The sequence below is a fragment of the Gossypium raimondii genome, chromosome 13 (assembly GCF_025698545.1).
Source record: "Gossypium raimondii isolate GPD5lz chromosome 13, ASM2569854v1, whole genome shotgun sequence".
Taxonomy (NCBI): domain Eukaryota; kingdom Viridiplantae; phylum Streptophyta; class Magnoliopsida; order Malvales; family Malvaceae; genus Gossypium; species Gossypium raimondii.
Window position 1 is genome coordinate 52,448,058 of NC_068577.1, and position 70,079 is coordinate 52,518,136.

The following is a 70,079-nucleotide window of genomic DNA, read 5'->3' on the forward strand; positions in this document are numbered from 1 at the left end:
TCAGCATGAAATTTTAAATAACAGAAGGCATGTATTGACTAAGGTAAATGTGGTAGTACATATATTTGTTGTTTCAAAGATTTTGTTTTGGGACTTTTTTGCGTATATGATATTTATGCTTCTTGAACAGGATAGTGCTGGTTTGGTAAAGCTCTGGGAGATAACCAGGGGTGTTGTGGTCGAGGACTATGGACAGGTGAACGAGAAACTAGAATTTTTTTTCCCTCTTTCTGTCTTTGTTTCTTGAGTACAAGTGGATTGCACTTTGCTTTTCCCTTACAAGTTTTGTACACATAGACACTTGTATATATTTATCCATTCTTTCAATTTCAATGGCCAGGTTTCATTTGACGAGAAAAAGCAGCAGTTGTTTGAGATGGTACGCTACCTACTTATTTGAATTTATATCAGTTAAACACAATGCATCATTTTGTAAGGAAATTGCTTTTTTTTTTTTTTTTTTAAAACCTCTAGGTAAGCATTCCAGCATGGTTCACTGTGGATACCCGGCTTGGAAGCTTGTCTGTTCATTTGGACACACCCCAATGCTTTTCTGCGGAGATGTATTCTGTTGATCTAAACATAACTGGGAAGCCTGAGGATGATAAGGTTTTAGACTTTTTTTTATTGATTTTGACAATCTTAAGACATGCATATCTACAGGAAGTGGTTGAGGAACTCTGTGATTATAATGTGCATCTGGTGTTAACTTGTCTTTGGCAGGTTAATCTAGCTCGTGAAACTCTTAAAGGTCTGTTGGCTCATTGGATGACCAAAAGAAGGCAAAGACTTGGCTCCCAAGCTTCCGCTAATGGAGATGTTTTATCAGGAAAGGATAATACTGCAAGAAGTCTTGCTCATTCAAGAATTGAGGTAGATGGAAATGCTGAAAATGACTCCATGGTCCATCCTCCTTTTGAGTTTTCTACGGTTTCCCCTCCGTCAATTATCTCTGAGGGTTCCCAAGGAGGTCCTTGGAGAAAGAAAATTACTGAATTGGATGGAACTGAGGATGAGAAAGACTTCCCTTGGTGGGTTTTGGATTGTGTTTTAAACAACCGGCTACCACCACGAGAAAACACCAAGTAACTTCCACGGCTCATTAAACTTTCCCTTAATATAATCTTTAAGTAACTAGTTTTCAACGAACTGCATACATTGAACTGTTTATCGGTTGACCTTGTTGTTGATATACTTGTTACACATGGATGAACTTAAGGAGTGTCATTAAATTCATGGTTAACCATGCTTTTTGTTTTCTTGTGCCTTTAGTCCTTACTCTCTGATATTTTTCTTGTGAAACGTCTGCACTTCTCTTCTTTTAGGGGGGGAAACAGTACCTTTTGCATTTTTGCACACTACTGCTACATTCAGAACCATGGATAATCATGCATTTTACGTGAGTCTTTTATCTCTCTCTCTCTCTTGATGAAGTTTTACTTTTCATTTATTTCAGGTGCAGCTTCTACCTTCATCCATGCGAAGGTACAGCTGTTCAGATCCTCACACAAGGGAAGTTAAGTGCACCTCGTATATTGAGAATAAATAAGGTATGCCTGTTTGGTTGTTCCGTAGGACTTTCAAAAGCTTTTTTTTTTTTTGGCATGGCATGCGATTGTACAAAGTTGCAAATGTTGATTCTATGCTAATTTAGATCACTTGGGTTAATACATTAGAATCTGTTTCATGCTTTGGAGCATGGACAGCAAAAGGGCCAAAAGAGTAATGTTCAGTTAATGAAAATGCTATTTTAGCATACATATATATTGATAGGACTTTTAACTTTGTTATAGCCAACACAATATATGAATGAATTAGAATAATCTTCTGTACTAGCTGTTGTTGAGTGCTTGTTTGCTCGTATGTAAGAGCAAGATGCCTTTGTGGCCTTTTAGGTTTTATTTTCTTCTCTTTTTAAATTTTGGATATGGAATGCTGATAGGTGTCATATTGGAAAAACATATTGTATATCAATGTATATTAATGCAGAACAGTTTGTCCTACACTGTATTTGTACATCAGTATTTTATTTAATTTTCTGGTATAGTAATGTACTTTCACCCTGTTATGGTTTATATAGGTTGTTAATTATGTCGTAGAAAAGATGGTGCTTGACAAACCAATTGATACTGGAAGTACCGATGGGTCACTTGCTCCTGGACATGGAGGACAATTGCAGCATTCAGCTGTCGCTGATGGTTCTTTTAAATCTGGATTGAAGCCTTGGCCGAAGCCTAGGCCTTCTGTTGAGATTTTATGCAATAATCAGGCAAGTAAGCCACATATTAGATGTCATGATGCCTTTGGCTAGGAGCCTTGACCCATTTCTCAAAGCTGTGTGGTTTTTTTCCATCATTTTCTGGTACCATTAATAAATCGTACTATGCAGTGTTTGAAATCAACAAACTAAAATTATTCATACGAACTTTTTAGTTCAAGTTCGATCATGCTATACTGATCACGTGTTTGATTTGCTACTATATGTTCCAGGTCTTATCTACAGACATGAGCTTAGCCACTGTGCGGGCCTACATATGGAAGAAACCTGAGGATTTGGTACTTAATTACAGAGTGGTTCAAGGCAGGTGATTTTATCAACTGCTGGGAGCAGGTGAGTGGGTTACCTGTGTTGCTTTTAACTAGGGTTGAGAAAATTTTGGTCAGAACTCCTTACCCAATGTCCCGACCAAAACTGTTGTTAGTATCAGTTTTAGTATTAAACCGACCAACTTGATCAAACTATTATAAATTATTATATTTATATATTTTAAAATATTTCATTATATAATAAATATTTTTAATATATTAATATTCTTACCCTGACCCAATTAAACCCACCCAATCCATTACCCAATAAACTCGTTACCAAATTTCCAAAATAACTGAGCAAACTAAGTTGATCTGGTTATTGCCGGTTATCAATATAAAGTTTGGTTGGTTTCAGTTCAAAAGTCTATGGAGTTCGGTTTATTAACATGGAACTAGTGTTGGCTTTGTTTGATAGGTGAATAAGACATCATATACTTTCTCTTTTAGTCTGCAGATTGGATATCTGTATGAAGCAATCATCTTAAATAGAACTGTATCCTCTCTTATCTGTCAGGCTGCAGTGTCTGTTTCGGGAAATCGAGATGGAAATCTCATACTGTTGTAAAGTGTTGGGAATTGTATTTGTTCGTCAGAGGTTTGCCTATATCAGAAGCAAATGTTGGATCCCATGTATATTTGGAAAGACAATTGGTTTTCAATGTGGGGGCGTTCTCCGGGGTTCAACAAGATGATCGTTGTTAAAGTCGAGCAGATGGTATCATAAAGTTTTGGTCTTTGTGTAGTGCATGCTTTCGCCATACATCCGAGAAAAAGCTGTAGGGTGGAAATGCAAGCGGTAGAACGGTTTGCATACTCCGGGGGACAATTAGCTGAAACTAAATTGGGGGGAAAAAAAGATTAGGCCATATGATGTCGAAGAAAGGTAATGTAGATTTGTATTTTGAGGGTGATACAATATCTAGTCATAGAAACTGTTGTTACGAAATTGGTCTTTTTTTTTTTTATTTGTCCTGGAAATAAAAAAAGGACTGTTAATTTGTGTTTTTTTTTCTTGTGCATTTGAAATTTAATTTTTATTTTTAATTTTAGGAATTTAGTTTTTATTGTTTAGATTAAAAATTATTCTCTTGTAGTTATGTAATAATAAAATAGCATTGAAGATACCGATTAGGATTTAAAAAAATACTCGTTTAAATTCTTGATGATAAAGGATTTTGTTGTTCTTGGGGTATTCTTAAGAAAATTGAGGTTATAAAATAAAGGAATTAAATTAGATAAGAAATTAAAGCATATAGATTAAATCTCAAGTTTTATAGCAAAGAATAAGAAGATCATTGTTTATGATGTTAAAAAAAAGTAATGCAAACTCGAAAGAATTGGGAGGTTTCGTGTTAGTCTCTAAAACTCTAAAAGATATTTAAATTATATATAATCACGTGATATTTTAATAAAAATTAATAATATTAACTATTTGAATTTATTAATAACATTATAAAATATATGGATTAAATTACATTAGAAATCACAAATTTAGATATAATAGAAAGACCAAAATTGAAATTTATCCTCTAATATCTAGTGTAAAGAGAGAGAACAATAGCAATATAGTATAGGCACCTGTTAATTTGGACCTTCCTTTTATATATAGTTTATAGATTCATGAAGGGATGAATCGGTTCAATTCAAAATCAATAATTTTCGATTAAATCAATAAAATTAATAAAATTTGAGTTAAATTAAAGAAAAGGTTATTTTATAAAATAAAATGAAAGTAACAAGATTTGACGGTAATAATAGACAAGCTATGCATTTTTGTTTAACTAATTTGGAGGTCCCTTCCATCCCATCTTAATGAAATCTTCCCCATTTGATGTAGTAAACATCAATGTAGGGAGATCAATATCAAGTTCCTCCATCTCTATAGAAACTTCTTTCATTTCCAGAAAGGCTTCAAGAGATGCCTTTCCATACTAGTACTCTACCCAAATCTCTATAAACACTAGTAGTAGCTTTTAACATCATCACAGTGTAAACAAGATGTAATCTCCATCACCAAATATTGCTTCAACACACAACTATATTTAATATCTAATTTATATTCTTAACTAAACTAACTCCATAAATTCGACACCCGAAATAAATATTGGTTTTGTATTATTTATTTATTTATTTTAATGGTTGAGTGAAGAAGGAATCTAAAGATGTGAAAGGGAATGTTACAGCAGTAGCATATAAAAGCAAGCTTTGTGATTATCTTGGGGAGCAACAAATGAAGAATACCCAAACTTAGGCAAATTATATTTTATTCCTAGACAGCCACAAACAAACGCAATGTCTTAGCACCATTGCCCACCATAAACTTTATTAATGGTAAATTTTCTCTTAGCTTAAAGTTTAGAAATTTAGTTCATTTATTTTTTTTAAGATTTTAAAATTGAGGTTTAATTTTTTTTATTAATTTTATCGAAGCGGATGGTCATATAATTCAAAAATAATATTGTAATGACCTTGATTTTAATAATATAATTTTAACACTATTAACAATTAAACTTAAATTTTGAAATATGAAAAATAGAATAACTAAAATTTTAAAAATAAACTTATAAAATGTAAATAAACTAATGGTATATTTTAACTTTTATAATTTTAAAGATTCGTTAAGTTGAAAGCTAAGTCTACAGACCAAATCAAGCATTCAAATCTTTGTAGAGCCAAGGTATTGTATTTTATCTTTTGAGAAAAAAAGGTTACAATTATAATCTAGTAAACAATCATCACTAAAGTTAGATTTGAAATCTGGTCAATACCTACACTCATCAAACCACGATGATTGACCACCTATAAGACCTTTAAAATGTGTTTAAGATATGATTTAAAAAAAATTATCCATTTTTTAAAATATACTCATAGTAAATTTAGATAATACAATTAGATTTTTTTATATATATATTATATATGTTTGAGGTTCGTGACTTCCTCTTCTAACAATATTGCCTCCAAGGTTCAAACCAACATTCTTCCCTTAAAAATACGATGTGTCTTACCATTATACCCATAATATAATTAGATTTTGATTAAACTAAAACTATTTATTTTTTGTTTGGTAAGAGATTTATCAAGCTAAAGTGATTCTTTTCTTCTTATTCCCATAAGATAAGAACACCATATTCTGCATTGTGAAGGTCAATTTCATTTCAGAATAGCATAAAACTTTCATATTTTCAGACACATAATGGAAGTCACTGTCCCAAAAATTGAAAAGAATGTGATTCTTTACATAGTTTTTTCTCAAAGAAAAATACTTGGGATTCTTATTGTTTTTAGCATAAGATCCTAACATTGATGATGTTATTGAATCTTTCGTCATTAAATTTAAGATTAAAAATAACACCAAATTTTCCTATATAAAGAGAGCTTCAAACATCAGTTGGTAATTAAGGAACAAGTGCAAAGAGTTTCTTGAGAACAATGGCTGGCTATGGTTATGCATACAGAGGTGGCTACACGACCTACAATGGCGGCGTTGCTCCACGAGGTGGCACCGAAGGGTGGAACAAAACAAGCTATAGCTCAGATCATACGTGTCAGCCTGTGTTCATTGATGCAGAAGGGAGGAGGAAGCCGATCACGTCTTACACTGGTCCGCAAGGTAGCACCGAGTATTACGTTACAAAAACCGAGATCGTCGAGCTTCCATATATGGCCGAACGCAAGCAAAGGGCTCCTGTAAGAGTTGAGGTGGTGAGGGACTATGGCGAGGGTAAGCTGATGACTAGGCCCTTAAGTCCCGGGGAATGGCGGGAGAGTTCAAGTCCTGTTCGGTATCATACTGAAGAGAAATGGAATAAGCCTTCTAGACCCGTTCAGTATGACGTCGAAGAGAAATGGAATAAGCCATCGAGTCCTGTTCGGTATCGTGTCGAAGAGAAATGGAATAAGCCCTCTAGTCCTGTTCGGTATCGTGTCGAAGAGAAATGGAATAAGCCATCTAGTCCTGTTGGTTATGGTGTCGAAGAGAAATGGAGTAGGCCTTCGAGTCCTGTTCGGTACCATGTCGAAGAGAAATGGACGAACCGGCCTTCAAGTCCGGTTAAGGAACGTCCACAACAAGTTCCGGATTTCATTACCAAAGTTCAAACTCAAGCTAGCCGACCAAACAAGTTCGGTCCTCTCAGCGCAACATATTGGCGCCAGACACCAGCCACGACCACCACAACCGTTGGTGGTCCGTGGAACAACCAGAGTCATGGTGGGGGATGGTCCAAAGGACACGAGGCTAACCTTAGCCAACCAACCAGCAACATCAACACTGCCGTGGAATACTTAAAGGAAGCTGTTAAACCACCTGCTCCCAGGTATGATGGATATCCTAACACCATTGACAGCAGGGAAGCTGAAAGAAAATATGGCGGCTTGGCTGTCGGAACGCCGCCAATCGGAAGTTATGGCAGAACCATTGATAGCAGGGAAGCTGCAAGAAAATATCGTGGAACAGCAGTGTGAAAAAGGCAAACTATTTGGGATAAATTTAAGTGTGTTTTAGGATATAATAAGCTTTGGGCTTTAATCCAAGGCTGTGTCAGTTTGTTTACACCTAAGTTTGATGATGATGGAGATGTTTCAATGAAGTTAGTTTCTAAAGATGGCCCCTTTTATGTACCGCAATAAGTTATCAGTTCATGAAATAAATTTATAGATCATATTTTTAGTTTATCCAATTCAACTTTATTCTCTAACTCTTTTTAAATATTAGCAAATTAAAATTTATTAAGTTTTAACTCAATTTATATGAGTATTGTTGTCAATGCAGAAATATATAAGTTTAAGTGTGTTAGAAACGGCCATTATCCTTGTAACGACTTATTTTCAGTGGTATCGGAAACATAATTTTAAGACCCCAATTCCGAAAAATAAGTCAGTATTTTATTACTTATTTGATATTTATGAAGTTTGATGAGGCTTGTATTAAATTTTGTTAAGTTATATTGACGTTTGGGTAATTAAATTAGTTAAAGGATTAAATTGTAAAAGTTTCAAAAGTAAGTTTTAAAAGTTAATAGTATTAAGTAGTTAGGAATTAGAGAGTTGATGGACTTAATTGGCCAATGTTAAAATTAGTGGTCGGTTTTGAAGTTTGTTTTAAGTGGCTTTATGACTAAAATTTCATTAAAATAAAGTAATAAGAATAAGAATAATAAAACATTATGGGGCAACTATCATTGTAATAATCTGTCTTTTAGTGGTGTCGAAAATGAAAATAGTAATTTCGGGGCCATCAAATTCGACGAGTAAGTTCGTAAATATTATTGTTTAATATTTAAGAGTTAAATGTGACTTTAAAAAGGTTTTTAATTGATAATTTATGATATTTAAGTGATTTATTGAGTTTAAGTGGTAAGACCTGAGGTCAAGTGATTTTAAAAAATGAGGTATCGGGACCTTATTTCTATAACCGAGTTGTAAATATTTTTATAAATATTTACGGAGTATCATTAAGGTAGTATTAAAGTTTCGTTGAAAAATTTTAACGTTTCGCTAGTTAATTAATTAAAAAGACTAAATCGTAAAAGATGTAAAAATTGATCACTATTTGATTTGAATGATTAAATAGTTAATTGAATAAAGGAAAAGGACCAAAATGGTAATTAAACCATGGTCAAAGTTTCCAAGCGGTGGTGTCATGATTTAAATCCACTAAATTTTGGATTATTTGCTCTTTTAGTCCTAATTAGTTTAGGATTAAATTATAAATAAGTTTATTTAGTTAGAATTTAATTTTTTGAAGGATCAATTGTGCAATTAAACCTTCCTTAGATGGTAATTATGCCATTTATTTATGTGATGGACTATTATGGACGTGTGTTAGTGATATTATAAGTGTATTTACCAAGGTTAAAATGGTAATTTGATAAATTAATTAAAATAAAATAAAAACCAAAATGTTTTATCATCATTTTAACGTGTCTTCTTCCCCGAATTTAGAAGGAGAAAAACTCCATGGAAGATTTGAAGCTTTGGCTTTCTTGTTGATGATGCATGTAAGTCCGTTTTATCCCCGTTTTTAATAATTTTGTATTTTTGAGATCGTTGCAACTAGGTTCAGTTAACCCGTATTTTCAATTTTGAAACTATTAAAGATTGTGAATGTTGTCATTGATGAATATATATGGTTTTAGTTATTAAATGATGAATTTGAGATGTTGGTTGATATTTAAAAGTATTTTTTTAAGTAATTTTGATGAATTTTTCGATTAGGGACTAAATTGTTAAAATAGTAAAATTAAAAGGATTTGATATGAAAATGTTGCAATAATGTGCTATATTGGATGCCATGAATATTCAGCTAGGCTCAATTTTGGGTAAAAATGGTTATTTTGCATGTTTTGGGCTCAGGGCCTAAATTGAATAAAAGTACAACTTTAGGGGTGATTTTATAAAAATTTCAAAAATGGCTAAATTGTATAAATTATATTGTTTTACTATCTAAATTAATAGATTGAATAAAATTATTAATTTAGATCAAGATCGAGTGGAAAGTCAAGGAGAATAAAAAATTACCAAAATGCCCCTAAACTTTGTCATTTCTGTGATTTGGCCAGATAAGTTCGTACAGTTAAAAATTTAATATTTATTTAAATTGAGAATGGTATAACATGATGTATATATTTATATATATTCCATTGTTGGAAATGAATTATTATTTGAGTTATAATATTGAAATTTGATGTTTGTTTTGAATTGAACGTGGGATAAAGTACATTTGCGTTTTTGTGTATTATAGGGGTTTGGAGTGGTGATGGTATTGGAGGGAGATATCGACATATTACCCAAGTAAACCGAAGTTCAACATTTGTTGCAAACTCTCATTTTATACTTTCTGTTTGGCGCGATTCGAGTGGATCAACTCTTTTGAGCTTCTGTTCAACTCTTTCGAGCTTCTATTTGTGTGTTCGGGTGGACCAGCTCTATGAGCTTCTATTGACAATATACTCTTATCCGTAATTCGTTCTTCGAATAAAAAATCTCAGTAAGGTAATCTGTTTAATGAAGTTGAAAGATCTGTTATTTATTGAATATTGTTCTGAACATAAATAAATTCAACAATTGAGATTGTGGATGATGCTTAGGTTTATGTTAAGCTTATAGTTACATTATACCATGTTTAATATTAATGATATACTGTGAAATGGTAAATGACAAAAATGGGAATATGTTTATGTTCATGAAAAGCTGGTATGATTCAAAAGGTGTATTTTCTTATAAAATGGTTTATCATGTGATTAATTCCGAATGAGTTGTATACATAAATGTACTAACTTGTGTATTAATGATGGTGATTAGGCTTATGTCAAGCTTGAGATCATGATTGATGTTTATGCTTATGTCTGGTATTGTACAAATGAAACGGGTAACAAAAGGTAATGAAACGGTAAGTTCATTATTGAAATGTGATATGAAAAAAAAGGGATTGATGAATTGAATGATGTACTTATATATGAGAAATTACGTATGTTGTAACAACCCGACTTTTGGGTCTAGTCGGAACAGTGGTTTCGGGACCACAAATCCGACGAGAAAAATTTTATTTTTACGGTCTACAATTTCACGGAATGATTTCGTGAAAATTTCGTTCGAAAATTTCGACGTTTGAGCACTCAATTTATTTAAAAAGTCTAAATTGATATGTGATCCCGAAAATTATTACAGTAAGAGAGTAGGTATTCTTGATATAGTAAAATAAGGAAATTTCGAGGACGAAATTTATTTTAAGGGGGAGAGAAACGTAATACCCCGGAAATTTTTACAGTAAGATAATATATTTGATATAGTAAGGAAATAAAGTGACAAAAAGGAGAATTTTGAGTTATGACAACATTGGGAAGTATATTATGACATATTAATTAAAGAAAGGATTAAATTGCAAAAGTGAGAAAATTTTTGTTACCTAAGAATAAATACTCAAAATTTGAGGGGTTAAAGTGTAAATATGAAAAATTTGAAGGACCAATAGTGTAAATATTTTAAGGGTGGAATAATCTAGAAACTAAAGAAAATGTATGAATTGAACCAAATTGAATAGATGAAGAATTATGAGTGACTAAATCGTAATTTTATCAAATTAAGTGATGACTCAAGGATGGAATTTTAAAAGATCTAAAGGGCAAAATGGTTAATTAGAAGAAAGAGAAATCTAGAAAATAATGATGATGTTGGAGATATTTTAGATTAAATAAATAAATATTAGTTTATTAATATTTTAATTTGATTTTTAAATGACATTTTATCATTTGATTATTATTTTATTTAGTATATATATATACATATGGAAGAAAAGATGAAGAATCATCATCATTTCCCATACATTCCAACGTATGAAGAGAAAAGAAAGAAAGGAACTTTCTTTTCTTTACAATTTGGTCCTCTCACTAAAAATTCACCATTTTCACTTAGAAATCAAAGAAATTTCCATAGCCAGCAAGAGAGAAAATTGATAAGGAGACCATGGGGAGCTATAATGTCAAGCTAGATTCAAGAAATAGAGGCTGGAGGAGAGAGAAAATCAAGTTAAAGATTGAAATCAATAGAGCAAGGTAAGAACATCAAGATTTCAATATATTTTTTAGTTTCATATTATTGAAAAAGTATGAAACTGATGTTAATGTAGGGTTTTATTATATAAGGTTCTATGTTCTTGATATGTTAGTAAAGGGCAACAAGAGGAATTGATAGAAAATATTGTAGAGAAAGGAAATGAGGGTGTTATAAATTTGATTATCAACATCTTGCACTAAAAAACTTTTAGACAACAGCGGTAGGTTAATTTTGAAAAATCACCATAAATCGTGAAAATTTAATTAGAGGATAAAAAAATATGGAATTAAATCTTATTGAGTCTATTTTCTCATAGAAGAAACGGTGTAAACAATGGAATTGTAAATCATGAGTTATAATAAATTTTGTGAGATAAGGTCAGAATGGTATCGGGTTCCTCTATTCTGACTTTGGAAAATTATAAAAAATTGGATAAAAATTAGTATGCACTTAAATTTATATTTTTAAAATCTTGAATGAGTTTATTTTCAATAGAAACAAACGGGAACATCATCCGAATTCTGTACAAAGAGATAATTAATTTTTAGTGAAGAGGGGTTGGAACTGTCAAACAGTGAAATAGGGAAAACTTTAAAGAATAAATCGTACTTATTGGATAAACCAAAAATTCTGAAAATTTTATGGTAAGAATATATGTGAGTCTAGTTTTAGATAAAATTTTCGGATCTCAATTCAGAGTTCTGTAGCTTCAGATATAATTAATTTAGTGACTATGACTCAAGTGAACAAGCTTGTTATGAGTAAACAAGTAAATAGTGGTATTATGTATATATCAAGGATGTGGAATGGAGTGGAGGAGGGGAAAAATATATGTGAATATTCAGCTAATATGAGTTTATTTTAAAATATCTAATTTACATGTTTTAGGTTGTGGACTAAATTGAATAAAAGTAAAATCTTAAGGGTAATTTTGTAAAATGTCAAAATGACCAAATTGCATGAAATGAATTGTTTTATTATTTAAATTAATAAATTGAATGAAATATTAATTTAGATCAAGATTGGGTGGAATTTAGAGGAAAATGGAAAATTTCCAAAAAGTCCTTGAATTTTGGTATTTCTGCAATTTAGCCTCGTAAGTTCGTGTAACTTGAATTATATTCTTAAATGATTGAAATGTTTGTTATTGATGTGAATATGATTTGAATGTTAATTGTATGAAAATTGATGAAACATTGATATATTTGATAAAAAGGGGAAGAAATCCCAGTTGAATGGAAGGAAAATTCGATGGATCTCTGAAAAAGAATTGACGGTAAAAAGGATCTAGCCCAGACGGGTGATCCTATTCTGATATAGCCCTTCCAAAGAATATGTGGAAAATGGATTTAGACCAGACGGGTAATCCAAATTAGGGTCTGAATTTAGCCTGGACTGGTAATATAGATCCAAGCTCATTAGAGTAATTGTCATTGCAGGGGATTTAGCCTGGACTGGTAATCCCGACAATACTCTATGAGTTTATATTACAGGGGATTTAGCCTGGACTGGTAATCTCGCTGTAAGGATGAGGTTCGCGGGAGTGTGCTCTCTGAAATGGAAATGTGCGCACATGAATATGAAATGACAGACCCAGATTTGTACACTAAAGTGTACCCCTGAAAATCCATCGAAATTTCGAGAAATTCAACGGGATAAATATGAAAAAATAACAAGGAAATGGAAATCATGGTATTGATGAGCTCATCAATCATGGTATATATATTATTGATACATGGAAATTATTGAACTAACTTGAATGTTGAGTTTGTGCATGTTAGGGGAATAATGCATTGAATGACATTTATAAGTTAAATTGGCCAACGTTACCTCATTAATGTTTTGATTTTGTTTGGTTTTAAATATGAATGCTTGATGAAATGAAATGTCTTTAAATTAATTTTTAAACTCCGGTAATGCTCTATAACCCTATTCTGGCAATAGATATGGGTTAGGGGTGTTACATATGTTATGGATGAACTTACCTATGATGTGAATAAATATACTAATTAGTGAGTTGATGTTGTTATTTAAGTTTATGCTTAGTAAATGGAATGGAAAGTAAGTAAAGGAAATAATTCACGCTTTATGAAAGGGTTAATGATGGTGTATAATGTTTATAAAATCCTATTAAGTTAGGAATGAAAATATATATGATGTTGATAGACTTATTCATTTATGAGTTGATGGTTATGTAGTAAATAAATCTTGAGGTATTGGTATATGTTTATATTTAATCTATAAAGTTCATTGTTGAAATGGAGCCGCTTTATTTCATTTGATTACTCATGCTTATTTGAAAGCATTTTTGTTTTTAGCATCCGGATATATTATTCATTCCATGGAAGCTATTGTTGGATATTCTCCAGAGAAAAGCCAGAATATGGTTTTTATGGGCGGTTTAAGAAAGCATGTGACCATTACCCAAATTGCTTTTTTAGTAGGTACACTTTCTCTTTGTGGTATTCCACCCCTTGCTTGTTTTTGGTCCAAAGATGAAATTCTTAGTGACAGTTAGTTGTATTCACCGATTTTTTCAATAATAGCTTAGCCCATTGCTGGATTAATAGCATTTTATATGTTTCGGATCTATTTACTTACTTTTGAAGGAAATTTAAACGTTCATTTTCAAAAATATAGTGGCAAAAAAGTAGCTCTTTCTATTCAATAAAATTATGGGGTAAAGAAGAGCAAAAAATAATTAACAGCAATTTTCTTTTATTTCCTTTATTAACATTAACAATGAATAAGAACGAGTAGTCATATACAATTGGTGGAAAAAAGAAGCTCTTATTACTATTACAATTTTGGCTACAAGAAGGCTTTTCTTATCCTCATGAATCGATAATACTATACTATTTCCTATGCTTATATTGCTTCTATTTACTTTATTTTTGAAGCTATAACAATTCCTTTTAATCAAGAAGGAATGCATTTGGATATATTATCAAAATTATTAACTCCATTTATAAATCTTTTACATCAAAATTCAAATGATTTTGAGGATTCTTATCAATTTTTTAAAAATGCAACTTTTTCAATGAGTATAGCTTGTTTTGGGATATTTACAGCATTCTTTTTATATAATGTTTAAAGTTTATACGAGCTTACTAAGCATTCACTGCTTATGAAGTTATTTTCCCTTACTTTACAGATTATCGGAAGCTTGATCGGGTTGGAAGCTTGTCGGAGATCTATCACACTATCCAGCTATAACATCGATAGATTTTGACGTTTTGGGTCATGGTTATAATGGCATGTATAGGTGGACTTATGTTTAAGGTTTAGTTAATGTTTATGACTTGTAATGTTGTTTTGAAGTGTATAATTAATGGTATTTTCATACCTTGATGGTTTGTATACTTGTGGTACTTTGATGCTAAATGGTTTATGTTTATTTGGTCAAGTTGATGCAAGGTTTTATAACCAAACTTGGTATGTGATGATAAGGCTTCATTGTGATCATTTGAAGTAAGTTTTGGTATGGAAATAGGTTAGATATAAATGCCAAATGAATGATCAATTATGCATATGTTTTGGATGAATTTGATGAATTGTGTATGAGGTGCCTAAATAGCATATTGGTTATATGGATTTATGGCATATTGAAAGTGGTCTTATTATGCATGTTTTGGCATGTTTTGGTGTTTTGTTCATAGATACTTTTGGCTTGTAGGTTTAACGTTGATTCGGGTGAAAGAAATGGCTTAAAATTGACATATTTCTTGTCTACACGGCTTAAGATATGAGCGATTATCTCAGCCGTGTGTGACATACGGCCACGCGACACGGCCATGTATCCCTTGTAGGTTTTTAAGGTTGCATTTCGAGTGTTACACCGCCTGGCACACGGGCGTGTGATTTGGCCGTGTGGCACAAGTCAGTGAGTTACACGGGCAAGGACACGGGTTGGGACACGGCCGTGTGTCCCTATTTCAATTGTTACACGACCTGAGACACAAGCATGTGTCTCAGCCGTGTGACCCCTGCAGTCCAAATTTTTCTAACTTTTTCTTAAATTTTCCAAATGTTTTTGATTTAGTCCCTGATTGTTTCTATTGTATTTCTATTGTCATTTCTCATTACATGTAAGTGATCTCTTTATTGTTTCTTAATGAATTTTATGATTTTGTGCTAGTTGAGTTGAAATCTATCTTATTCGAGTGTTAATTTGTAAAATTAGTAAAGTTGAGAAAGTATACTCATAATGTTTTTTTTAAGCTTTCTACTTGAAAGAGTTTTCCTTGGGTGCTTGATACGGTCGTTGAAAGCACCAAAAATATTCTATCCCTAATAAATAATGAAAAAGAATAGTAAAAAGGAAGTAAGGTCGAATCCCCAGGGACTGGATTTGCACAATATCTTGTTCCGTGAAATCCGAGGCAGAATCTTTCCCAAGAAAACCTGCGTTCCTGGAAAAAAATAAAAAAATAACAGAATTAAAGGTTTGGATCTGGAAACGAAAAATAAAATAAAAACAGAATCAAGAATATTAAACCTGCCTCAAGTTGTCTCGTTCCGCCTTGGGTTCAATCTTCGGCTTTTAGATGATCTTTCCTAAACCGAATAAGCCAGTTATAGTGGAAGAGGACGCCTATGACCACCAGCTCCAAGGATTTAGACTTACGATTTAGTAGAACCTGACTCTAGCCAACAATCGCTTCTGTGGGATCGTCTTATGCTAGATCAATGCTTCTCAATGGCGAATTCCACGCCATGTTGTCTCTTGGGCTCGCCAACCTCTGACACAATAAGCTAACGAACCGACTGTGCAACCTTCCCAAAACATACAAAGCGGCCGCCTTTGCATATGTTGAAAAGCTTACTTCTTAAGGGGCATGGATGGAAGCGTCAGCCCCGTAGTGCGGAGAAACGATGAATACTCAGCGAGGAGGCTAAGTACGGACTCTAAGCCTCAAGAACCCTTTTTGGGGAACATCGACAACTTTCGGCTAGATAGGTTTAGTGGTTCATGGTTATGGTAGAAAAGAAAATAAATATAATAAAAATGGAGATTTTATTGAAAGGAAATATGAAAAGAACAAAAGCCTAGACTTTTGGGGAGAATGTTTACAGAAAAAAAAATGGATCTTTTTTGAGTTACTTCACCCCCTATTTATAGTGTTAGGGGAGATAGTCTAATCCTACTTAAACTCCCAAAAGATAAATACATTTAATTGAAAATAAATAAAGATAAATAAAATAAAATCCTAAAATTAGATAATCCTTAATAATTATTTTAATATTAATTATCCTAATATAATTAAATAGAGTTTGATAGAATAAAATCTCTTCTTTTTGCATTTCAACCCTTGTGTCCTCCATGCTTGCACTTTTGGCACTAACTTTTTTTTGTGTCGCACATTGGCCCATTTTATCTCTAAATTCACACTTTTGGCCCTTAATTTTGCTTTTGCCTCAAATTTAGTCCCTATGAGATAAAAGATCATAAATAGCTCAAATTAGTAGGATCATCTCGAATAAATACATAATTAATACATAAAAATACGTTATTATAGAGTGTTATCGATTGCTTGATGTTGATTTTGTGTTATTTTATAAAGTAAAATTTTAGAAATTTAGAAATTTGGGATTTAATTGAGTAGTTTGTAATATGAGAAGGATTTGTTATAAATTTAAGGACATGTAGGTTGTATAATAAGGGTAAGTATTCGCAATGTTGAGTTATGTATTAATTGTGGAATTGACTTGTTTAATTCTATGGATTAAATTGTATGGAGTGTAAATATTTAGGGCAAATGAGAAAAATTGAATATAAGGAATTATGTGTATTGAATTGAATTAATATATGAGATTAAATTAATTTTTGATGTTGGGGATTGAGTTGAGTATTGACCAATTAATAGGAATTAAATGTGGAGATATGACTTTATGATAGATTGTCTAAATTGAATTATTGTAGTTTTGAATTAGTAAATTGAATTAGATTATCATTTTTAGGTCAAGAAATGAGCAAAGTCGTTGCTAACTGGGGGAAGGAGAAAGTTGTTGATTAATCCATCTCGTTCACTAGAAACTACTGTAAATTCGGCAAGTTCGTAGTCCTTAAACTCGAACTTTATTTAGTTAATTAGTTAGATTATTAGTTAAATTGATAGTCAATTATGTGCATTCAAAATGATTAATATTATAAATGAAATGCTATGGAAATATATAAATGAAAATGGTTATGAAGTGGATTATAGAGTTCTAATATAGAAGCGTAATGTAAAGAATTTAAATTATGAATTGAATAATTATGGAATAATGTAATTTTGTATGTATTGTCGATTATCTGACTAGCGTTGAGTGAAACTCATTGTTGGTACATCCAACTAGTGCTGGGCACACGTTTAATATCGTCGGTTTATCCGACTAGCGCTGGGTGCAATTATTTGTCGATTTATTCGACTAGTGCAGTGCACAACTATTGTCGGTTATCTGACTAGCGCTAGATGCAATTATTTGTCGATTTATTCAACTAGTGTTGGGCGCAAAACATTGTCAGTTTATCCGACTAGTACAGGGTACACCTATTGTCAGTTTATCCAACTAGCTTGCAGAGAGCAAAACTCTATTATGGTTAATCCGTCAGGCACCGAGTGCCAATAACAGGTTGATTAATATTGAAAATGTTTTTCCGATCCATTGATGATGGTTGGTAAAGGAAATATGGATTAAATTGCTTATGAAATGTCCATGCGGACTAATGGTGCACATATGGTAACAACCATTATATATATACTAGATATTTGAATTGATGGAGTATTAAACTCATATGTAGTTATTTGAGTTAATGAAATTATTCAACAGTTGATCATTCCTTTGTGTACAGGTTAAGTACTTATTTTGATTCCCGACTCAGCATCCAACATCAATCACAAACTTAAAGTTGGTGATGTATTCCTTTTTGTATGTCTTGGCATGTATTTAGGATAATGATATTTTGAGTAATAGTTTTTTGGTCTATGGTTGAACCCAATATTGGTTATTTGTTTTGAATGTCCTAAAAGTTTTTCAGTTTTGTTTTGTCTTGAAACAAATGCTTGTAAATGGTTATGAATGAAATAAGGATGTTTGATAAACTTGACTCTTTTAGGTGGGTATAATTGTTGATGTGGAATGATAAATGTTTTGGTAAAATGGCAACTTGGTGTGATTGGTTATATTTTTCTATTTGGTTGATGTTTGATTGAGTATGAAAGAGTGGTTAATTTCATATGCTCTTTAACTTGGTTATGAAATGATTAATCTTTGTTTGTGGTGCCTTTGAATGACATATTGGTTAGGTAATAGATGGATGAAATGTTGGCTTGTGTTTGATGATTTAAATGTGGTGTCAATGAGGGCACATTGGTTGGTTTGGAAGTGTCTTTGGTGGTGTTTACATGGATGTTTTATGATTGGTTTGTTACCTAAAATATGTGTGAATTATGCCTTGTTTTGGAAGTAAATTTTGGTATACACAGCCCGGGACACGGGCTATCACACGGCTGTATGACACACACAATCTACCCACACGGCCATGTGTCTCAATGTTTTTAGGTGTAGGGTACACATGGTATGACACGCAGCCTGTGACATGGTCGTGTGTTCCAAAACAGTTTCAAACACGGTCTGGCACACTGCCCGTGACACGGCCGTGTGACCCAACATCGAATGCACACACGGGCAAGCACACGTCTTGCGACATGACCGTGTGACCTTATTTTGAATATACACAGAGCAGACACACGGGCTGGGACACGGTTGTGTGATTGGACTTCGAATGTCCACACGACCTGGACTGTGACACACGGCACGACCGTGTATCCTTTTTTTTCAAAATTTTCAACTTTTCCCAACTTTTCCATTTTGTTTCAAATTGACCCTTAGAATGTTTCCAATCTAATTTGAGGGCATCGTAGACTCGTTTTAAGGCCCGTAAGTGTATGTTAGATTATGAGTGGATTGTGATTGATTAATTGTAATTATGATTGAATATTTATTTCTATGAAATGTTAAATGTTTAAAATGTTATACCCTGTGACCCTAATCTGGCGATAGAAACGGGTTAAGGGTGTTACAATCCTCCTATTTATAAGTTGGGGAGAGACTATTGATAGTTATAGATATTATGTTAAAAAGTCAGATCTTCTGATGGTTAAATGCTTTTAATATTTATTTTTTTAATAAATCACAGATGTTCATTTACAAACCTTGTCATAAGCTTCCGCTCATCACTAAGCGTTAATCATAAAATCAATCATGCAAATTGGTATATTGTAATGGTCATTGAGGATATTATTCATCTAAATTTTTAAAAAAATAAATTATATAAATAATTAATAACATTTAGATTGTTTAACCTAAAATTAGAATAATCTTAATGCATGTGAAATCACAAATTTAAAATATAAATATTTATTTTAAATATAATAAATAATAAAATGTATTGCTTAAAACTAATTAATAATAACACATGAAATATATATATTACTAAAATAATAAAAAAATAGATTAAATTATTTATTATGGTGTTGTCATTAATCTTAAATCGATGTCAAGTTATCTTGTGATACTAACTCAATCAAATAAATTATTAATATATATAATTGATGAAGGTGAAAAGTGTGCACAATAAAATTAAAATGAATAAAAGCTTTAGTTGAGTTGTAACAAAGGCAATTAGTGGGGTTTATATCCCGCTATATGCATATTTTATTGATTTTTAAGTGAAAAGGCTAAAATATCCTTGAATATATTTCTTATTTTAATTATGAAATGATATTCTTGTAACTCTTAATCGAGTTGGTAATTCGGTTGAGGTGACACTAACTCAATCAACGCTTTTATTAATAATGTAAATATAGAATTAGTGAAGATAATAAATTATGCATATTAAAAATATGTATAAAAATTAAAATAATGCTTTAGTTGAGAGATAAATTTAAGATTTTATTAATCTAATAAACACGGCTTAAATCTCACCATATGCATATTTTCTTAATTTTATTTAAAATAATATGACTCATTTTAATTACGAAAAATATTTCCATAATTTCTCAATCGAATTTTTTTAATTTTGCTAAAATAAAAAATTAAAAACCTCAAATAATATGGCTCGTTATAATTACGAAATAATATTTCATAATTTTTAACTGAATCAATACCGATTAACTTTGATATCAACCCTAATATCTTTTAACTACTTTAAAATATTTACCAGCTACAGTATCTACATCTAAAAGAAGTAAACCAGAAAATACAAAATGATATTACATTTCTATTTTTTATATAATATAAAATTGGGAAACTATTTTCCCCCTAAAATCCCACGCAAGCAACACACGTGTTTCTTTTAAAAAATTATGATTTCAATTATCAAGTAGGAAATAATATAAATACCAAAATAACCTACCACGAAATCCAACCGAATTTAACTGTTGATCCACGTCAATTCGAAACCCAACCAAATTTGCTCCTTTCCTTTCATTGTAAAATTTGCATTTTAAATATATTTTTTTTATCATAACGCTCTGAAATTTTTTGATTAGTGTGCGAAGAGAATGCTACTTACTGTACTAGAAGCGTTACTTTCTCAATAAACCCTGATTTTCTTTTTTCTATCATTTTCCCGAGAATTTTTCAAGCATCAACAAGAAAGAAATACCCAGAAAATCTACTTATTCAGAAGGTTAGTTGCCCTTTTATTTCGTTTTATTTTACATATTTTAGGTTTTGGACTATACTCAGATCAATTTATATTTAAAATTGCTTTTCATTTACTTTGAATTGTTATAATGTTTTATTTACGAATTTGGATATTTGGATCATTGGGTCAAGGTGCCTCTTTTATTGCTTTTTGTGATAGATTGCTAGGGGTTTTGATGAATGAGAAAAGAGACATCCTTGACCGTCAAATTCATGTTTTCTGGCGGAATTTATTGAGAACTTGGTGTCTGCTTGTTGGTTAGAAAGTGTAGGAAAAGGAAAGAGAATGTCAGGTGTTTTCCAGCTTGTTGTTTCTGGAGCACTACTTCTTTGAACTGTTTTTAGCTGCCCTATGTAGATTTTAGGGTTCTTATGAATCTTATGATCTTTCTATTTGAATTCTACTGTGAGATTGAACAATTTAGAATTTTGTCTGTTGGGTTTTATTAATTTATGCTGGATTTTTCATTATTTTTTAAGGTTAGAGAAACATTTGACAACTTGATGAAATCTTGCATTACTTTGATAACAAGAGTCTTAGTTTCCTTATCTTACTACTGTATTTTTTTGTTTCTAAATGTTTAATAGAAAAGTAATTGATTTTTCATTCAATTTAGGGTTACAAATTTCCGAATGATTTTATGGAGTTCATTTCTGTAAATAAATACTTTTATGTGTAGGTATGTTCAAGAACCAATTGCAAGAGTTGGCTCAAAGAAGTTGCTTTAATCTACCATCTTATTCGTGCATCCGGGAAGGCCCTGATCATGCTCCTCGGTTTAAAGCTACTGTAAACTTTAATGGAGAGACCTTTGAAAGCCCTATGTTTTGCTCTACTTTGAGACAAGCGGAACACGCTGCCGCAGAAATAGCTCTAAATACACTTGCCAACAGAGGCCCTTCCAGAGCATTGGCTGCAAGAGTTTTGGTAAGAATTCAACCAAACTTTTATCTACATTCCGGTTCTAGTTACTTGAACACGGTTTTCCGACAGAAATTTTCAATATCTAATCATTTTATTGTCACACTCTTTCCTAGTCATTGAACTCCACTATGATCATTGTCAAAGACAAAAAGACAACTGTTAGTTCCTCGCACTGGATGATGTTTTCTATCCATACCAGTGTTCTTCTTGAATCGAACTCTTCAAATTGATTCATCTTTGACTGAGATTGATTGACCTTATCTACCAAACATACTCTCCTAAAGCTTTCTCAGGTTGATTGTGAATTATGACTCAAGAACACTTTGTGTGCGTTGGCATTTTTATCTCTATTAGTAACTTATCATGTTTTTAACATCGGAAAATGACATCATATAGGGTTTTAATTAGAAGTCGAGGTAATCATCTGTTGTATCCTTGAACATAATGTCTTGGTAGTATCCGTTGTTTTTAACCTCTTTTAGATCAAATATCGGCGTGCTTGCACAGTATAATCATCACATTTAAATTTTCCTTTTAATACGATGTTTTACGGGTTTGATATTTCTTTTCTGGCGACTCACTTAAAACTGTTGAGTGACCTGTGTGAAGATTATAGTTCTATATAAGCAATGGAGATGCTAGAAAAACTCTGGATGTCAAGTGTTTTCCTTTTCTCTTTGAGCTCAACTCTGCAGCCAACTTAATTTGTGTCTTTGTATTGCTGTTTGCTACTTCAGCTTGCTCTAGTGAGTAAAATAAAATTAAATAAAAAGAATTTTGATTTTGTGTCTATTGTGCAGGATGAAACCGGTGTTTATAAGAACTTGCTTCAAGAGACTGCTCATAGAGCAGGCTTAAATCTTCCTGTCTACACCACTGTTCGATCTGGACCAGGCCATATTCCTAGTTTTTCATGCATGGTTGACCTTGCTGGGATGAGCTTTACAGGGGATCCCGCTCGGACTAAGAAACAAGCTCAGAAGAATGCAGCAATGGCTGCATGGTCAGCCCTGAGAAAGTGTATGATTCCTGTCAGGTTCCACTTCATTTAGAATTAAACAAGTGCATTGTTTATTCCTCTCCAAGGTTGGGTCTTTTTCGGGTTTAGTATTGTTGTTCCAACTCTTCATTTTTCTCGAAGTCACCATGTCTGAGGCATACTGGGATATATGTATGTCATATTACACTCCATGAATATTCCAAGTACATGGTTTATTCCTATCTAAGGTTGGGTCTTTTTCAGGTTTAGTATTTTGATTCTCCGAGGCTTCATTTTTCTCGAAGTCACTGTGTTTGATGCATACCGGGATATATGTATGTCATATGACACTCCACAAATATTCCAAATACATGGAAAAACTTAGAAAAAGTTAAACATATCTGTCTTATATACATACCCATACCAGATACTACACTATACCCTCGCATTTATTTAGATATGTGTTTCTTTATATTCATTTGCTACAAAAATATTTCAATAGAAGCTTAAAATCATTTTACTATTAGTAATTCTTTGAAAACTTTGGTACTCACTTTCTACCACTTGAAGTTTTTGCTAATCACTGAAATATTCCTTCAGATGTTCCTATATGCATGTTTTTCACTTAAATATTCTAATATAGTCTGGTGCCTGCAGTGTCTCAGTATGGTTCATCGTCGTCTTCATCACCTTCATTGGAGTTTAAAGGAAAACAAGAACAAGAGCAAGTTGTCATTGCTCATTTCCTTTCATCGTTACGACCATCTGAAGTGAGACCGTCTATGCAAAACGATTATCGATATGAAAAGCACAGATCAGTCCCTGTATGTCGAGACCTAACCCCACCAAATCAAAGCTTATATTCTGCGCACGGTGAAAGTTGGCCTTACCCTAGCTTTCCCCTTGAAATGACCATGCCCATATACCAAATATGGCAGCAAGAACAACTATTGCAGTTGCAAAGCCATCTGTTTTCGTTTCCGGTTTCTCCTGTTCCTCCACCTGCTCCTCAGTTTCTTCCTATTTTAGACCTGGATCGTCATCTTCAAGCTAGAGGCCAGGAACCAAGATTTATGTCTCCAAGGATTGCCATTTCTACAACACACCCTTCTCTTTACATCTCTAATCATTCAGCTTCTCAACCAACCATGGGTAAATCTACAGTGACCATTCAAGAGATACATGAAGAGATAAAAGAAGAATCACCCAAAAGCCCTCCTCCACGCTTAGTTAACGATCGGCTTGTTCCAGGTCAAACTAATGCTGAAACAGGTATCGGTGAATCAAAACAGGAAGACCACAAACAGAAGAACACCGAGTTGGAAAGCAAAAGTGATACTGGTCATAGGAAATCTGATGCTGGTTCTCGGCCTGTCAACAACCGATTACAAAATCCACATGCCTTTGAGTCTTCTCATCTTCGATCACAGTATCCTCCATGGACAAGTTATTACGGAAATTCTAGACCAGCACCATCCTATGCAGCGGCTCCTCCGACGATCCGAACTGTAAGCCCGATTTCTTCCATGAGACCGAACATGCAAGAGCCAACAACTCAGGTTCCTGTCCTGCCAAGAATGAGAATTGGAGCTCCGCCATTTTCAACCAGGCCGAGCTTCGAGAGAACGAACCTTGGCAGTATGCATCACAGCTCCATTGCACCACCTGTTAGAATACGGTCTGTTGTACCGGTCTGTTCGGCTCCACCATCAAGAAAAACACCAAATTTCAACAAGGAGAGGCTATTGCCCAACAAAGAGAAGAAAGATACAGTAGCTGAGGATCTATCAACAGCAGTTTCAGAATTTAGTAAGCTTAGCATGTAGACGGGGAATACACTGCTTTTGACTTTTAAATTAATTATAATAATATTAATTGTATTCGCAATCGTGATAAATGTAATAAGACGTTAATTTAAATCCAGAATATAGCAATGCATAGATAAATACCTGTATAAAACTGAAATTCATATTTTAAAAATTTCTGCTTTCACTTGCTTAGGTTCCTTGTTTTGCTATTAAAAACACTATAAAAATATTAAAATCTTTTAAATAGATAACATCTCAGCCTTTCTTTACCTATGTATATGAGATTTGCAGAGTAGTTGGGTTGCTCAGTTATTTAGTAAACCAATCGAGTTGGAATTTTGGGGACTGATTTTAAAGTCAGCCGACTTCCATTTAACTTGTATGGAAGATGGCTTTTGGAGGTCAATGCGCACAGTGCACAACAATTAGGCTTTGAAGGTTAAGAGGTTGAGAAATAGAGCAATAAAGCTCGTGCATGCGTGAGAGGCTTTCGAGGCAAAGTTGAGATAATGGAAGTTCGAGATGATGGAATAAGATTTCGATTAAAATGAGGGAAGCATGAGCTAACTTCTATTTAACTTGTATGGAAGATGGCTTTTGGAGGTGCTGACTCCAATATGCACAATACATTCTATGTGCAATAATTAGGCTTTACACATGAATGTTAAGAGGTTGAGAGATAGAGCACTCGTGCATGCATGCGAGGCTTTTGAGGTAAAGTTGAGATAGTGGAAGCCCGAGATATGGAATAAGGCTCCTATTGCAATCAGAGAAACTTTTGGTTGAGAATTGAGATAATGAAACAAGGCAAAAATGAGAAAAACTAAAACTTTTATATATACACCTTCATAGCAATTCTAGTAGAGTGAGTCTTTCCTTGAAAATTGTTATATTGTTCTAACTACTATCCCTTAAATATTCAATATCTCCAACTAATCTATTTTGCAAATTCTTTACTCAAATTCGTATATTGGATAAAAAAGCCAAACATCTCAACTGATACACATCGCAAACTGAAAAAGAAAAAAAAGGGTTAATTTTTTTTAAATGACTCTGCTGCAAAGGACTGACATAATTACCAAAGTGCCCTTATGAACAATACGTCAATATAAGCGCTGACTTAAAAACCCTAAACCCACCCCATCGCTGTCTCTCTTCGTTTCTCCATTCTCAGCAACTCAGCAGACCGAAACAGAACTTAGGTAAAAGGAAATTAGGGTTTCTTTTTCCTTTAACGACTTTGCATATTTCCTCTCTCTTCATTAGCATGTTTCTTTGATTTTTGCTTTTGCTAGGTTTTCGTGGTTGCTAAGTTGGATTCTTGGTTTTGTTTACTGTAACTTTAACGCTAATGGCCTCCTGTGAAAAACGCAGAAATGGTTGTCTTTTAGCCTTCTTATTTATGCTATGAACTGAAGATGTAATTTATGAACTGGGGATTTAAAAATAAGTGGCTATATATATGTATATATAATGGATTCATTTTAAAAACTCCTAAATGTTGAATTTTAACTGTTTTCTTTTTTATGGTTATGAATTGAAGAGGTAATTTTATGAATGGGGTATTAGGAAAGGAGTGGCTTTTCTTCATGTTCGGGCCTTTATTATTATGATTATTTGGTTTGAAGTTTGATTATGTCGTTGATAGTAATTTTATGGTGATAGTTTTTTAGGTCTGTTTTTCTTGAGGGTTGAGACATGCTTGTGTTGTTCGAGACTCCGGCAGGCTTTGCCCTTTTCAAAGTCTTAGATGAAGGGAAGCTGAATAAAGTTGAGGTAATTTTCTCATTCATTTATTGTAAGAATTAATAGGAAGTTGCATTTTTAATCTAGTCATTAACTTTAGAAAAAAGTGCATTGATTGAATGAAATCAATCGCTTTATGTTTTAGTTTGTAGGATTTAAATGTTCGAAGTCTTGATTTTGAAGTTTGTGTTTTTGTTGTTGTAGGACTTGTCAAAGGAATTCTTGGCTCCTGACTCTGCCAGAAAGGTTATCACCCTCTCGGATTTTGATTGCATTTGTTCTCCTTCATTTAGTATCATGCCTTTTGGGTCTACGTTTGACTCTGGAGCTGATCCATTTTCATTTATAATATAATTAGGTTGTGTCGTTGAAAGCCTTTTCCAAGTTTGAAAACACTGCAGAAGCTTTGGAAGCTGCAACCAAACTACTTGAAAGTGCACCCAGTAAAGGTCTGCGCAAGTTTTTGCGTGCGCATTGTGATGGTGAAACACTTGGAGTGGCTGATTCAAAGCTTGGAAATGCAATTAAGGAAAAACTGGTCTGTTAATACTCTTCATATTGCAGATTCTATGGTGATGTTATTCTGTTCCATAAATCTTATTTAAGTAGAAGTAATTACTTTTTTGCAGAAAATTGATTGTGTTCACAATAATGCTGTTATGGAGTTGCTGAGAGGTGTGAGAACTCAGTTGACAGAACTCATATCTGGTCTAGGTGCTCAAGATTTAGCTCCGATGAGTTTGGGTCTTTCACATAGCCTTTCTAGATACAAGCTAAAGTTCAGTGCTGATAAGGTACTTATAAATTATAACAATTTCTTTTGAACTTGATTGAGCATTATCTCGTTTGAATGAGGAGAGTTTTGCAGGGAAAATGTCTGATTGCAGGAATATATAAATAAGTGGGTTTAAGATTTTAGTAACTTTAGTAAGGTGAATTGTTAGTTTTCAGTGTAAGCATTAGATTTTTGTAGTTGTTCGATTTGACAACAATGATCCTGTTGACCTCAGGTAAAAGCAATTAATATTGTAAAATTAGTTGCACATAATAAAGCTAATCCTTTGGTTTGTAATAAATATGGTGTTAAGAGTAAAATGCTGATTGTGAATGCTCTTTAAAAAATGAATTGCTCTTCATATTTGTAGTTTCATTTGCACAAAGCTAGGTCACTGAAACTTGGGTGTATGTGTCTTTGGGTATGTTCAAAATTCTCCACAATTTTCATGTATGTGGAGGGTCTTTGGAGGGTCATATGCCCATTGTCACATCCAAGTATGTGTCAGACACTTGTACTTCATGGAAATGAAGAGTCAATAAGATAGGAAAAAAGTGCTTACTTGGGGTTGAAATTATCTAGGAGAAGCATTGATGTGCGTAGATGCTGTGCTGATATAAGGTGGATCTTGTATGCTATTGAATAATTGTCCTGTTTTAAAGAAATTCCTGGATGTTAAATCACATGATTTCTAGAGCTTTGGTGATGGTATAATATAACTGTATTTGTTGTAGGTTGATACAATGATTGTTCAAGCCATTGGTTTGCTTGATGACCTTGATAAAGAGCTCAACACATATGCAATGAGGGTTCGTGAATGGTATGGTTGGCATTTTCCAGAGCTTACTAAGATCATACAAGACAATATCATGTATGCCAAGGCAGTAAAACTAATGGGTGACCGTGCTAATGCTGCTAAGCTCGACTTCTCAGAGGTATGAATTTCGATTCACTAATCAGAAAACTAATACCCCAACTTCTGTATCAAGTGTTCTATTATGGTAGTACAAAGCTTATCAGTTTGCCAACTATCAATTTCTTAACTCATGGGTTTTGACATAAAGTGCTTGAAGGAATGTTTTCCTTATTTTTAAAGAGTGTGTTTGCTTAAATTTTCACAGGTATTACCAGAAGAGGTTGAGACGGAATTAAAGGAGGCAGCAGTTATATCCATGGGGACTGAAATTAGTGACCTTGATCTGATGAATATCAAAGATTTATGTGATCAGGTTCTCAATCTTTCTGAATACCGAGCTCAGCTATATGATTATTTAAAGAGCAGGATGAACACTGTTGCACCAAACTTGACTGCTCTTGTCGGTGAACTTGTTGGTGCTCGTCTCATTGCTCATGGTGGCAGCTTAATAAATCTTGCCAAACAGCCTGGTAGTACTGTTCAGATTCTAGGTGCGGAGAAGGCTCTCTTCAGAGCTCTGAAGACAAAGCATTCGACTCCCAAATACGGACTCATCTACCATGCATCCTTGGTTGGTCAGGCAGCACCAAAACACAAGGGGAAGATTTCCAGGTCACTTGCCGCAAAGGCTGCATTGGCAATTCGTTGTGATGCTCTTGGAGATGACCAAGATAACTCTATGGGACTTGAGAACCGAGCCAAGGTAAATTACATACTTGCTTTGGTGACTTATTTTTCTTTCTCCCTGCACCCGCACACTCTTCCTGAAAAAAAAAATAGTGGAATGTAAGGTATTCTTTGCATATTATATTTTTGTAGCTTGAAGCAAGATTAAGGGCTCTTGAAGGCAAAGAACTGGGACGTTCTGCCGGGTCGGCTAAAGGCAAGCCTAAGATAGAAGTCTATGACAAGGATCGGAAGAAGGGAGCTGGGTTAATAACTCCTGCTAAGGTTCGTGTAACTGATTTGTCATTTCTTTTTTAGGTTGTGTTTTTTTCTCCTCCTTTAGGTGGTTAATGACACTTTTCTCGTGTACAGACATACAATCCTGCAGCAGATTCTGTTCTCAGTCAAATAACAAACACCGCTGCACTTGATGAACAAGACACAGTCCCAAAGAAGAAGAAGAAGGTTGAGGCCGAACTTCCACAGATAGAGAAAGCAGCTGAGGTACCTGCAATTGAAGCTAAGAAAGAGAAGAAGAAAAAGAAGAAGAAAGCTGACAAGGAAGCAGGTTTGCCAACTAATGAAAATGAACCTGAAAACGAAGAACCTACGGAGAAGGAAAAGAAGAAACATCAGACCGAGGATGTAGAGAATGCTGAAGTAGGAGAGAAGAAAAAGAAAAAGAGAAAGCACGAAGAACAAGAAGATACAGAATCTGAAGTGCAGACCAAGAAAGAGAAAAAGAAGAAGAAGAAGAAGAGTGAAGATTGAGAAAAATCAAAGGCCTTACGTGGTGATCGACTGCCAGACAAATTTTGGGTAAGAAAATAGAATTTAACTTATGCTTGTAAAATGTGGTATTTTGTTGAGTTAATCATCTGGTAGTGTGTGTTCTTTAAACCCAATTATGATGTATTTTCAACTTCCTTAAGGATGCAATTGCAGGGGAATATCAAAACAATTTTTTGTTATCCTTTTAATTTGAGTTTAATATCTTCTTGCAATGATATGGAAATGGTAACCAAGAGCCTCCATTGGTTACTCTTGAAGGAATGAGATGTCTAGCTTACCACTTTTTTTTTTCTTGTGTACTGTAAAAGACACTTATGATGTTTGGAGTACAAATTTCAGTATGTTCGATTCCTTTCTAGATCCTTGGGCAGAATGTGTTGTTTAGACAAACACTGCATGCTGCATATTTCATTGCTGATAAACAAGGTGTCAGTTTTTTGACAGACGCTGGAAATAGTAAGCACATCATCTGCTGCAAAAAAAATCAGCTAAAATATGGGGAATATGTCGACTCATTGAGTTTAAAAAAAATGAAGTTAAGGGTAAATAATTGAATAATTGGTGGTGAAGAAAATCTGTACATACCCAATCCACTGACTCTTATTTAGTGAGTTGAGTTGAATGTGAAAGGTACTCGAACTTGAAATAATTTAGATATGAAAATCTTAATTAAAAAATTAACTAATAAATGACAAATGATTTGTATAAAAATTAATCTAAATCTAAAATAATTCGATCCAAATTAAACAAATATAAAATCAACTCAATCCACTTAAATTACAGGTCTAGTCCTTAATCACTTTTTCTAATAGAAATAAAAATTTAATATGGATATAAAGTTTAGGACTTGCCTTCAAAGAATAAGTCTAGTTCATAGTTACTGCTTAAAATAAATTTTCTTTTTTGAAGAAAGTTATTGCTTAAAATATAAATATTGCCACTTTCACAGTATTTGAAATAATATCTTAGGTTATATAATATGTCACATTCATTGCACGGACAAAGACAAATACCTAAGAAAAAATATTTAAAATAAAATAACAGTTTTCTCAAAAGGAGTGTAGTTTTTAATTGAGGGTGTTTATGATAAATTGAAAATTATTTATTATTTATATTATTTTAGATAGTTTTAAATAAAAATAAATATATTAAATATATCATTTAAAAAAATAATTTATTTTAATTTTTATTTCAATGGTTTCTGAAATGATATTTGTTTTAAAAAAATAGTTTGCCTACTTTTTTAAAATATATTATATAAAAATAAAAAATTTATTGATTAAGAAAAATTGTTTTTTTTTTCCAAATATTTTATATAAATCGTCTCACTTGACTCATAATATTAAAGGAGACATTTTTATTTATAACTTGATAGCAATGGTAAGGGTATTGACAAAAGTCCACAACAACAACGAACAAAGAGAGAGTCCAAAGGGTTTTTACCATATAGAAAACACTTGTAAGCAGAAATGGGAAATCTCTGTCTTTTCTCTTTCAGATTCAACCAAAAGTAAGTGAAGTATCAATTTTATTATGCTTTCTCTCTTACAAAACATTGAAGTTGAACTGGACTAAAACACTTCCAAGCTCGTTTTTAATGTCTTTTTTTTTTTTAATCTAAGCTCTTTCTCTCTCTAAAAACTTTCTTTCTTTCTTTTTTCTACTTTTGGATCATTTCTGATGTTGACTTCTGCAAATTCCTTCTTAAATACATCCCAAATTTCTTATTTTTTTTCCAAAAGCTAAATTCTTGCTGACTAGTTAAAGTTGGGTTTTTGTTGATTTCATGTAATAGTCAACTTTTTTTATTTTATTTTATTTTTGCAGATTTAACAGCTTGATCATGCTTGTTAAAGTTGCTTGATTTGTTGAAAACTGATTATTTGTTGATTTAGAGCAAAACCCAGATTCGAACATGTTGGGAAATGAGGTTTAGATTTAAGAAATGGGGTGTGTGTTGGGAAGAGAGGTATCTTCAGGGATTGTCTCAGAGTCTAGGGAAAGTAAAAATGCTAGCTTTGAATCAGTCAAGAAAGTAGAAAATGTCACAGTTCCAAAGGTTGATGCTAGTGTTGTAGAGGTTGAAAATGAGGGTACCCAAAAGGAGGAAAAAGCTAATGGGGAAAGGAAACAAAGGGGGGAAAGGAGAAGGGCAAAGCCAAACCCCAGGTCGAGTAACCTACTGAAACATTCGCTTGGAGAGCAGGTGGCAGCCGGATGGCCTGCGTGGCTGTCCGATGCCTGTGGCGAAGCGCTTAATGGTTGGATTCCACGAAGGGCCGACACATTTGAGAAGATTGATAAGGTTGGTTGCTTTGTTCTTGTTCAATATTTCTGCTTTTCATGTTGATCATTATTGAATGATAATGCCAGAATTGTAGTTTGTTTCGAAATTATAGCGGATATAATTGGTTGTTTCTTTCATTGTAGTTCCATTCTTTGTTTAATTTTGGCTTAGGATGCAGCTTGGTTTTCAGTGTTGCTCTTCATTTATTGATGTTTTTCGAAATTAGTGCATTTGAATCAGATACTTACATTTCCCTACTGATGGTAGATTGGTTCAGGAACATATAGCAATGTATACAAAGCTAAAGATATGGTAACAGGTAAAATCGTTGCTCTAAAGAAGGTTCGGTTTGATAATCTTGAACCTGAGAGTGTGAAATTCATGGCTAGAGAGATCCTCGTATTGCGGAGATTGGATCATCCCAATGTTGTCAAATTAGAAGGTTTAGTTACTTCAAGGATGTCGTGTAGTTTGTATTTGGTGTTTCAGTACATGGAGCATGATTTGGCGGGGCTTGCAGCAAGCCCTATAGTGAAGTTTACAGAGCCACAGGTTAGCTTCAACTTGTTTCGTGATTTAAAATTATTGTAAAATCTGTGGTTTAAAAGGTATGTCACATTGTAGGTTAAATGTTACATGCATCAACTACTCTCTGGCCTTGAGCATTGTCAGAACCGTGGGGTGCTTCACCGTGATATTAAGGGGTCAAATCTTCTTATTGATGATGGAGGAGTACTTAAGATTGCTGATTTTGGACTGGCTACATTCTTTGATCCAAATCGCAAGCATCCCATGACTAGTCGAGTGGTTACTTTGTGGTATCGAGCCCCCGAGCTTCTTCTTGGGGCTACGGATTATGGTGTTGGTGTGGACCTTTGGAGTGCAGGATGCATTTTAGCTGAGCTCTTGGCTGGGAAGCCCATTATGCCTGGTCGAACGGAGGTAGGTTTTTGTTTTGTTTGCTGTTTATTCGGTTTATCATATTGCAATGTTCCATGGTTACTGCATAGAGACTGGAGCTGACATCTTGCAACCAATAAATTACAACATCATATATTGAAATGCATTTATATTCGATCTTTGCCGGTCACTGCACGGTGAAGATTTGAATAATGTGATGTTCTATGTAGATTTACTAGCACTTCATTGCTACTAACTATAGTTCTTTTCTTGAAAAATTAGGTAGAGCAACTACATAAAATATACAAGTTATGTGGTTCACCGTCAGATGAATACTGGAAAAAGTCGAAGTTGCCAAATGCAACCTTATTTAAGCCTCGGGAGCCATATAAAAGACGCATAAAAGAGACATTTAAAGATTTTCCACCATCATCACTGCCCCTTATCGACACTCTACTTGCAATTGATCCAGCGGAACGTCTAACTGCGACTGCTGCATTAAGAAGTGAAGTAAGTTCTTTGATTTCGATGAACAGTCTCGATTCTTGGCATCTTTTCATTTTTATATATAAAGATCAATTTGAAGATACCGTTCTGAAAAGTGTCTTTTCCACCATTTTATTCTTCTTCTGCAGTTCTTCATGACCGAGCCTTATGCTTGTGAACCTTCTAGCCTCCCAAAATATCCCCCCAGTAAAGAGATGGATGCAAAACGGCGAGATGATGAAGCACGGAGGTTAATTCTTTTACCTTTTTTCTCTATCGACTATAGTCACCGGCTCTTTTACAAAACTGTGCTAACTGATTGAGGTTGGAAATTGTTTCAATTTGATGGATTTCCATGACCAAAAATGATAGTTTGTTCAGTTTTACTGTATGCATATATATAAGAACCCCTCAAACATGTATGCCATTTATGGAAATACATACTTGTTCTGAATATATATATGTGTGTGTGCGCGCGCGCACGCGCGCGTGTATATATAGAGAGAGCAGTTAATAAGCTAATGTTGTTTGCATGCATAGGTATACAGATTCAGGGTTTTCTGGATCTTAGTTACTTTGTTCTGAAATGTGAATGATTCTTCCCTATAGTTAGATGATAAAGGTTGTTATGATCCAAAGAACTTTGATTTTTACTGGTCAGATAGATGCTCTACTATAAAAAATAATGTTCTATGATTTTGAATCATTCTATTCTTCAGTCTATGTTTGACATTGGTTCCATTTTGAGTTTAACGATGCCGTGACATTGTGGTAATTAGTATTCTAGCTATAGTTATTTACTTCGAAAGTTTCAATCTAAGCTATTTTGCTATAATTATTGTATATTTGAAAGCATCTGACATCCATGTATCTCTTTATATTTCAACTATGATTAAAGAGAATATGTATGAACCCTTTCTTTTTCTGGTCTAATGTGCAGACTCAAAGCAGCTAGTAAAGCCCCAGGTGACGGTGCAAGGAAAACACGAACACGTGATCGTGCAAGGGCAGTGCCTGCCCCAGAAGCCAATGCCGAGCTTCAGTCTAATCTTGATGTAAGTGCGACCATTTGCTTTTGTCATCAACCATTATCTTCTATTGTTAGAATTTGTTCCCTGCTTCCCCTAAGTAATTGAGAATAGAATTTCGAAACCGGAGCTTGTTTGTTTGAGCTTTCAAGTTGTTATATTGGTAACAAGAAGTTAGGCACGTGCATAAGTACTTGTTCAAAGATAAGGTGTTCTAAATCTCGTCTTAACTTTCCTTGTTAGATATATTGTCCTATTTCGATTGTGATCAAGTTTCTGGCCACCTACTGAATATATTTGATAACGCAGCTTTTGCTAGTCTGTATTTAACACCTAATTTAAGAGTCTATACGAATATTAAGGCATATTAGTATTGCTGCGACCTTTCATTTTTCTTGAAATATCCGTGTCTGTTATATATTCCAGACACGAGTATGGAGAGATGATTCTCCAAGAACTCTTCAAATACATAGAAGTTTTTAAAAAAAAGATTGCACATGTTTGAACATTTCCGTTACTTTTAACTAATTTCGGTTATATATTGAACATTTCCATTATATATTCAACACTCACTCCAAAGTGCAGTCAAATGCACTGACATCAAGTACATGTTTGAACATTTCCGTTACTTTTAACTAATTTCGGGTTTTCAATGTGAAGCAGAGAAGGCGTTTAATAACCCATGCGAACGCAAAGAGCAAAAGCGAAAAGTTCCCCCCACCACACCAAGATGGAGCACTTGGCTTTCCTTTAGGAGCATCACAACACATTGATCCGTCATTTGTTCCTCCTGATGTCCCCTTCAGCACTACATTAACATATTCGAAAGAACCAATTCAAACTTGGTCTGGTCCGCTGGTCGAGTCTGCCAGTAATGGTGCTCTGAGGCGAAAGAAGCATGTTGCAGTCGATTCGCACGAACCATCTAAACCTCCAAAAGGATCCCAAAAATGAATGAAGTGGCGATACCTGGTTAAAGGCAAGAAGAGCACACTTTAAACTCTCAGATTTACGAAAACCGGTTGATATTGCATTCGGTGACAGTGTCCAGAACTCTTACTGCTGTAGAAGCATGTATTCAAGGGTTTGAAATCAATTTATTTATTTTTCTATATTTTCCTTTGTTCTTTTACCTTTTTTATTCTTTTTACAATCCTAAGTGGCTGCCTTTGAGGTTAAGTTCTCCATTGTTATGCATATTTTTATTTCTTCAGTTCTTACAGTGTTGTGTTCTAAACTGTACACTATTTAGATTAATGGAGACTAGAGAACATCATGGGGAAAAAAACTAATAAATGCTTCAAAATTCACTTTTTGTTGAGATTTATGTTTAAAGACAGCACCTTTCATGTTACAAAAATTGTTTCAACCTGATCGAGTATAAATCTTTGTGATTTTCTTTAAACTTATCAGAACAAATAATAATAGAAAATACTACCCACAAGTGATTGGCTTGTTCTAATAAAGTGGACAATGATGTTACATCCATTTTTATTAGTACTGGGCATGCATGGTACATGTTTTTATAATTTATATAAATATCATAGGTTCTGCCAATCATATTAATTATGGATCACCTAAGAGGCTAATCACCATTACCTCAATTCTCTAATAATAATAATAATAATAATAACCTTTAGCTGACGGCAGTGTTGGGACTCGAGATTATAGATTAGTTGGTTGGAATAAAAAATTTATGGTTGGAATAAAATTGAAAAATTAAAAAAAATTATTTTTGGATTAATATGTAAATTTGTCACTAAATTTTAGGTATTTGTATTGATATTTGTTATTGAACTTATCAACAAAAAGTAAATTCACCATTATACTTAGAACGTTATATTGAACTTTGTCCCTTTATTTAGGTTAGATTGAATTTTGCCATTAAAATTAGTTTTGGTTGAATTTTACTATTTATTTTAATTTCACATTATTCGAAGATAAAATTTGATAAAAATTTATTTTATTTTAATATTTAACAATAATAAGCTAATTAATATAATATTAGAAGTAATAAAATGGTTATTTAAAAAACTAATGTTGTTTTTTATATGTATTTTTATTTTTAAATATTTATTCCTTAAATAGAATTTCTATGTTAATGATGTTCACGGAATTAACCAAAAATTTGACTAAGGCAAGTGCATCTATCAATTAATAGTATAGCTACGGTGAGAGAAGATATCGTTCCCACAAAAACTACAAGTACTAGTAATTACTGTCTTTCTATTATTTAACTAAATAATTCAAGTGATTGATTAAAAACTAAAATTAACTAAATTAATTAACTAACGAACACAACAAATAATAAATCAGGAAAATAATCGATTAACAACCAAGAAACGAAATAATAGCCAGGAAAGAATTCACATAGATTTCATCTGTCACTATCAATCCAAATTACGCAATTTCTTTACTTACTATCTTGATCCATAGAAATCCCTAAATTATGCAAATATCTCTTTCGAGCATAAGAACAGTTGACTCTAGGTTGATTAATTGAAATTTCTTTCTAATTAAAACCCCTATTATCGCATTAACTCGTGATATGGATTCCCTTATTAGATTTGACTCTAATCCGGTAGATTTATCTCGTTCTACTTCTAGGATTGCATGTAGCTCCACTCAATTACGCAAGATCTATTCTTAAACAGGGTTTATTTAACTTCCGATTTAAGCACATCAAACATGAATCAATAATTTAGAAACATCAAACCAAGAATTAAGCACACATAATTAAGAACAAGAAACTAAGTATTTATTACGTAAAATAAAAATCAAACGACAAAATCTATCATAGGGTTCATCTCCCTAGGTATTTAGAAAATTAGTTTATGCTTGAAAATAAAAAAATCCAAGATACAGTATAATCGAAAGAAATAAAGAAACTCATAATAATCTTCTAAGAAATCAATTGGAAATCTTCAATCTTGACAAAAATTAATCTGCCACAAATCGATGTGGCAAATTAAATTTTTCCAACAAACTTAAGGAGCTTTTTCTCGAGCAAAATAGAGTTTTTAGCTTAGTTTTTTGTTATTTTCGTATTTTTATATTTTTCGGGTAATAAGTAAAAATCTCTCGTTTTTGTGTTTTTTTTTTAACTCAAATTGGCCGATAGTGTGCCATTGGGAGGTCTAACATGTGTTTGAGCGATATAGGGATGTGTCAGTAGTCGAAAACGAGCGAGAACGACATCTAAGGCAAGGGTATCACGATATCTAACCCCTAGAATCGCGATACCTCCGGCAGTATAGAAGACCAATGAGACCCTTCAGTGGTATCGCGACATCCTCATTGGATATCGCAATATCCACCTCTCAAGGAAGACCCCCAAGTTTAATATTGCCTGAGATATGGCAATATCCTCTTCTGGGTATCACGATATCACACAAGGCTCATGTAGGGCCAATTTTGGCATAAAAAAGTCATCAGAACACCCTTCAAAACAACAAAAATTTGTTGAGGAGAGACACATTTAGCTTAATTTTAGGTTTAGTTATCTCTAGGTTTTTTTTAGTTTTTTTCTGCACTTTTCTAGGGTTTTTACTTTTCTCTTCTTCTACCTTAGATTAGAGTTTATTTTTCTGTATTTACTTATTGTTCTTAATTTTCTTTATGTTAATTAAGTTAGTTAACATTGTAGCTAAGATTTATTTACATTTCCAATCCTTGTACCTTGCTTTCAAGACTCTTTAAGCTTTAGTTTAATATATTTCAGTTTAATTTACTCTCAATCTGTTAAAGCTTATTCCTTTTATGTTTTTTGCTTTAGATTTCTTTGTTAAATGTAGAGGTGCTCAAGGGTCGGGCCGGGCCTAAAAAAATTTTCAGCCCGCTTCCTAACCCGAGCCCAACCCGGCCGGGCCCATTTTTTTTGCTTAAAACTAATTGTTATTAAAATTATATAAAGTTATATTTTTTTGTATATAATGAACAAAAAAATAAAATAAGATTACTTATTTTTTACATTAGATTAGAATTCACTAACTATTTAATTAATTATGAGTTTATTCTTACAGGATTAAAACACTAGTTTTCTCGATAATAAACTTTAGAAAACCCCCTCTCTTCCAAGTTGGAAGTTCCAACTCTTCCTACTTCTTTGATCTTTCATATTCCCTCAACTCTCATGGAAAGAAGAAAGAAAAGAAAGTCTTCATGTCCTTTTTTTTTAACATCTTCAATTCCTGCCTGCTCCAACTCAACTGTCCTGAATTTCTCAATCTTCAAGCTCTCTTCAGCCCGCTTTTGTGCAACCAAAGCCTCTCCAAGCTTTTTGTTCGCTTCTTCAGCTGCTTTCTGTGCTTCTTTCAGTTCATCAATTGCTTCCGCCTTTTCTTTCTGGATCAATGACATTTGCTCCTTTGCTATCATTAAATCCTCCTCGACCGAGTTCAATTTAGCCTGCCGTTCCCATCCCTTACCAACCCTGTGTTTACGATTTCTAGATATCGAAACCATCCAAGATCCAACAATGCAAATAAAATTCCATTAGTTTCATAATCAAAATATTTGACACGACATTTTTTTCTATGTTAGTCAGAACAGTTAACCAAAATCCAACACCAACAAATTCCTTTTGAATATTCAATTTCCTTGCAAATTCTGAGGTACATCGTGAATACCAAATGCATAAGATGAAATGCAGTAATATTTGACACTATTGACAATTACACCGTACACTTACTTCAGACGCCAAAGCAGCCTTTAGTGATCTCCGATCAATGGTCAACTTTGAGTTAAGAGACAATCGCGGGGATCGATCAACCTAATGGCGAGTACCTTGCATGGGAGAGGGTGAATCCGGCTCTGTTTTGACCAGTGCCCTGCCTAGTTTAGTAGCCACTCTTGGTGTTGCTGGTGAAACCTTGGTTGGAGTTTCAGATAAACCGGATCTGTTTAAACGTTCAAAGTGCCATATTTTGATCATAATATCAATTTCCCATGATTTAAAACACACAATACACAAAATAAAAAAATCAAAAGAAAAGAAACACAAAGACAAGTAGTCCAACAAAGAAAAATAAAACCAAAGTTAGATCTAGAAAAACAAAATGTTAGAACAAAGCTTGAAATTATAGATAAGAAATGGAAAGAAACGAGTGTAGCTTACTTGGATTTAGTAGCAGCCATGTTTATAATGAGAAGCTTATTTGGTTTTTTTAACAAGGAAAGACAAACAAAGAGAAGAACTTGGATTAAAGCTGCTGCTAGCTAAAATGCTGACATTTTCCCAGAACAGAATTAAAAAATGTAATCTAATGAACCTTTTCTTTAGCTATTATAAGATTAGAAAAAGGAGAGAAATAAAAGAAATATTGGTTCTTTTTCTTGTTTTCCGGCAGTTCAATTGTAAGATTTAAAAATAAAGAAAGAACAATAAATGGAAACAAAGTAATAAATAAATAAAAGAAATTATAGCTTTGCTAAGTAGCAAACCATAACTACAACTTAACACAAAGCTTGAAACTTATGTCTTCCTTTTTTCTTTTTAATGTTTTCTCCTCCTTTCACTTCGTTTCTCTAAGTGTGAGAGAAGGCGAGGAACTTCCAAATAGACGGCTTATTATAAATACTATAAAATAAGGACTATCAATCAAGTCTCAATCCAATAGAGAAATTCATAATATCAGTACAAACAATGTCGCTATGTAAGGCATTGTTTTCAAGCTAACAACAGTACCAGCAAAAAAGGCATTAGTTGTTCATTAGTTGATAATACTGCGTACTTTCATGCCTACAGGCTACTTTCAGTGCAAAAATACAAATGGATTTTGTAGTCTTTCAAAAAATCAAAGGACCATAACCTATAAACCTTGAAACAAATCTGTAAACCCATTTGTATTCACATCATTGGCTAAGGCTTATATTTACAGTAAAGATCAGAGAAAGAAAAAATAAAGAAAACTAACTAAATGTCTAATGAGAATTTAACCGAATAAACTAGGGTTAACACTGTTAATATACCTTTGAATTTTGAAATAAAGAAAACTAACCTCTAATTCTGGAAATGGGTGGAGCCGTGGAGGACCGGAGGTGGATCGGTTCCGGACCGGAGGTGGATTGGTGCCGGAGGTGAAGGTTGAGAAAAAAAGGAAGGAGGGCAGTCGGGCAAGGGATTAGGGATTTGTGGAAGAAGGGAAACGGGAAATGGGGGAAATGGCTGGAGCCGTGGAGGACCGGAGGTTGATCGGTGGTGTCGGACTAGAGGTGGATCGGTGCCGGAGTTGAAGGTTGAGAAAAAAATGGAGGAGGGTAGTCGGGCACAAGAGGGGAAACGGGGAAATGGGGAAGAAATGTTTTAAAAAATAAAAAATATATATTATTTTTGGGCCGGGCCGAGCCGGGCCCAGGCTAAAAAAATTTGCCCGAGGCCCGGCCCATTTTCTAAACGGGCTCGTTTTTTACCCAATCCCATATTTTGGGCCTATATTTTTACCCGAACCTTTCCATATTTCGGGCGAGCCGTCGGGCCGGGCCGGACCTCCCGGCCCATGAGTACCTCTAGTTAAATTGTTTTTGTTTCATGTTATTTAAGTTTTCTTGCATAAAAATCTCAACTTTCACATTTTTCTTAAGCTTTACTTTCATGGCTAATTTGTTTTCTATTGTTATGTTTATTTTCTTGACTTTGAGCATGTATAGCTAAATCCTTAAGAAGGTTGGTTGATGGAGACGTGAATAAACTAAAATATTTGGACAAAGGACTAAACCGTAACAAATTTGACTAATTTGAATAGAACTAAGAACTTAGGTAGTGACGCCCCTGAGGGAATATTAAGATAAAGTGAGACCGGAAGGTAATCTTATCGTGCACCCGTTTGTTAGCCCTGGATTAACTGGCGAGATCGGAAGATAAACCAGACCTGATTCGTCTAAGTCATTAAAATTGAGATCGAAAGATAAAATGGAGCCACTTAGTAATTTACGCAATTTATGTCCCTAGTCTGAGATTTGGTGAACCACATTGAAGTCAACCTACCCCCATTAGTCATTTTCTAGATAGTCCCTCTAGTTTACATTTCTTACAATTTAGTCCCTAAAGTAGAATATTTAATTTTCTTGTAAACTTATCTTTTATGAATCGCCATAATATAAAATCGTATTAGTAGCCACTTAGCCTCTATCGTGTATGTTAGTCATTGCTCAATCACTTCTTTCTTTGGGTTTGATCTTTAGAATACTTCAGTGTTTCATTATAACACTATAAATATTACTGTAATACCCAATTTTAGCCCGGGCTCACATATGGAAACATAATTTTCGAGGATATACAATCTTAGATATGATATGCAATCTTAGATATGATATATGCAATCTTAGATATGATATATACAATCTTAGAAGATATGATTTTGTAATCTTAGAGATTTAATTTGTAGATACCCTTTAATCTTAGCCGTTGATGTAATTGATCTGTACCGTTGGATTTGGGGAGGCTCAGCTATAAATAGAGGCCTCTCCCTTCATTGAGAAGGGAAGGAGATCAATAAAAAGAAAGCTATTATTTTTGCAACACAGAGAGTTCAAATAGCGGGAGATACAAAATTTGTTAACACAGAAGGTTTTTTTTTCCATTTGGTATTCTTCATTCGTAGTTTCGTTATTTTATTTTATTTTTATTTATTTATTCCGCTTAAAAATACGAAGAAAAGAAAGGAGAAAAGGGATTTTACCTTTTTTCGTCGAAATCGTCGGATGGTTGCCATCTCTGTCTCGATCGGAGTGTTGGCATAGGCGAACGGCGACACAAAATGGGTTAAGAAGAAACCCTAGCAGAGAGCATTTGTTTTTATTTTATTTTATTTTATTTTCTTTCTACTGCAAATATTTTTTAAAACCTAAGGGCAAAACGACACCGTTCAGTTTGGGGGTGGGTCCGCGCGTCGACCCGACCCGCAGGTTGGGTTCGCGCGTTTTCACCCTAAATGGGTAATTTGTGCGATTGCCCCTCGGTGTTTTCACATTGTTCCAGATCTATTTTTTAAATTTACCCGGTTCATTTTCAATTTATTCACTTTAGCCTATGTCAATACACAGCGTTTTGGGAAGTTGGGTTATTGCCCATCTGGACCCCCATGTCATTCGCGTGTGGCATTTTCGTCCCTCATTTTACTTCTGATCCCATTTGTTGTCTGCTAATTCGATTTCAATTACAATGTGACTTTTTTTTTACTCAATTTATTACCTTTTAGCATTATTATTTTATTATTACTATTTTTGTTTTATTCCCATAATTGATACGTACATTAATTTTCATTTATCTTCTTACACGCATATTTATTTTTTTAATATAGAGTAATCATTATTTTTTATGTATATATGTAATTATTATTATATATATATATGTACAGATTTATTATATATATGTATATGTAAATATATTGTTATATTTTTAAAATGAATATTTGTATATTTATCTATATACGTGTATATGTTTATGTTTTTAAAATGCTCACATACATATATATTTTAATACATATTTTAAATCTATATATTTTATATTTTCTTTATTTCATAAATGCATTATATATTTATATAAATTTTATAATTCAAAGTTTTATATGTAAATCTTGTGCTTGTTTTTTCTTCCTCATAATTTCACTAAATATATTATGTACCTTTTTTATTCTTTATGCGTTTTGTTTATTTCCTTCTTTTGTTTATCGATATTATGTTTTTATTTATGTTTTAAAAGCATGCTTTTATGTTAATTTTGTTTATTTATTATTTATATTATTTCTATACAATTGTTGTACTTGTTATTGTGACTTTATCACACGCATTCAATATAACATTACATCATCTTTTTACTTGAATTTAAAAATAGAACTTTTCAAAATAGAGATAATACTCGTATTTAGGATTTTCAAGGAAATTGAGCCCTAACGTATTGGGTTCTGATTTTCTTCGTTAAATCTAACAATCGAGTATTTCTCTTTAATCAAAAAAATAAGAATTCATTATTAGGAATTCAACACGTTGTGTCCTAACGTATTGGATGTGACGCATTGATTTCTCGAAATGAAGATTTTTTCTAAAAAATAATAAAGGAAATATTCCAAGTTTGGGATTTTGGAGGAATTGTGCCCTAACGTGTTGGGTCGCGATTTCTTAAATCTTGAATAAATGGATATTCTTTTAAATTTTTATTACACGAGTATTCTTACCTAATTCATTTTTGAGGAAATTAGAATGTCGTGCCCTAACGCATTGGGTGTGGCATTTTCTTTCTCTGAAATGATAAGGGTCTTAATACGTAACGTTTTTAAGTTTTTGCTAAGGATTATATTTTTCAAATTTTCGACATTAAGACATTAATTAATTAACTAGGTACCAATTTTTGGGCGTAATGAGGGTGCTAATCCTTCCTCATACGTAACCGACTCCCGGACCCGTTTTTCTAAAAATCGTAGACCAAAATCGTTTTTAGGTGACCCAATCACACCTCAATAAAAGATTGGTGGCGACTCCCAATTTTCATTTTTTAAAGTCGACAATCTAAATTTTTTTTTCAAAAAAATGGTTTCGACAATTACAACTGACATGTACACTTGCAGTAAAATCAGACTTTAAAAATTGTTTCATAAATTAGTTGTTTTAACGTGCATGCGTGCAGCCGATCAGAAACCTACTTTAAAATCGGCTTCAATGGTATTTTTCGAGTTGTTTTCTTGAATATTCTATGACGACTCACTCTTATCTTCTTATTTTTGTCATATATATGTCTTAGAATGCTTATAAATGACAATATTTCAAAATTCAGTGTGAAATCCCATGAATTTGACACAGTCTACCACACGTCCGTGTGGCTCCTATAGCTTGTTACGATTTTTTGATTTTCACTCCTTTTGCTCCCAAGTGCTCTATTAAACATTAAAATATGAATTTAAAGGATTAGGAGCATAAAATTCACAATTAACAACGAATAATCACCCAAAAACACATTAAGAATGAGATTAAAACATGTTAATTTTAACACTTATTAGTTAATTTATTATTTTTAATATTCATATATTAAATTATGATTAATTATTAAAATAATATATTTGAAAGAATTTTTCTTATTAAATTATTTTCAAATCAAAATTAATATTGAGTATTAAAATTTAATTAAAAAATTCAATTCGATGTTTGGCAAATATAAAGTATAATGGTAAATTTACTCATATTTTCAAAATATTGTGGTAAATATCAAAGAAAATAAAGTATAATGACAAATTTCAATATTCACTTATACTATGTTAGTAAATTTGCACTTTATCCCTTATTTTTCTTTTAAAATAACATTGTTTCAAATTCATATAAATAAATAAGGGTAAACTAGACAAATAGTCACTCAATTATAAAAATTTTCATTTTAGGTTCGCAAAATAAAATGTTTACAATTTAAGCACCCATGTTACATAGTTCGGCCATTTTGGTCACTTTCGTTAAATTCACAAACGACAAGCTGACGTGGCAGCTAAAAATATGTATAATAACAAATTTAGCCTAATTTTCTTAAATCTTTTTTATATATTTTCTTGAAAATCTTTTTTATTTTTGATTAAAATATTCTGAGCCGATGATCGTAGGATAGAGTACGATTAGCATGCCAATAGGTTACTTTGCTTTGTGGTACGAGATTGATATGAACTGTGACGATGATTTTTATATATCCTCTTTCACAGAATATACTGAGGTCTTGCATTTGTTGCGGACTATCATGTTATATTACAATATTTCCTGGTGTGTTACAAGGGTAGATGTTAACCTACGGGTTAGGCACTTAGTGCCGAGGTGCGTTATTGGTTGGATTGGCCCATATAAGCACCTGGTGTATTCTGGATGGTTAATCATGTACTCGTATTTGTATATCATTCATCGGACAATGTTTTATTGATCGTTGAATGTTATTGAAATGCGAGAAATTGATTTGTTCTATTATCATGCATTGCTCACCTGTTGTGAGTTGTGATTGACAGGAACTTTGTTAGTAACCTTGTTATTTAAATTATTATTTTAATTTAGTAAGCTTTATCGTTTAATCGACGAACTTACTAAGCTTTATGTAAGCTTATTCGTGTCTTTGTCTTTCCTTTGTAGATTGCGTTTTGTGGAGATCGAGAGATCAACTCAACTCGAAGAATAACACTATCCGAGGATCTTTTTTGGTAGATTTTGTATACATCTTGGCTTATATGACATGTAATAGTTGTTAAAGTTGAATGTAGTTATGTATAATGGTTTGTATGGTATTACTTGAATTGTCTATGCTTTGGTTGTGTTTTATAGTTTTTGAAGCATGCATGTAAGGTATTAACCTAGGCACAAGTGTTATGGATATGTGAATCAAATGGTAAGTTTGTTAACTTATATGTGTGCTAAATGTAGTCAAGTGTGGAAGCATCGAAGCCAAGCCAAGGTAATAAGTTGTTAGTTAATTAAGATGTGAAGACTTTAATGACTTTGGATAGTAATTTTGTTTGATTGTTTTGGCATGACATGGTGATTCTTGGATGCGTTTTGAGGCTTGTAATCATGTACTAGAAGATGGTTTAGGTACCTATACAATTGGATGAAAAATGAGCTTGTTTTATGTCAATTTTGGGCATACACGGCTTGGGGCACGGGCTGCCACACGGTCATGTGTCGCATACGGGTAACCCACACGAGCTTGTGCCCCTAACGTGTTATGGTGCAGGTCAATCCACATGGGCACAAAGAGTTACATGGCCTGGCGACATGGCCGTTGACCCTAAGCCACACAGGCACAGAGTTACATGGTCGTATGACCTTAACTCAAGCACAGTGAGTTACATGGTCTAAGCACACGAGTATGTGGAGTAGCCACACAGGCGTATAGGATAGCCATACGGGCGTGTGGGATAGCCACACGACCATGTCTGAGCTAAACGATCTAGCTCTATCACACGGCCTAGACACACGGCTGTGTGACCCCTATTTTGAAAATTACACTTTTGCCCTAAATCTTCTATTTTGGCTCAAATTGGTCCCTGATTATTCCTAAACTATTTTAAAGGCCTCGTAGGTTCGATTTAAGGCCCACAAGTGTAGGTTCTACCCCGATCTAAATTATTTATAAAATTTCATTAATTAATTAGGTAACTTGATACTATTTGTTATTGATTGTTCTGAATTGTTTGATAATACTCTATAACCCTAATCTGGTGATAGAAACAGGTTATGGGTGTTACATTGTGAAAGTCGAGTTTCGGGGTTATTTTTCTTTGTATGGCCACGAGTGGAAGTCTATGTAGAGGTCTCAATGGACAGCCATTATGCGGTCATGGATCGATAATGGGGGAGCTAGTTGACGGCCATTATGCGGGCATGAGCTCAAAATTTTCTAATAACCGAAAATATTACCTTGGACACCAGCACCGCCGTGGACGTAGGAGGACTTTTAGATGGACAACGGCTATTGTAGTGCAGTAAAAGTGATGCTCATTTCGGGGTAACAATGGTTGTTCTTATTAAACAACACATTAATAACTACAATTGCTGCCGCACCGACCCAAGTTTGACATCTATTGTGTTGGAACATCCGCTCTCCGCCTGAGAGCCCTATTGTGTCCACCTCGATGTCAACCTTTGGATAAGATTGAAAGGTTGAAGATACCAGCTGCTTGGAAATAAAGAAAAAATTACGTTGATTACACTGACAAGCCCTTTGCTTTTCCCTATGATTACGACCTCAACTGTATGTATGGTATATATAAGGCATCATTTGCGGGTATCTAAAAAGCTTGAACTCGTGACCACATAACAACCGTCAACTGGCCCCCAGTTATACTCAAACCCATGACCGCATCACGGCTACTGACTAGGACCTTTACTTAGGGTGAGTTTGGATGGGCAGTGCGTTTACCTACGATTAGTGTAAAAACAGCGGTGGCGGTGAGATTAAATACTATAGTGATACTGTAGCGTGAGACAAAAAGTAAGCTGAACGCACCGCACCGCACCAAATCGCCCATCCAAACCCACCCTTAGACTTCGACCTGTGACCGTATCAAGCACTGTCACCCCAAAACCTAACTTCCATAGGATGGGTTTATGAGGTAATGATTTTATCCCGGCATGACATATGAAATGTATATGTTCTGAGATGCGTTATCGCATCCCCGACCCTTCAATTCTACCTATAAACTTTTACAGTTTCACCCTTAAAACACTAACAAAATTAAAAAACCCTAACCCTAACCTTATCAAAATTAAAAAATAAGTAGATGAGAGCGCGCTTTTACGCTCTCTCCAAAAATAACTTATTTTCCTAATTTAAAAAAATTGACTTAAAAGACAAAATAAAATACCCGACATATTTACCTTATTTAGCCAGACTTTCATTCCAATAAAAGCTTTTTGAAATTAAGAAAACAAATAAAAATACTAACATTTTCTTTTAAAAAGTAAAAAAAGAAGATTAAGGAAAAAATAATAAAAGGGAATCAGCATATGGAGTAAGAAATAAGTTAACAAAACTTTTATTTATTTACTTTTTTTAAAATATCTAATAAAAACTTGTCTGTAATAAATAAATATCCAATACCCAAGTAACCAAAAAGAGAAAAGAATAGTGAATAAAAATAAATTAATTACCAAAACTTTCGCTAAATTTTAATATAAATTAATTAAAATAATTTTAGAGCATCACTGCAAATGATCCAGTGGATGGAATGCTCAAAGATGTTAAACCTCCGCATGACTTGTAATAAACCTCTTTAAACAAAACCACCCATCAACCCTCTTTCTATTTTCTTTGAATTATTCAAACAACAAAGCCAGAAACTTTGATGAAACCCCAACATAGTCTCATTTGAAGAGAGCAAAAAAAAAAAAAAAACCCAGAAAAGTTTTAGTTTCATAACGGGTAAAGGTAGTGCAAAATGGAAGAAAGTAACAGTAACAATAGCACAGTAAACAATGTGGCTAGAGCCATCGTTGCAGCCCTTGATTGGAACTCTACTCCTGATGCTCGCAAAGCTGCCGTTTCTTACCTTGAATCTGTATTCTCTTTCTCTCTCTATCCTTCTATTTTGTTTTATTTTTGTTTTGTAAATTAATTAACTTTGGCTGTTAAGATTAACTCTTTAAAGTATATATCATTCGGTGAACTTTCCAACTTTGAATCAGAAAATGTCAGAATTCGTAACTTTGAACTTTTTGATTCAGTAGACTAGTTTTGAACTTTTATGAATTTGGAAATTTTCTGGAATTTTTTTCAGGGAGACTGTTTAGTTGTTCAATTAAGCTAGAGGATCGTTATAATTTGCTTTACGAAATTGATAAGTCTCTCTTACCATTTTGACAAGATTCGTCTGTTTCTTATATTATTTCCTTTATCTTTGTTTTTAGGGTTTAGGCTCTTTTCTGTTTGGTTTTCTTGGCATATTCTTGGTCTTTGCATGTAAATTAATCAACTTTGGTTGTAAAAAGTTCCTAATTGAAGTTTATGTCATTTGGTGAAAGTTTTGAACTTTGATTCAGTAGACTTATTTTGAATTGGTGGAAAATTTGGAAATTTATGAACTCTTCTTTTTGAAGGTTGATTAGTGATTCAATTGAGTTAAGGTTTTAATCTAAAGTGTCATTGTAATTTGCTTTTATGAACCTTATAGCTCTCTCTTAGCTTTGCGTTTTGACTAGAATGTGTCTGTTCCTCCCATTTCTTTTACTTTGCACTTTTAAAATGGGGTTCTTTGCTGTTTATGATTGATAAATGTTCAATGTTTATATTTGATCGAACTTCGATTCCTTCGAATGATTTGAACTGTTTGACAATTGTTCCTTGTTTAGACATTTTGACGGTTTACTAGTAATATTATTAGGATTTGAGGACATCAGCAAGTAAGGATGAATAATTAGGTATTGTGCTGAAATTTTTAAGCACGATACAAAAAGCAATCGATTTTGTCAGGCTGCATGGTTTCTTGCATCTTTAAGATATAGTTTAATCAGTGAAGTTTTGTTAAGTAAAACTGAACTCGAAAAAACTGGTTGGGAGAGAAGCTGTATTATGACAGCTAAAGGCTTCCTGTGAAAAGAGCTTATGAAATGAAGCTTGGGAAGCCTGTCTGTGTCCTCTGTGAATTAGTGTCTTGCTTTTATATCATGACCACAAATACTGGCATGTTTTAGTTTTATATCACTTCAGTGACTTATCTCTCTTGAATATTTACAGATTAAAGCAGGAGATATACGGGTTTTGGCAAACACATCATTCTTATTAGTTAAAAAGGATTGGTCTTCAGAAATACGATTACATGCATTTAAAATGCTACAGGTTAAGCTCATTCACCGTTATTTCCTTTCTGTTCTTGCTGCATCCCCACTTTGATGAAACTGGTGCTGTCCATGACTTAATTTTAAAGATTCATTACTTGATTTCTATCATGTTATTTTTTATTAAATTGCATGTCTTGAGTCGTGACTTTAAGTTCCTTATCATCTTAATCTCTGTGCAGCACTTGGTTCGATTGCGGTGGGAGGAATTCAGTCTCTCAGAACGTAGGAACTTTTCAAACGTTGCTGTTGAGTTAATGTCTGAAATTGCAGATCCTTGTGAGGAATGGGCTTTGAAAAGTCAAACGGCTGCCCTAGTTGCTGAGGTTTTCAACACATTACCCTGGCAACCTAGCTTTTTTCTTATTTGCTATCTAGGATTATCATTTTTCAGTTATGTTTCATTTTTCATTTTCTTTTTGGGGCTTTGTTTCAGGTAGTTAGAAGAGAAGGACTAAATCTTTGGCAAGAGCTGTTTCCATCGCTAGTTTCCCTATCCAGCAAGGGCCCTGTTCAAGTAAAGCTCTTTGTAATCTATACGTAGTCATGATCTTTTTCTATTTCTTGAATCATGCATTGAATGATTCCTTGGATATTTTTTTCCCATTTTAGGCTGAGTTGGTCTCAATGATGCTGAGATGGCTTCCTGAAGATATTACAGTCCACAATGAAGATTTGGAAGGTTTTTATCTCTCTTGATTTGAATTGTTTGCACCAACTGAATAATTTCATTCTCTTGGCATCCAATATCTCAAGATGCTGCTTCTATTCAAACCTTAGAAGTAGTACACTTCCTTTTCTTTCATAACTTTCTATTTTGAGGCGGTTATATGTATAATATGTTTTAAGCTTCGTTTGTTTTTGTACTGCTTTTTGCTTCTCTCTGAAATAAATTTATCATTCAGGTGATCGGCGTAGATTACTGTTACGTGGACTTACTCAATCTTTGCCAGAAATTTTGCCACTACTATACACAGTATGCCTCTATCTTTTGTAGAACATACATTGCTTCCTTTAGCGTTATTTACGATCCTTAACTCTTGGTACAGTTATTGGAAAGGCATTTCGGGGAAGCATTGAGTGAGGTGGGTAGACAACATCTTGACATAGCAAAACAGCATGCGGCTGCTGTAACAGCTACTTTAAATGCCATAAATGCCTATGCCGAATGGGCACCTTTGTCTGATCTTGCTAAATTCGGCATCATTCATGGGTATGATATTCTTCTTTTCACTTCTCGAAAGATAACGTTTTAATCATTGATGTGATCCCTTCCTTACACTCTCATCTCTGTATTTTGACAGGTGTGGTTTCCTACTTTCTTCTCTTGATTTTCGCCTTCATGCTTGTGAGTTTTTCAAACTAGTCTCTCCAAGGTATGCTTTATGGTTTACATGGTTAAGGTACAGATTTTCTCTCCTAGAAGACTACTGCTTGACGTTGCAAACTCTCGATTCTGGCATGCAGAAAGAGACCTGCTGACGACTTTGCTTCTGAATTTGATTCTGCAATGAGTAGCATCTTTCAAATCTTGATGAATGTATCTCGGGAATTCTTGGTCAGATCTAACTCAGCAGGTGGGGCAATAGATGAAAGTGACTTCGAGTTTGCAGAATATGTTTGTGAAAGTATGGTATCTTTGGGTTCCTCAAACTTGCAATGTATTCTCAGAGACAGCAGTACGTCCGCTCTCTACTTACAGCAGGTAATGACTGTCAAAAGATTGCAGCAAGTTTTTTAGAATTACTTTGATTTAAGTTGTATTTCTGCAAACAAGTTTCCTAACAGGGGTGTATTTTAGTCATTTGTTGCTTCGACGTTTCATCTTTCTTGAAGTACATGAGTCTGATGCATATCCAGACATTGGTATGGGGATATGATCCCCTATACGTGTCCAACAATCAGACCTAGTCCAAGTAACATAATTTTAGTCTATATGCAGGATGTGAATCATTTTCATTTGCTAATTCTTTTAGATACTTTAGTCTAGTGATGAGTAATAAAAACTTATGGCCTAATATTTTATCTTTTTTCAGATGCTTGGGTTCTTTCAACATTTTAAGCTAGCTCTTCATTATCAATCCCTGCAATTTTGGTTGGTATGTGAAAGTTTTTTTTGTAAATTATTGTGATAATAAAGCATGAATAACAAATAACTAAGTTAAAATAAATGTTTTCTCTAGGCACTGATGCGGGATTTGATGTCAAAGCCGAAGCTTTCAGTGCATTCATCTGGAGAAGGGTCAGCTGCTAGCAATACAGACTCAAATTCAGCTCAGGTTGACAATGAAAAGAGAAAGATTTTAAGTTTTCTCAATGATGATATTTGTAGTACGATTCTGGATATATCATTCCAACGCATGCTTAAGAAAGAAAGGCTTATCACCGGAAAAGCCCTTTCTCTAGGGGCTTTGGAGTTGTGGAGTGATGACTTTGAAGGAAAGGGTGATTTCGGCCAGTACCGTTCTAGACTTGTATGCTCTACCATCTCAGATGCATTTATATTTTGATCTTTGATTTATCTTCCTTTGATTTGGAAATTCAAGCATAAACATACATTGTTTTTTTCATTGCAGTTTGAGTTAATCAGGTTTATTGCTTCAAACAAGCCCCTTGTGGCTGGTGCTAAAGTTTCCGAAAGAATTATTATGATCATTAAGAACCTCTTGAACTCTCCAATGCCTGCTGAGGTTTCATCACCAACCCTTTTCATCTTGTTCCTTTCCATTATACCTAGTGTTCGGGTTTTCAGGTTAGAAGCTTCATTGTTATTATCTTTACAAACTTCCAGGACTTAGCAGTGATGGAAAGCATGCAAGTAGCTCTGGAAAGTGTTGTTAGCTCTATTTTTGATGGTTCGAATGAGTTTGCGGGGGGTAGTTCAGAAGTTCACGTTGCTTTATGTGGAATATTTGAAGGTTTGCTAACAACTTGTCTGTATTCTGTTAGAGGCTCTATGTTTATGATACCCATACCTACCAAAAAACTCTGTTTACCGTGAATTGAAGGTTTACTTCGGGAACTTCTTTCATTGAATTGGACTGAGCCTGCCCTTGTGGAAGTACTTGGGCACTATCTAGATGCAATGGGTCCCTTCCTGAAGTATTTCTCGGATGTAGTTGGTAGTGTCATCAATAAGCTATTTGAGCTCCTAAATTCACTTCCTTTTGTTGTTAAGGTTCTCTTCTTCTTCTTCCTTTTCATCTTTTTTCCCTAAGGACTGAGACTTGTCTTTTTTACCTTAAGTTTTGTTTGGCAGAATCCTTCGACGAGCAGTGCACGGCATGCAAGGTTGCAAATTTGTACATCATTTATTCGGATAGCCAAAGCTGCTGACAAAAGTATTCTGCCTCACATGAAGGTAATGCATCTGTCAAGCAAAATGATAAAATTTCCAATTGAAGCTTTGAAGTTTCTGAAATGCTTAGATACTTTCAATTTGAGGAGCGGATACAGATTCCCTTATATTTAAACAGCATATTCTTTCATGCTCATACGAAATTAGAGCTACTTACTTGCCAATTGCCGTGTGTATTCTTTTGCAGTCGGAAAGCATTGTGAAATTCTAAATTTGCAATGCTTGTTTAGCTCTTAAATTTGAGTAGAAAATGTCCACATTATCCTTGAGCAAATACTTATTTGTATGCTTCATAAGGCAATTCATTAGAAACTGTCACAGGTTTAGATTGTTAGCTTTTAAAACCATCATTTATATGCCTGTTTATAAGTTTTGGGGAAACTTATGTTTTAGTTGAACTTTATATTCACTCCATGATGTTTCTTATGCAGGGTATTGCTGATACCATGGTGTATTTGCAAAGAGAAGGCCGTCTGCTTCGCGGTGAGCATAATCTTCTAGGTGAAGCATTTCTTGTTATAGCATCTGCTGCAGGGTAATTACTTGCTTAAAGTGTTTCAATTGCCATGTAAAGCTGGATTTCTTTTCTTTTTCTTATATGACATTTGTTGAAATGGAGCAGGGTTCAACAGCAGCAAGAAGTTTTGGCATGGTTACTTGAACCCTTGAGCCAACAATGGATACAAATAGAATGGCAAAACAATTACTTGTCCGAACCTCTTGGACTAGTTCGTTTATGCTCCGAGACAGCATTTATGTGGTCACTGTTCCACACTGTCACATTCTTTGAGAAAGCACTCAAGAGGAGTGGAATGAGGAAAGGCCAAAGCAGCTCAACATCAAGTTCTACCCCACATCCAATGGCTTCTCATCTGTCTTGGATGCTTCCTCCCCTCTTAAAAGTATGCTATTGTAACCTATATTATATATATCTTATCTAGAAGATACTATAGAAACAGGCTGTTACAACTCTATTGTTCTTGTGCAGCTGCTTCGTGCTATACATTCCCTTTGGTCACCATCAGTATTCCAAGTATTACCTGGGGAGATTAAAGCAGCAATGAGCATGAGTGATGTGGAGCGGTCTAGTCTTCTTGGCGTTGGGAACCCCAAATTGTCAAAGGGGGCATTAACTTTCATAGAGGGATCTCCATTTGATGTGAATAAGGAAGGGTATACTGAACCAAATGAAGCTGATATACGGAATTGGTTAAAGGGTATCAGAGACAGTGGGTAAGTATGGCATTTGCACATTTTCTAACATAGGAAAATGGTCTTCCTAAGAAACAATGCACCGTTAATTCTCACTATAACGTGGATGGCGTATAAATTGAAGGATCCCTAAATGATATCTTGATTTACCCCAAAAGGAACTCCATTTTTTGTCTGGTGTATATTTGGTATAAAGTGCTTAGCTATGTGATTATGAGCCGTCTAGAGTTAAACATGGGCGCATATATCATTTTGAAAACTGAAAAAGAAAATTTTTTGATAGGTAATGAATAACTTGGTAGATTAAAGAAATGGCTAAAGATCATATCCTACCTTTATCGAGGATTCAGGAAGCCTTCTCCATTTTGTAGCTTTGTAGACGAAACTAATATTTTGGAAGGCATACTTCAATCATCATCCACTCATCGAGTCTTTTTCTAATTGGTGTTAATGCATCTTACACATTCGTAGGTACAATGTATTGGGACTATCTGCAACCATTGGAGATCCGTTTTTCAAAGGCATTGATGTTGATTCTGTTGCTTTAGCTCTAATTGAGAATATACAGTCAATGGAGTTCAGACATACAAGGCAGCTTGTTCATTCTGTTTTGATTCCTTTGGTTAAGTGTTGTCCTCCCGACATGTGGGGGGTATGGCTGGAAAAGCTACTGCACCCGTTATTTGTCCACTGTCAGCAAGCTCTGAGCTGTTCATGGTTTGGTCTTCTGCATGAAGGCCGGGCGAAGGTTCCCGATAATCATGGTATCCTTACTGGGTCAGACTTGAAAGTGGAAGTAATGGAAGAGAAGTTACTCCGAGATTTAACTCGTGAGATATGTTTGCTCCTTTCTACTATAGCGTCACCTGGATTAAACACTAGCCTTCCTGCTTTAGAACATTCGGGGCATGTTGGTCGCGTGGACATGTCTTCTCTTAAAGATTTGGATGCATTTGCACCAAGCTCTATGGTTGGGTATGAAACTAAATTATTTTTCCTTTTAGTCTTGACATCCAACATTACCTTTACATTCACGATATTATACTATTTCGTTCTGTAAACCTAGTTTCTCAACATTTTGGATTTGTTTGCAGTTTCCTTTTGAAGCACAAAAGCCTGGCAATTCCAGTACTCCAAATATCGTTAGAAGCATTTACTTGGACAGACAGTGAAGCTGTGACCAAAGTTTGTTCTTTCTCTGCTTCTGTGGTTCTTCTAGCTATACTTACGAACAATGTCGATCTCCGGGAATTTGTTTCGAGAGAACTATTTTCTGCTCTCATCCGAGGTCTAGCCCTCGAGTCAAATGCTTTTATCAGCGCTGATCTGGTTAACCTCTGTCGCGAAATATTCATTTATCTCTGTGACAGAGATCCGGCTCCCAGACAGGTTAGTTTTTGGAACACTAATTTCTCCATTAATGTTAAGTTGATATTACTCTCTGATCATACAAGTGCCTCAAAATATTAATTCAATGATGCATTTATTGGACTATCCCAGATTTTACTTTCCCTCCCTTGTATTACCCCAAACGATTTACATGCCTTTGAAGAAGCCTTGACAAAGACCGCAAGTCCGAAAGAACAAAAGCAGCATATGAGAAGCTTGCTTTTATTAGCTACTGGGAACAACCTAAAAGCTCTTGCTGCTCAGAAAAATGTAAACATTATTACAAATGTTACTGGTAAAGCCCCCCACTTTCATCTAATTGCCTTCCATTTTTGTTGGTGTGTGTTCCACGGACATATCCTTACCAGTTTACAACGCTCTCCATTTCAGCGCGGCCACGTGGTCCAGTCAATGCTCCAGGAAATGGAATCGAGGAGGGCGACAGCGTGGGCTTGGCAGCTATACTGTGACGGATTTTTCTGGATTCGGTGTTTGTACAGAAAGTTTAACCCGGAAATGAAAAAAGAAACATCTTTGACAGACAGTTAATACAATGAGGTAGATGGAAGCTTTTTTCTTTCTTTCTTTCTTTCGTTTTGCATCTTATGATCTGAAATAGAATTTACTGGGCTGATTCTCGCACCATGTTTGTTATCCTAATATTTATTCCATCTCTTTGGCTGACTATAACATCAAACTACTTATATTTTGGTGGTGGCAATCTTTTTCGTTACTTGGACTCAGGATGAGTGCCGGATAAGTGGGATATTGATATTTGTTGGATATGAATATATTCAATTCATTTTTAAGTTTTATATATTTGAAGCATCATAATCCTTGTCCTGAGTTTGAATATATGTGCTAACTGGGATTATAAGAACCCATGTCTCTGCCTTACTCCTTTTATGTTGATATAAATTGTATGAGATATTTTGGTTTAAACAAATATAAACTGTCTAAACATTATTAAAACGTGTAATATTTAATATAAAAATATGTTTGATTTATTATGAAATTAAAGGAAGGAAGAAGAAATGAATTTTGTAATTAAAAAATATATTTTTTTAAATTGTATTTAATACATTGACGGATTCACAAATAATAAGAATAAAATACATGTTCATTTTAAAAATAAGAATAATAATAATAATCTGTTTACATAATTCTGTATTACTTTATTTTTAATTTATTGGTAAAAATTAAAGAGATTAAAATATTACTATTTCTACGCTGGCCCACCTTTACAGTTAACATGCGATTTCTTTTGTTTATAATCGTTAATTCTTTGTGTCCAGCAAAACGGCGCCGTATGGGCCTTCGCTAAAGATAAGCAGATCAAATAAAATTAAGATGAATGGACGGAGCCCAAAGCCCGAAAAGATGAGCAATCTACCAGTTCTCTACAATCGCTTTCAATATTTATGAGAAAAAACCTTTGGGTTAAGATGGTAAAGTTGAAGTTTTGCGGACCTTGATATCTTAAGCTCAGTAAAAAGATATGATATAATATATGAATGTATTGAAATTATCATGATATAATTTATTATTTATTTTTCAGTCAAATGCGAACATAAGTTCATCGAAGGCAGAAGGTCAGCAAATAGTACATGCAGTGACACGACGGCAATGTTAAAAGAGAAAGTTAACAAAATAAAACATGAACAGCAGTCATTCGAAATGGAGGTTCATTCATGCTAGATATATGGATACAAATTATAAAATCTTGCTCTGAATTAGGCTCCGCCACGGCCAGTATTTGGATATGATAGTCTTAAATGATGTCTTCAAAATGAGAAAGGCTACAAGGACAGAAGCTCCAAACACCCAAAGAACAAGCTTCTCTTACGACAGAGGATTGAATTTACATCGAGGGCAGACTAACACTAGAACCCTTTCTCATCACCCTTAGGCATCTTTGCATCATGGGATCTTTAACTTTACTTACGCCTATCGAGTTCGGCTAGCCTCCTGTTGCTCTCGTCAATCAAAAGCACAAACTCAATCACTAAATCATCTTGCCACTTAAGAATACCTTCAAGCCCATGACTTTACAAGCCTACGACCTTGCAAACTCACACAATAGGGACCACATCCCTGATATAGACAAAATACCTGTCTATTTGTACATCATATATATATATATATATGTTAACCTATATGACAATCTATATCTATATGAAAAGATATTAGTAGATCGATCGAACTCTAAAGAATATGAAACTAATACAAGAATGACACATGAAGTCTCAAGAGAATCGAAGATACCTTTAAAGTAAAAAAAAAAAAACATGATCTCTCTCTCTCTCTCTCTATCTATTTTGCTCCCTCCTCTCAAACTCTAGCCCTCTTAAGAGCCTAAATTCCAATCACTTATAATTATCTACAACTCTCCACCCACCAAATAAACAGTAATAAACCGCCACAATCTTAACTTTGTATCAACATGCATAAATACTTGAGAAAAAGATGTCTAAAACATTATTATAGGGCACAAAGATATCTAAAACATGATAAAAAAAAATACAAAGATTTTGAAACTCATGCTTTATTTTATGCATTTCTCTAGTGAAATAACATCATATCTCCTTTTTTCTTTCTCAAATAAACTGAAATTGAAGATGGAAAATAAGCAGCCAAAACTTCTCTTTTAATCAAAGTGACAGGAGAAAGAAAATAAAATATATATATATTTTATTATTGAAACATATTATTTATTATGGTTTAAGAGCAACATAAGATTATAAAGTAATATTCCAAGAAAATGTAATATAATAAACATATATTGATTTTCTTCAACTTATAATAATATATATAATTAAATATAATAAATTATTGACATTGTATCATAAAGAGCGGATATGACTAAAACCTATAATAAGACTATTTAAAAAAATTAAATATGAGAGCTTACACCATAATCTCACATTACCCTAAAAATATTAAATCCACTGAATCAAATAGACCCAAAATGTCATATTTGGCTTGAGCCTTGAAGACTACTCTCTTAAAAGAACCTTTGAAAATAGGAGTAGCTTGATGACTACTCGTTTTCAAGAGACAGTGAGCAGAAGGTATAATAAATGGACGGACTACCAACAAAGAGTTTTAATTCAAGCACTTTCTTTGGTGGTGAACTAATTCATCTTCATTGCAGCAATGGGATGGGATGGCACAGCTTTGATTGCAAACGTCCTTTTCTTTAATTACAAATCACTTCATTATTTACCATCTTTCAATTGCATATTTAATTCAAGATCTTATAATGATAATACTCTTATTTCTCATTTAATCTCATTTTTCAATTTTAGTAATTTATTTAAATTTTCTTAAATATCAATAAAAACTTAGGTTGCAGGGGTACTCCATTCCATAAATAAATCTATATATGTCTTAATATGTAAATATATATATATAACAAAAATAATAAATATATCAAAATCTAATTATATCGTGTTAATCATATTTAAAAATTTTATATTTTGTTGATTGAGTCTTAGCTCGATTGGCATGAGTATTATTACTAATGTAAAAGGATGTAAATTTGAGTGCGTTGAAACGTATTATCCTCCTATTTATGGGTTGAGAAAGGACTATAAATAATTTAAACCAATTAAATTGAACTTTTAATAAATTTTATTTTATTTTTATAATTTTTAATAATTTATTTAAATAAACTAATGATCTGATCGATTTGATAACCAATTCGATTACGACAACTTTACTTAAAAACTTACCCTTCTCAGGATTGGTATGTAGTTAGGTAACTTCCACCGCTTTGTTATTTTTCTTTTCACTTTCAATATATAATTATTTTTCCCTTCATGTGAACGCAACAGTTATGCTACAACTCACCTACCTAACTAGTGCACCTCGTTCATTAACTTTTCTTTTTCGTTTTTTATTTCCTTCATTGGACAATCAATATATAGATTGTAATTGCAAATGTGCCATGGAGCCTTTAGATGGGTGTTTACTTCTAGTACAATGCGTTTAAATTTATTTTTTATGTTACAGTATCGTTATAGTATTTAATTTTACCGTCACTATTATTTTTACATTAACTATAGGTAAACAACCCATCCAGAGAAGCCCTAAGTCTCTTAAGTTGGTGGTTTGAGTTTCTATGCACTTAAGCTACTTGCATAATAAATATTGTTTTACACTAATACTTCTTGAGTTTTGCAAATTGTATCATTGTATTACCATCAAAGGAGGTGCCTCCCTTCATAAACTATAGACGGTTCTCGACAAAAGTTAAGGACAAAAAAAGTTCAAACATGATAACAATATCTCTGATTGTTGGGGATCTAGTTGATTGCTCAAGAAACTAAACTTAAAAGACTTATCCTAAACATTAAAAAAAATATTATTCGTTTAAAAATAAATACACTAAAATAAATTATTCAAATTCAAAAATCCATATGATTAAAAGCAAGGCGAAGTCAGAAAATTTTGTTAGATAGGATCATAATTAAATTATATATTTTACTATAGTAAAAATACAATTTTATCATTTTAATTTTTTGTGAAAATTACTTTAATTTTTAATAACCCATATCTTTATATTTTTAAAAAATTAAATTAAATTTTTATCATTTTAAAGGACTAAAATATAATTTTACCACTATTAATTAAAAATTTTATAAATTATAAATCATCCCACACTACCCCACTATTTTCAATCTGAAAAGAAAAAATCTACCCACTACATTACCGTTGAAAATGCATCAATCAAAAGACTTTTCTAAAAACAAAAACAAAATGCCGCGTATAAATAATGAGTGAATATGAAATTATTGTTATGTAATTAATAATTAATAATGTTAAATCATAATTTAATTTTTAAATTTAATTTTATACATATTACATATATAAGATTTGTAAGATTTTATCATTCATATGATTGATTTCTTATTTTATGTGTGTTTCTCGATATAAAAGATAAAAGCATTTTATAATAATTTATATTATTATTAATATTAAATATTAATATTAAATTATTTTTTTGAAATATAATATTAAATTATTTTTTTCATTTTTTTATAATATTTTAGGATCTAGTAATTAGTAAATTATGTGATAATAGGGGAAAAGTATATTTAATATTAAAAGATATGTTAAAAAATAATTAAAATAAGAAATGGGACAAATCAGCCGCGGGCATGTTATCGAAAAAGTAGTTTGAACTTCTCCAGTTTGAACAGCTTTCCGTAATCTTTGGTCAGGCTCCGCCATTTCACACTTTTCCTCTCTTACGTGTTATCTTGTCGGCAACGGGCAACCTTAAAAGAATGTGACTTATTATTTATTTTTAGGAGAAAAACAGCACTAAACGATTATATAAAAATTTTAATAAATTCGTGTAAAAATATTATTATTAGAGATGAGAGTTCCTCAAACAATGTTAAAATCGAAGGATTTCTATTCATGCACTTGGTCATTCGATCAGTAATCGCATTTCAAGCTCTTAGTTTATGACGAATTCTGATATTCTAATCTCGTTTAAACAAACTATTGATTATTCATAATTCAACCAGACTACTATTGACAACGCCATCTTTTAGTAGAAACTCCACTAGAAACGCATTATCACATTCTAGTTGCATGGCTCTTGCTTTAATTCTAGTTATTATTTTAATTGGTTTTTTAGATTCTTTATTATTAAATGTAAATGATTTACAAAATTATTTTAAATAATTATAAATATGTTTAATTGTGCTTCACTTATTATGAAATGATTATAGAGGTAATTAAATTAATTTTTTATAATTGATATTTGAAAAGTTAATATTAATCAATATATATTGAAATTTAAAATATTATTTAACATATTTATTTTATTATCGTATTAAAATAATTAAAAAATTAAAACCTCTAAATCAAAATATTTAAAAAGCAAATAACTTAAAATTGGAAACGAAAAATAAAAAGCAATTGTATTAATATTAATTTATATAATGTTGCTAAATTCAATAAAAGAAAAATAATAATCTCCTTTCCTTTACATAATTTTTTTCTAAACTAAGAAAGAAAAGAGTTAAAAAACTAAAATCAACCTAAAGAAAAGAGTACCATTTCAAAAAATTTCATCTTCTCTAATTTATTGGAAATTGTTTCAATCCATTTTAAAATAAATACATAAAATTTGATAATTAATGGTGAGGTGAAAAGTTAGTAAAATTTCTTAAAGACCAAAATTAAATTATAATTTTACGATAGCAAAAATATAATTTTACAATTTTAATAGCTTATATCTTTTAATTTTAAACGATTAAATTAAATTTTATTATTTTTAAGAGGGTTGGGACCTTATCAATCCCCTAACTACACCCCTACTAATGGTATTATTATCTATAGAGTAAACTACATAAATAATCACCTAATTATTAAAATTTTATTTTAGGTCCTAAAATAAAAATTTAAATTTAATATTTACGTTACACAATTTGATATTTTATTATACAAACATTTTTTAGAAAATTAAAAAAGCTAATTTAGTATTCTACTGTTATTATAATACCGTTACTAGAGGACAATAATCGTTTATAATAATCTCTCTCAACCTTTTTCAGGTTGCTAACTTATTTTTCTTGCTTTTTCTGAAAAAATTTCCCGTACTGTTGTAAACACGCGTAATTTAATTTTTGCCATTGTTTCCTCTGTTTTCTTCACTGTCTTCAATATTTCCTACAAAACCCATCTTTCATATTCAATCAAGCTTCAATCTTTTTCTCTTTGATGCCCCAAGAACATAACCAATTCTCTGTTTTTTCTTCCCTTTTTTTTTTTTCAAAAACAATTTAGTAAAACATACACAAATATTCTCTCTTTTTTGCAGTTTTTTCTTTAAAAAAAACAGTTTCAAGGATTGTTTTTGTGTTGTTTCTCTCCCATGATCACAAAAATGGCTTGATTTGCGGTTGATCCTGCAAATAATCGCATTTCGTTCTCTTTTTTAACAGAGATTCATTAATCAATAAATAACCATCAGTTTTATAAATAAATAAAAACGTCATAACGAAGCCTTGCTTTTCCTTGTTTTACAGCCCCCTTTAGCCTTACCTCAAGCTTCATCCCCTTTATATTTCTTTGAAATTTTTTCATTAAAAATCCTAACAAAAGCATGGGTAATTCTGGGTTTCTAGCAACATTATTATTACCGACATTCCTTTGTGTTCATCTCTTTGGTGGGTTTGTTGATGGTCTTGGTGTGAATTGGGGCACAATGGCAACCCATAAATTACCTCCAGAAACAGTGGTTCAGATGTTGAAAGACAATGGGATTAAAAAAGTGAAGCTTTTCGATGCAGATTCAAAGACTATGGATGCTCTTTCAGGGAGTGATCTTGAAGTAATGGTTGCCATTCCAAACGATCAGCTTCTTGCTATGAACAGCTATGATCGTGCTAAACAATGGGTTAAGAAGAATATCACCATATATAACTTCAAAGGAGGTGTTAACATTAAGTAAGCTCATTTTCTTTTTCATTTTTTTTATCTTCTCTGATGTTGGGTTTTTGAGGTTTTGATTGATCGGTGTTTAGACCATTTTTTAAAGATTTGGTTAAGTTGATGAGAAAATCTTCTTATTGTCTTCTTTTGAGGATTTTGATCCATTTAATAAATGCTTAATCTGGAATTTTTTATAACTAGCATTAAGGAAACTTGTTCTAATTCTTCATTTAGATGATCTTACTCGGGTTTGGGTACGGATTCTTTTATATATTTGGAGTGTGTTTAAGGTTATATTTGCATAAATGTGATTAACACTTGGAATAGGAAGAAGAAAGTGTCTTCACTTGTGTACTTACATTATTCGGATTCGAGTGCTAGTGTTGCATACAAGTATTTTTAAGTTATTTCATATATTTGAAGTATTCTTCGAAAATGAAGCCAATGGATCTATCAATTTGTTGAACCTTTTCACTATCTTTTCACAGGTATGTTGCTGTTGGAAATGAACCATTTCTCAAGTCCTACAATGGCTCATTTATAAACACTACAGTGCCTGCTCTTCAAAACATTCAAAATGCACTGAATGATGCCGGTGTTGGGGACACCATAAAGGCTACTGTGCCCTTAAATGCTGATGTCTACAACTCGCCTGAAAGCAACCCTGTTCCGTCTGCTGGCCGGTTCCGGACTGATATCAGTGGACCTATGACGCAAATGGTCGATTTCCTTGCCAAGAATGGTGCACCTTTCACTGTAAACATCTATCCTTTCCTCAGTCTTTATGGAAATGATGACTTCCCTTTCAATTACGCTTTCTTCGATGGTGGAAACCCGATCACGGATAATGGGATTAAGTACACTAACGTTTTTGATGCCAACTTTGATACATTGGTTTCGGCTTTGAAAGCAGTAGGCCATGGGGATATGCCCATTATTGTTGGGGAAGTTGGTTGGCCTACTGATGGTGACAAGAATGGCAATATGGCTAATGCTCAGAGATTTTACAATGGACTCTTGCCTAGACTTGCAGCCAACACCGGGACCCCTCTCCGTCCGGGATACATTGAAGTTTACTTGTTTGGACTTATCGATGAGGATGCCAAGAGCGTTGCACCAGGAAATTTTGAGCGTCATTGGGGGATCTTTCGGTACGACGGGCAGCCTAAATTCCCATTAGATCTTTCAGGCCAGAATCAGAACCAGTTCCTCATTGGTGCAAAGGATGTCAAATATCTTCAACAGCAATGGTGCATGTTCAATCCGAATGCCAAGGACATCGGCAAACTTACGGACAACATAAAGTACGCTTGCACTTTCTCCGACTGCACGGCTCTCGGTTACGGGTCTTCATGTAACAACCTGGATGCCAACGGGAACGCATCTTACGCATTTAACATGTATTACCAGGTGCAAAATCAGAAAGACATGGCGTGTAACTTTCAAGGTTTGGCTATAATTACAACACAGAATATTTCACAAGGGGCTTGCAATTTTATCGTTCAGATTGCTTCTTCATCATCTTCTTTTACTTCAGTAAGTCCCTTAATGGTAGGATTAGCCATTTTTATAGTATTAACTTCATATTTACTAATTTAACTTTGATTATTTAGATATATAAGATATGTGCTATTCTTTTGCACCTTATTTCTCTCAGATTCTTCTGTTTTGTATGTTAAAAGATGATTTAGTTATTTATTTTATCTATATAAAGTCATATATTACTTGAATAGTATCTTGATAATTTCTACTACTTGGACCTGGATAGAGGTGTGCATGGGCCTAGCCGGACTCAACTAAGATTTTAGGCTTATTTGTTAGGTCCGGCCCGGAAAATAGGACTAAAATTTTACTTAAACCCGACCCGGATAAAAATGTTAAAATCCAAGCTTGACCAGACTCGCCCATATTAATTTTTATTATTTTTTATATAATTTTAAAATATATATAATGCATAAAAATACTAAAAACATCAAAGTAAATATTTCCCAACAAATTAAAAATAAATTTAAAAAAAATATGTATATTTAAATAATTCTAAGATAGATGCAACTTAACAAGCAAATGTCTCTAAAATAATAGTAACAAAATTAACAAATGGCTTTAAAATAATAACAAAATTAACAATAAAATAAGTTTTATACAATATTTAAATAATAACAACAAAATAGTAGCAACATAATTTTAAAATGGTAGCAAAATAAGGAGAAAATAATAAGAAAATAATATTAAAAAACAAAAAAAATAATTTTTTTCGTCCTTTAGTGAATTTGGGCAGGGCTCGAGGCCAAAAATGTCTTACTCGAGGCCCGATCTATTTTCTAAACGAGTCTTATTTTTTTGTCCAAACTCATTTTTTGGGCCTATTTTTTGCCCAAACCCTTCTACATTTCAGGAGGGCCTTCGGGCCTAGCCGGGTGGCCCGACCCATGAACAGGTCTAGACCTGGATATACATTAAGCATATAGATGATAAGGTATCCAAAGTTTCCCAAGACATGACATAACAGTTAAAAGTGCAATTAAGACTAAGCTGAAGGGTCAAAATTTTTATCATTGAAACCAAAATGTGCTACATAGAGATGTTTATGGGTTGGATCGAGTTTATATAAAGTATTTAGATCAATTTTCAAGCTTGGGCCTGACCTAAAAAATGAGTTTACTTTTTTGCTCAAGCTTGTCATCATTTAAGAAAGGTAAACCCAAGTCCTACCCGGCCCGACCATATTTGATTTTTTTAAGATTAGTTTTTATTTAAAAAAATATAATACCCTAAATGGACTAAGAAAAATATTAAAATAAAAGTTTTCTAAGGCATTAAAAATATATTAAAAAACACAAATAAATATAACAAATATTTTGTTGTATTAAATATAATTTTTAAAATTTTATATTTTGGATTGGGTTATTTAGTTGGATAAGTTCTTTTTGGGGTTTTGGGTAATGAATTTTATTATTGAGTTATTGATTTAATATAAATATAAACATATAATTATTATTTAATATATATAATTAATATAATATTTTTATATAACATAATATAATTGAGCCGGGCCAAAAAATCTTGCTCGTGGCCTGACTCGTATAAAAAACGGATTTTAAATTTAATTCAAGGTCTTTTTCGGGCCTCGTATTTATCTAAACTTTTTTATTTTTCGAATAAACTTTCAGAACTGGACAATAATCTTCCCATGAGCAGTTCTACCCCTACTTACTTCTTACATGAAGGATTTACCTATCCAACCACCATACACCATGAACGATAACAGATTCAAATCAGAGTATCATCCGAAAACATATCTGCCAACAAATTAAAAGATGAGTCGAATTGAAACCGGAAAAAATAAACAAATAACAGTAGTGAATCACTTGAGAGGGAGGGGACAGGTGTAGCTTCCTACCATTGTTGGTTCTGTAAGGATCGAATATATATTCTCAAAGGCTGTGTATGTCTCATCTCTCACCTAACTCACTCCGACAAAGAGGAACGGGTGAACAGAGGCCGAACGCAATCACCCTCCCTGGCTCCGGCGATCACAATCTTGGGTTGTTTCATACGATAGATGAGGTCTGGAAAGAGTTGAGGTTCATACTGCATTTAAACAACATCAAAGATTAGTCACAATCCTGAAACCAAACAAGCAAAATAGGCTCATTCACCAAATCTATGAATGCATAGGACCAAACATATGTTTATGTTTCTCGGCTGTTTACTAGCCAAATGAAAATTTACGAAGCACGGACACGGACATGCAATATGGGTACAACACAATATAGAGAGGCGATACGATAACTTTTAAAAAATAAAAACACGGATATGACAATAAAAAATATTTTTAATATTTTTATATATATCTTTAATGTTAAAATACTTAATGTAAATGAAAACATTGATATTTTTCATTAATATATAATCAATTCTTTTTCAGCCCAATATTTTTTATGTTAAAAGGTACTTATTTTTATTTTATTGGCTAAAAATCTAAAATTTTATATTCAGCCTAGTATTTTAAATTAATTTACAAGTAGCTCAAGACAGAACATTAACCTACCTACAATAATAAACAAAAATTAAATCCAACTCAGTATTTTAAATTAATTACAAATAGCCCAAGACAAGACCTTGGACTGCTTCAAATTTACCTGAGGAAAAAAAAACCTTTCATTTCCTTTCACGAAAAAACTTTCAAGGGAAAAAAAATCTGATACTCTACTTTCCCTTTTACGCTCAACTATGGTTTTTTAATCTGGGGTCTCTATCCATCGTCACCGTGTCCAATTTTAGATACTCGTGTCGGGACCGTATCCAACCTCTTTTTTTTTTTTTACGTATTCCGGTGTGTCTCATACGTATCCGACGAGTGTCCGCGTCAAACACACATACGACACCGATAAGAGACAGGATGATCCGTGTCCATACTTCCTAAATAAAAACTCATTCTCAAGTTAATTACATATGATGTTTCAATATAATTGGATTGAGAACTTAGACCTCAATCCCTTCAACTTAGCATCCTTCAAGGGTCAAAAAAGTGAAACTAAGCAGTTCACAAAGAAAAGGCTAATTATCTCCTTGCTCTCTTCCATTGTTTTCAGTCCTTTAAATTTTTTTTTCCTTATGACTTTTTGCGAATTTCAATTGGATTAGACCTGATTATGGATCAGGTTTGGGTTGAGATGATGCAAAATTTTATCTCTATTCTATAGACCCAAGCCCAACCCGAAAATGGATCTAAAATTCTGCTCAAACCCAATGCAAAATAAAAATGTTAAACCCAGGCTCAACCCGGCCTGTCCGTATTAATTTTTTATATAAAAATAAATTTAAAAATATAATACATCAAATACACTAAAAATATTAAAATAATTGTTTCCCAATAAATTGAAAATACATTAAACAATCTTTATACTTAAATAACACTAAGATAATTGTAACTTAACAAGCAAACGCTTCTAAAATAGTAACAAAATTAGTAATAAAACAAGAGTTATACAGTATCTAAAAAATAACAATAAAATAGTAACAATATAATAGCAAAAAGTAATAAAACAACAGCAAAACAGTTGCTTCGGGCCTAGACCGAATCAAAAAATCTTACCTAAGGTCTGACCTATTTAAAAAATGAGTCTTATTTTTTATTTAAATTTATTTTTTAAATTTATATTTTTACTCAAACTCTCTCACTTTCCGAAAGAAAGTGTATCCTAAATGCATAATAGTTTATAAAATAAAAAGTTGGGCAATATGGACAGCTCTTCTGACCAGTTCAGTTTTTAACTGTAAATTATTGTCTTTCTATAACTTTAAATCGACCCGGTAATACAATATAACTGCAATTTTTCTTTGATGCAATATGGTGAGGGCCTTTTTGAGAGATTGAATTTTGTGCAAGTTTTGCTGGTGAGCTGTCCATTGAATTTAGATGCTTTCGATATTAGTAGGTGTGTTTATGAGTTGAGTCGGGTTGGGTCCAATTCGAGTTGAGCTTAAGTATGATATTAACTTATTTTATATTTGTTCAAGTTTGGCTCGACTCGAAATATAGACCTAAAGTTTTGTCTAAATCCGCTCATATTTGTAAAAAATCAACTCAAACTCATTTTAGGCCCGCTCATATTTTTTAAAAATTATTTATTTTATTTTAATATTTAACAAATTTATAAAAAAATTTATTTATTAAAATTTTTTATATATACATTATAGTAGTATTATATATTTATTATTGGTTTATTTTTTTAATATATTTTAAATTACATAATATATAAAAATAGCATAAAATAAAATATTATAAATTTAAAAATAAGTCGGGCCCGGCAGGCCTTGAAGGTTCGAACTTGAGTTTAACTCATATTTTAAATTGACCTAATTTTGTAAGACCAACTGCTAAAGTAAGAAACTAAAACATGTATGATATCAAATACTAGCCATCTTCTTCCAAATGACGCGATACATGTATTCTGTATATCAGTCCGGAGATAATTAGATACGTACTTGTATTTTGATATCAAATAGTTAATAGCCAAATAAGAATCTCTTTAAACTTGTAAAAAGAGCTTCAAAACACCAACCAAAATAGCTATCACGTTGTCCCAAACTGCATTCAGTTGAATCCACTGCAACCAGAAGTTAGCTTGCCATTTACTCACCACTACAGTTTACAACTAACATTTGCATAGAGCCAAATTTTGCATGGCTTAATCTTACAAACAAGTATATTCAGTTGTTGTTAGGAATAACCGGATTATTACCTCAAGAAGTAGTAGGCGACCTTCTATTAGTTCTGGAATGTGTCTCCAAACCTGCCCTTCAAAAGTTACTACTCTTACATTTGCATTGAAAGTAATATACCACGTGAAAAACAAAATCCTGATTTAATTGCGAAAGCATGCATTCTTTGAGATTATTTTTCATAAAATATTTTTTTAACTTTATATATGATTTCATTAACAATATATATATATATCGTTTATAAAATTAAAGACCTTATGGTTTTTGGGCCAATTTTTAAACGGGCTTAAAAAAAAAGTTCAATGAAAAAAAAGTAGAAAAATAAAATAAATGTGTTTAAAACTCATTCTCTTTCCATTTTGTTCCTTTATCATATCCTTCCACCAATCAAATTCTATTGTTTCATCCCCTTCCACCAATCAAACTCCCCATCTTCCTTAATTTATTTTCTTTTTCCTACTTCCACCTTTTTCACAACTCCATTGCCACCCTGAAAAGTGGCTGTAGTCATTAATTTTCTTCACCACACAGCCGAAGTGTCAAGAAGACCAAGTCCAAATTACACATCTTACCTGTGAAATTTCCTAGTAGAGTATAATTCAATTATTAAAAGCGCTATTACCTTGTTGTAGACTTTGTTAACCATCATAGTGCTTTTCGCCTGGATGTTTACCATCGAGTCACGTGGGGGGGGGGGTGAGGAGAGACAAAAAAGACATGAAAAAATTCCATCGAGCCGTTGATTGTTTTAAGTTTTGATTTATATGGACCCTACGTAGTTAAAATGGCTTTGGGAGGAAGGAGAGACCATAAAAATGGCAGCTCGGTTTGCAAATTCAGCAGAGCCCTGAGAGTGAGAGGGAAGTCCATTTTCACACTGCTTAACCAAGCTCGAGCTTAAAAAATTATGCTCACTTGAACTCAATCAAATGCCAAACTCCAAGTTTAGAATGAACTCGAGTTTGTCTTTCTTCAACTAGTTTATCTCCACTCAGAAAATTTTAAC

The 70,079-nt window shown here is 33.2% G+C and overlaps 7 protein-coding genes and 1 long non-coding RNA gene across 11 annotated transcripts in view; 6 read left to right on the forward strand and 2 right to left on the reverse strand.

Moving 5' to 3' along the window:
• Window positions 1–3,596, forward strand: part of LOC105783158 (uncharacterized) — a 9,605-nt gene extending 6,009 nt beyond the window's left edge. The window contains exons 11-19 of the mRNA XM_012608428.2: window positions 1–43; window positions 131–196; window positions 341–379; window positions 475–609; window positions 724–1,085; window positions 1,457–1,550; window positions 2,081–2,269; window positions 2,491–2,611; window positions 3,104–3,596. The exon at window positions 1–43 is cut by the window's left edge and continues 53 nt beyond it. Coding sequence (XP_012463882.2) covers window positions 1–43; window positions 131–196; window positions 341–379; window positions 475–609; window positions 724–1,085; window positions 1,457–1,550; window positions 2,081–2,269; window positions 2,491–2,589 — 1,027 coding nt within the window. The 3' untranslated portion in view covers window positions 2,590–2,611; window positions 3,104–3,596. The remainder of the gene's footprint in view (window positions 44–130; window positions 197–340; window positions 380–474; window positions 610–723; window positions 1,086–1,456; window positions 1,551–2,080; window positions 2,270–2,490; window positions 2,612–3,103) is intronic.
• Window positions 3,597–20,559: 16,963 nt separating this feature from the next.
• Window positions 20,560–24,739, forward strand: LOC105783849 (double-stranded RNA-binding protein 2). Its single transcript, XM_012609530.2, has 4 exons — window positions 20,560–20,818; window positions 21,516–21,763; window positions 22,561–22,780; window positions 23,397–24,739. Exons 2-4 carry the CDS (start codon window positions 21,518–21,520, stop codon window positions 24,563–24,565), a joined length of 1,635 nt encoding a protein of 544 aa, XP_012464984.1. The 5' UTR covers window positions 20,560–20,818; window positions 21,516–21,517; the 3' UTR covers window positions 24,566–24,739.
• Window positions 24,740–25,596: 857 nt separating this feature from the next.
• Window positions 25,597–29,630, forward strand: LOC105783099 (probable nucleolar protein 5-2). 3 transcript variants are annotated; one of them, XM_012608305.2, is made up of 10 exons: window positions 25,706–25,749; window positions 25,843–25,926; window positions 26,213–26,323; window positions 26,498–26,539; window positions 26,652–26,831; window positions 26,923–27,087; window positions 27,803–28,003; window positions 28,190–28,687; window positions 28,804–28,935; window positions 29,023–29,630. In XM_012608305.2, exons 3-10 carry the CDS (start codon window positions 26,246–26,248, stop codon window positions 29,419–29,421), a joined length of 1,695 nt encoding a protein of 564 aa, XP_012463759.1. In that variant the 5' UTR covers window positions 25,706–25,749; window positions 25,843–25,926; window positions 26,213–26,245; the 3' UTR covers window positions 29,422–29,630. The 3 variants fall into 3 exon arrangements, with proteins under 3 accessions (XP_012463758.1, XP_012463760.1, XP_012463759.1); XM_012608304.2 differs by lacking the exon at window positions 25,843–25,926 and having other exon boundaries at window positions 25,597–25,749; XM_012608306.2 differs by lacking the exon at window positions 25,843–25,926 and having other exon boundaries at window positions 25,646–25,749; window positions 26,221–26,323.
• Window positions 29,631–30,795: 1,165 nt separating this feature from the next.
• LOC105783489 (probable serine/threonine-protein kinase At1g54610) lies at window positions 30,796–35,466 on the forward strand. 2 transcript variants are annotated; one of them, XM_012608984.2, is made up of 8 exons: window positions 30,796–30,952; window positions 31,270–31,747; window positions 31,997–32,281; window positions 32,354–32,671; window positions 32,912–33,139; window positions 33,265–33,365; window positions 34,056–34,170; window positions 34,804–35,466. In XM_012608984.2, exons 2-8 carry the CDS (start codon window positions 31,388–31,390, stop codon window positions 35,095–35,097), a joined length of 1,701 nt encoding a protein of 566 aa, XP_012464438.2. In that variant the 5' UTR covers window positions 30,796–30,952; window positions 31,270–31,387; the 3' UTR covers window positions 35,098–35,466. The 2 variants fall into 2 exon arrangements, with proteins under 2 accessions (XP_012464438.2, XP_012464440.2); XM_012608986.2 differs by having other exon boundaries at window positions 34,807–35,466.
• A 2,580-nt stretch (window positions 35,467–38,046) lies between these two features.
• On the reverse strand, window positions 38,047–40,440 carry LOC105784172 (uncharacterized). Its single transcript, XR_001130367.2, has 3 exons — window positions 40,143–40,440; window positions 38,834–39,041; window positions 38,047–38,590 (listed from the first exon to the last, which is right to left on the reverse strand). It is a non-coding gene; the product is annotated as an uncharacterized LOC105784172 (long non-coding RNA).
• A 7,360-nt stretch (window positions 40,441–47,800) lies between these two features.
• LOC105781687 (protein HASTY 1) lies at window positions 47,801–56,227 on the forward strand. Its single transcript, XM_052626715.1, has 22 exons — window positions 47,801–48,158; window positions 49,334–49,435; window positions 49,617–49,760; window positions 49,871–49,951; window positions 50,047–50,116; window positions 50,340–50,410; window positions 50,484–50,647; window positions 50,739–50,810; window positions 50,902–51,139; window positions 51,471–51,533; window positions 51,618–51,908; window positions 52,011–52,124; window positions 52,226–52,352; window positions 52,443–52,612; window positions 52,694–52,795; window positions 53,224–53,327; window positions 53,415–53,694; window positions 53,781–54,025; window positions 54,476–54,979; window positions 55,099–55,393; window positions 55,505–55,688; window positions 55,784–56,227. The coding sequence occupies exons 1-22, from the start codon at window positions 48,039–48,041 to the stop codon at window positions 55,861–55,863; spliced, it is 3,621 nt and encodes a 1,206-aa protein (XP_052482675.1). The 5' UTR covers window positions 47,801–48,038; the 3' UTR covers window positions 55,864–56,227.
• A 5,780-nt stretch (window positions 56,228–62,007) lies between these two features.
• On the forward strand, window positions 62,008–64,575 carry LOC105782437 (glucan endo-1,3-beta-glucosidase 8). The gene is made up of 2 exons (XM_012607176.2): window positions 62,008–62,860; window positions 63,334–64,575. Exons 1-2 carry the CDS (start codon window positions 62,517–62,519, stop codon window positions 64,442–64,444), a joined length of 1,455 nt encoding a protein of 484 aa, XP_012462630.1. The 5' UTR covers window positions 62,008–62,516; the 3' UTR covers window positions 64,445–64,575.
• A 5,442-nt stretch (window positions 64,576–70,017) lies between these two features.
• Window positions 70,018–70,079, reverse strand: part of LOC105782439 (TATA-box-binding protein) — a 3,662-nt gene continuing 3,600 nt past the window's right edge. The window contains exon 9 of the mRNA XM_012607178.2: window positions 70,018–70,079. This exon is cut by the window's right edge and continues 264 nt beyond it. The gene's annotated coding sequence lies outside the window, so the exon portion shown is untranslated.

What these genes read in the sequence shown, in the direction of transcription:
- LOC105783099 (XM_012608304.2), top strand. Translation starts at nt 26,246, where the DNA reads ATGCTTGTGTTGTTCGAGACTCCGGCAGGCTTTGCCCTTTTCAAAGTC. An exon ending in TAAAGTTCAGTGCTGATAAG is followed by an intron (nt 27,088 to 27,802) that starts GTACTTATAAAT and finishes TATTTGTTGTAG; the next exon opens with GTTGATACAATGATTGTTCA. An exon ending in CTAAGCTCGACTTCTCAGAG is followed by an intron (nt 28,004 to 28,189) that starts GTATGAATTTCG and finishes AAATTTTCACAG; the next exon opens with GTATTACCAGAAGAGGTTGA.
- LOC105781687 (XM_052626715.1), top strand. Translation starts at nt 48,039, where the DNA reads ATGGAAGAAAGTAACAGTAACAATAGCACAGTAAACAATGTGGCTAGA. An exon ending in TTTTGCCACTACTATACACA is followed by an intron (nt 50,411 to 50,483) that starts GTATGCCTCTAT and finishes CTCTTGGTACAG; the next exon opens with TTATTGGAAAGGCATTTCGG. An exon ending in CACTTCCTTTTGTTGTTAAG is followed by an intron (nt 52,613 to 52,693) that starts GTTCTCTTCTTC and finishes TTTGTTTGGCAG; the next exon opens with AATCCTTCGACGAGCAGTGC.
- LOC105783849 (XM_012609530.2), top strand. Translation starts at nt 21,518, where the DNA reads ATGTTCAAGAACCAATTGCAAGAGTTGGCTCAAAGAAGTTGCTTTAAT. An exon ending in CATTGGCTGCAAGAGTTTTG is followed by an intron (nt 21,764 to 22,560) that starts GTAAGAATTCAA and finishes TCTATTGTGCAG; the next exon opens with GATGAAACCGGTGTTTATAA. An exon ending in ATGGTCAGCCCTGAGAAAGT is followed by an intron (nt 22,781 to 23,396) that starts GTATGATTCCTG and finishes TGGTGCCTGCAG; the next exon opens with TGTCTCAGTATGGTTCATCG.
- LOC105783489 (XM_012608984.2), top strand. Translation starts at nt 31,388, where the DNA reads ATGGGGTGTGTGTTGGGAAGAGAGGTATCTTCAGGGATTGTCTCAGAG. An exon ending in TGAAGTTTACAGAGCCACAG is followed by an intron (nt 32,282 to 32,353) that starts GTTAGCTTCAAC and finishes GTCACATTGTAG; the next exon opens with GTTAAATGTTACATGCATCA. An exon ending in CTGCTGCATTAAGAAGTGAA is followed by an intron (nt 33,140 to 33,264) that starts GTAAGTTCTTTG and finishes CTTCTTCTGCAG; the next exon opens with TTCTTCATGACCGAGCCTTA.
- LOC105782437 (XM_012607176.2), top strand. Translation starts at nt 62,517, where the DNA reads ATGGGTAATTCTGGGTTTCTAGCAACATTATTATTACCGACATTCCTT. An exon ending in AAAGGAGGTGTTAACATTAA is followed by an intron (nt 62,861 to 63,333) that starts GTAAGCTCATTT and finishes ATCTTTTCACAG; the next exon opens with GTATGTTGCTGTTGGAAATG.